We start from the raw sequence: 70,134 nt of genomic DNA, 5'->3' as shown, positions 1-70,134 counted from the left end.
CTCAGAAGGTTCCCAAGGCGGTCTCCCATCTAGGCCGGAGACCCAGATGCGCTTCGTTTCTGCATGGTTGCAACATCAGATGCCTCCAGACCATACCCTGGGACATATTGGATATGCGCAGACTGACCACATTTCCCAAAACCACAGTCCGGAGCATTTCCAGGTCAAAGGCCAGGATTCCTGCCAACTGTTTCGCTGAAGTAGCTTTCGACTGGGGAAAAATTAAGTGCTACGCAGCCATTCATCTTCCTTTCACATATCCCCCAGTGTTCTCCAAAGTTGCACATGCATCTCAAAAGATATGCAAATATGCGGCATTCTGACTCAAGCAGCAGCCCCAGACTTGGCACATCATTCTCTCCGAGAGGCACGCGAAGTTCTGACAGGCCGTATCTCTTCATCTTCAAACCAAGCATCTGAAACATTCCCATCCTTCAAAACGAGAAGAGCCACTCTTATTGTTTCCAAGCTTTTCGGCAGTCAGGACTACCCCTTAGCCGTTTCCAGGCCCCGTCACCTTGATAGGGCAAGGAAGCACTTCCCCAAATTGCCTAGCAACAGCAGGGGGCTACAGTCTCTGCCATCTCCCCAGAATAAGGTTGCCAACCTCCAGGTGATGGCTGGCGCTCTCCTGCTATGACAACTGATCTCCAGCCGATAGAGATCTGTTCCCCTGGAGAAAATGGCCACTTTGGCAATTGGACTCTATGGTGTCTAAGTCCCTCCTCTCTCCAAATCCCGCTCCGCCCCCAAAATCTCCAGGTATTTCCCAACCTGGAGCTGGCAACCCTACCCCAGAAACGGCAACACTTTCATTCTTTACCAATTGTACTCATGCCATCGTAGTCCCTATTGCTAAGTAGGGGCGTGAAAGCTGGACATTGAAGAAAGCTGATAGGAAGAAAGTAGACTCCTTTGAAATGTGGTGTTGGAGGAGAGTTTTACGGATACCCTGGACTGCCAAAAAAACAAATCAGTGGGGTTATAGATTAAATCAAGCCTGAACCGACCCTAGAAGCTAAAATGACTAAACTGAGGCTGTCGTACTTTGGACACATTATGAGAAGACAAAGAGTCCCTGGAAAAGACAGTCATGCTAGGAAAAGTTGGAGGCAGCAGGAAAAGAGGAAGACCCAACATGTGATGGATCGACTCTATAAAGGAAGCCATGACACTCAGTTTGCAAGACCTGAGCAAGGCTGCTAAAGACAGGATGGTTTGGAAGACATTGGCCATTTATGCAGGGTCGATTCTGCTCCTCACTCAATGTTGATTTTTCAAATCCGACCTTTAAAATGACTAATCACGGTCCCAATGCAAGAGGAGAAAGTCAAACCAATTCCACCACCCCCACTCGTCTGCTCCTTAGTTCCTTCATTTGCATAGCCATTAGCAACAGTCATTTGCATAGCTAAGCCACGGCTGGGATTCTGCATGCTTCCTTCAGTGAATGCTTCGATGTGGGGGCAGAGCAAATAAAAAGGTTGAGTGAAAGGGGCTCTTAAGAAATGCAAAGCAGGCGTGGGCAGGCTTCCAAAGTTCAGGATGAAAAAATAAAACAAAATTTGCGGGGCACTTCAACCTGGAACGTGCTGCTAATTACCAAGCATAAATGGCCATTGATTCATAGGGTCGTCATGAGTCAGAAGCAACTTGACGGCACTTAACACACACACACACACACACACACACACACAGAGACAACCTTAGCTGGGCGGGCAAGGCAAGCGGCTCTGCTGCCGGTGACCCACAGCCTCTGAGAAATGTTCTGGAAAGGCTGGGATACAGGAGCAAGTGGCTGGTTGATCGTCAGAGCTTTTTGGCTCCTGTCACTATCAGCTAAGGAGCGGCTGCATTTTTAAAGGCCTGCCAGCAGCTGCTGAATCAATGGGCTCCTCGCCATCCCTGTTGTGATGATGAGCGCTGACAGAAAAGGAGGCGCTGGATCATTCATAACCGCCTGAAGCCACTCTTAATTTTTCCTCGGCCCTCTTAATTTTTCCTCGGAGCTCTTAGTGCTTTATTACCTCCGAAGCAAAGGCGAGGAGAGGGAAAGGGAATTTCAAGGTGTGAGGAGGGGAGAAGCAAGGGTCGTGACTGAAAGTGATGCCGGAGCTTCAGGGCCATCTAGTCCAACCACACATACTATAAACACACATACAAAGAGCACATCGGGAGGGTGATCTGAGTACCCAGCACAGCCCCAGGAGGTTGAGCCCCAGGAGGTTGAGAAAGGGACATGACACATGCTATGTCTAGGAGGAGGAGGAAGAAGAGTTGAGTTTTATATGCCATAGAATCATAGGGTTGGAAGGTACCACCAAGGGTCATCTAGTCCAACCCCCTGCACAATGCAGGAAATTCACAACTACCTCCCCCCCACACCCCCAGTGACCCCTACTCCATGCCCAGAAGATGGCCAAGATGCCCTCCCTCTCATGCCAATTTTCTCCACCTTTTGAGGAGTCTCAAAGCGGCTTACAGTCTCAAAAGGGGCTTCCTCTCCCCACAACAGACACCTTGTGACGTAGGCGGGGCCAAGAGAGTTCAGAGAGAACTGTGACTAGCCCAAGGCATGAAGAAATGGGGAATCGAACCCGGTTCACCAGATCAGACTCCGCCGTGTGGTGTAATGGTTAAGAGCGCTAATAACAGTGGTACAGAACACATCTTTTCTGGGCAGCAGAAGTGACAGTCTCTCCTGACTCGATCTCTTTACAGGAATGTTTTCACGGTTGGTGGGGGAACTAATGCAGCAACCAACAGTTAATTTTTACGGGGATTGTTCCGGGCAACGCTCAGCCTTTCACGATCACCTACCACGCTCGTTTTCTCTCTTGAAGATATATTTAATACTAATGTCAAATGTTGAAAAGTTAAAAGAAAAGAAAAACTGAACAAAATCACGCCGCTTGCGGGATTCTCCCTCCCCTTTCAGAATCAGTTGGGACGATATCTCAAATACATTGGCATTATCACAGCCTAAAGAAGCAAAGAAAGAATCAGCAGCCTGAACGCTGGGAGGGGGGCATGGAGCATGCAATTAGAGGCCGCCCCCACAGGCCCCAGGACCAGGCCACCCCGCTACGAGGCATTTTCCAATCTTCCCGTTCGACACTTCAATGCGCCGGTCCCCTGCCTGCCTTTCACATCTCCGCTCCCACCTGAAAGCTGTCTCTCAAGCCTCGCTCGGCAGCTTTCTTAAGGGAACAATCGTCTGGAGGTGGCAGTTAATACCCAGCCTCTGATCGGAACCCGATTAGATCCCGGCACAATGCGAGCCCCAGAGTCGTGACTTCCGCTTCAGGAATCTCTCTGCCTTTCTCTCCCCTCCCCAGCCTCTCTGCGCCCGCTGCGCAAGTCGGAGAGAAATGGGTTGTTTGGAAAATGTCTGGCAGCGACGGATTCTGATTTCCACACTTCGGCCCCCACATTGGCTAAGCAGATCTGCAGAATTCGAAGGGCCTCGCCCAAACTGCGCACCATTTCTGTTCCCCCACCTCGACAGCATATTGCATGTATCCCCCCCCAAACACACACATACTTCTCCAAATAGTATTTTGTACAAGGGTAAAAAAATTGTCTGAATTTACACTTGCCGCTGCATTAAAAGCTCTTTTCAGTCAGGGATGAGTGTGAGGGGGTAGCCGGCACGGCCCCCTTAATCTTTCCAGTTCCCTCTGATCTGGAGAACCAATTTGGTTCCCCACTCCTCCATATGAGTGGCGGAGGCTAATCTGGTGAACTGGATTTGGTTCCCCACTCCTACACATGAAGCCAGCTGGGTGACCTCAGGCTAGTCACACTCTCTCAGCCCCACCTACCCCAGGGCCTCTCCCTGATCCCCCCTTCAGGTTCGAAGCCAGGAAATGGAAAATTTGAGGCAGGGAGGTACAGCCATGCTGATTGAGGAGATCTTTATCCACTCCCCACTGTTGGTGCTGGACCGAAGGTTGTGCAGCAGAAATGGTCCCGAAGACTAGGCAGGGGTCTCTGGAAACAGGGCTGGGGATTGCTACCCAAGAGTGTGACAAAATCCAGCACTGGCAACCAATTTGAAGAAGAGTTGGTTTTTACATGCCAACTTTCTCTACCACTTAAGGGAGAATCAAACCGGCTTACAATCACCTTCCCTTCCCCTCCCCACAACAGACACCCTGTGAGGTGGGTGGGGCTGAGAGAGCTGTGACTAGCCCAAGGTCACCCTTCACGTGTAGGAGGAGGGAAGCAAATCCAGTTCACCAGATTAGCGTCCGCCACTCATGTGGAGGAGTGGGGAATCCAACCCGGTTCTCTAGATCAGAGTCCACCGCTCCAAACTACTGCTCTTAACCACTTCACCACGCTGGCTCGCTGGAGAACCGGGTTTGATTTGGAGAGTTAATCATAGGCTGATCAATTCCGTTTGCACACTAGTGTCCCCCCATCGCAACAACTTTGGACCAAGGGCTACTGTGCGAATAAGCAACCTGCCGACAGGACAGAGTTGGAAACGGAGCATGCCTTCGTGTTTCCTGTACCGTCACGGTTTGCACGCCAAAGGGAGCTGCCTGTCTGCTCCCTCCCCTCCTCCTCCACTCAGCATTCACTGCCCTGGTTTCTGAAATACACGTGCAAGGAAGCCGACAGTGCCCGCTTTCGCACAGGGAGGATTCTTCATTTTGCATTCACTGCTGCTGCAAATGCAGAGGCAATGGAGCATCGTTGTGCACTTTTCTCCATCAGGTGCCATTTCTCTACGGCCTTTTATGCATGGCTGTTTCCCTCACAGTCACCTGTCTAGCCAACTTCCGGGTCTTTGCTTTGATTATGCATGCCGTTTCTGACTGTCAGAGGTCCCCTCGCTTGCCCCTCTGAGTTTCATACCCTGAAAATGAAAACTCATACCCTGAAAATCTTGCCGGTCTTTAAGATGCTATTGGACTCAAATCTAGCTGTTGCAGTACTTCAAATTGTAACGGTGGGGACAGGGCCCTCCCTGATCTTCCTCGGACCTTCCCCCCAAAACTCTGCAACAACCCCGATTCAGCTGAGCTGCCTATCTTCCATCCAGCAAGCGCATTTGGTTTGCGCAAAGTTCCTTTTAATTGCCAACTACAGATTAATTTTTTTAGGCCAAAGCCCTCCAGAGATCAGATTTTAAAGGGGAAAAGCAGCCTTTGAAACAGGTGTCTCCAGTTCAAAGCAAAAATATTGGCAGATGCTGGGGGGGGGAGAAGAGGCTCATGGGGTCCTTTGGCAGCGGGAGGTACCTGAAACCCACATGCATGAATTGCCATGGGAAATACAGAAGAAGCTTCAGCCGGGGGGGCGGGGGGAGACCCAGCTGAGCCTCGGAATAAGGAACTAATATATCAAGGCTTTTCTGCAAACATACTTGTTATTTAGACAGTCCCCACTGAGAAGATGGGAGGGACCCAGGGATGCCCCCAAATCACATGGCAGAGAAGCCTCAAGCTGAGGAGGGCAGCCTGGAGATCAGGTGTGATTCCAGGAGATCGCCAGGCAGTGTGCCAGGATGGTCCAGGCGCACTCCCAGAATGTAAGAGCTAGTGACTAGCAAACAGATGGAGAAGGAGCCCTGGGAATTTGGGGGGGGGGGCGGCACAGGTAGGGTTGCCAACCTTCAGGGGGTAGCTGGAGATCAGCTATTACAACTGATCTCCAGGCAAAGGAGATCAGTTCACCAAGAGAAAATAGCCGCTTTGGCAATTGGACTCTATGGAGGAGGAGGAGGAGGAGGAGGAGGAAGAAGAAGAGTTGGCTTTTATATGACTACTTTCTCTACCACTTAAAGGAGAATCAAAGTGGCTTACAATCACCTTCCCTTCCTCTCCCCACAACAGACACACTGTGAGGTTGGTGGGGCTGAGAGAATGCGACTAGCCCAAGGTTACCCAGACGGCTTCATGTGGAGGAGTGGGGAAACCAACCCAGTTCACCAGATTAGCCTCTGCCGCTCATGTGGAGGAGTGGGGAAGGAAACCCGGTTCTCCAGATCAGAGTCCACTGCTCCAAACCACCGCTCTTAACCCCTACACCACGCTGGCTCTCCAGGAACAGGAATCAGGAATCGAGACTTCCAGCTGACATCCAAGGGGGGGTGGGGGGGACAGAACAACTGCTCATGGTTTTGTGGTTCCCTCTCGACAACAGTGCTCCTGTGCTCGGAGTAGAAATTGCTGGGTTGAAGGCTTCCCTTTAATCCCTGGGTCCCAATCCCTAGCTGAATCTCCTTCCCCACCCCTCTTCCCCTCCGGTCTCCCTCCCTCCCTGGTCTGAATACGGATAGTAAGCTCTTTGAGTCCAGGGCTGGTATTTTGCCGTGGCGATTCCAGAAAGTGTCAGAGACGCAGAAGATTAAAAAGAAAAGAAAAAGAAACAATCACGTTTAGGGGCTGCCAGATTTCATCAATTAATTTGACCGAATTACTTGACTTGCAGTGTGATCCTAAGGAGATTTACTCCAGGCTAAGGAAAGTTACTCCAGAGGAACCTAAGGAGAGTTACTTCAGAGCCAGATTGGTGTAGTGGTTAAGAGTGGTGGTTTGGAGCGGTGGACTCTGATCTGGAGAACCGGGTTTGATTCCCCACTCCTCCACATGAGCGGCGGAGGCTAATCTGGAGAACTGGATTTGTTTCCCCACATGAAGCCAGCTGGGTGACCTTGGGCTAGTCACACTCTCTCAGCCTCACCTACCTCACAGGGTGTCTGTTGTGAGGAGAGGAAGGGAAGATGATTGTAAGCCAGTTTGATTCTTCCTTAAGTGGTAGAGAAAGTTGGCACATAAAAACCAACTCTCCTTCTTCTAAGCCCATTCATTTCAATGGGCTTAGACTGGTGTAACTCTGCATAGGATTGAACTATATGTCTTGATTTTTCCACAACGGCATTCCACACCCCCACCCCAGCTTCCACAGAGGAGAGAAATGCCCCTTCTCCAATGGGGCCTGCTGTGGCAAATCATGAACATGGTTAAAAAAAGAATGCTTCCCCCCCCCTTCAGGACTACTGCGGTATTCATGTGCAAATGCATGCAAATTTCACCCACTACTTTGAAAACGCATATGATTAATCCACTAAGATTTCTTAAATTAAGCGACAGCATTAATAATTTTACATCTGAGATGCCACGCGGCGCACGTACACACGGCTCAGATTTTGTTGCGCCTTCTTCGTTGTTAGGCTTGGCTACCGCAAGAGGCTCTAAATCCAGGGCAGCCCTTGAAAACAGCCCCAGAGCAGCAGCTGGTTCAGAATGCTGCTGCCACCTACTGGCTGGATGAGGGTGGTAAAAACGTGCTCTACAAAGTCGGCCTTGGCCATCAATTCATGACCAGGGTCTCTTCCCAGGCCCGGGGCCAAGCTAGAGTACCTTATGCAGCCGGTCAGTGTTTCTCGGCATGTTCCCCTTCCTACGAACTGGTAGGAGGGCCCTGGTCAGAAGGCCTGTTGCCCAAGGCAGGGTTTTCAAGGCAAGAGACATTCAGAGATGGTTTGCCATTGCCTGCCTCATAGAATCATAGAGTTGGAAAAGACCACCAGGGTCATCTAGTCCAACCCCCTGCACAATGCAGGAAACTCACAGATACCTCCCTCACACACCCCTAGTGACCAAAGATGGCCAAGATGCCCTCCCTCTCACCATCTGCCTAAGATCACAGAAACAGCATTGCTGACAGATGGCCATCTAGCCTTTGCTTAAAAAAAAGGAGAGCTTACCACCTCCCGAGGAAGCCTATTCCACTGAGGAACAGCTCTGTTAGATGGAAATTATTCTGATTTAATTTTAACCCATTGGTTCTGGTCCGGCCTTCTGGGGTAACAAAAAACAACTTGGCACCATCCTCTATATGACTCCACATCACGACCTTAGTATTTCTTGAAGGTCTCCCATCCAAATACTAGCCAGGGCTGACCCTGCTTAGCTTCCAAGCTCTGACGAGATCGGGCTAGCCTGAGCTATCCAGGCCCCATATTTGGGTACAAGGATGGGGCTAAATGAGACCAGTGGGCAGGTTTGTGGCAGAGGTGAGATCTGAACCACCAGCTTACCGGCTAGCAACTCCTGCTTGTTGCACAGGGGAGGATGAAAAAAACAGACCAAAAGACCAATAACCTGCATAAAAACACGAGAAAGGCCCTGCTGGATCAGACCAAGGCCCATCAAGTCCAGCAGTCTGTTCACACAGGGGCCAACCAGGTGTCTCTAGGAAGCCCACAAACAAGACGACTGCAGCAGCACCATCCTGCCTGTGTTCCACAGCACCTAAAATAATAGGCCTGCTCCTCTGATCCTGGAGAGAATAGCTATGAATCATGACTAGTGTTCATTTTGACTGGTAGCCATGAATACCACTCTCCTCCATGAACATATCCACTCCCCTCTTAAAGCTTTCCAAGTTGGCAGCCATCACCACATCCTGGGGCAGGGAGTTCCACAATTTACCTATGAGTTGTGTGAAGAAATACTTCCCTTTATCTCTTTTGAATCTCTCGCCCTCCAGCTTCAGAAGATGACCCCGTGTTCTAGTATTATGAGAGAGGGAGAAAAGCTTCTCCCTGTCCACTCTCTCCATACCATGCATCATTTTATAGACCTCTATCATGCCTCCCCTTAACCGCCTTCTTTCCAAGCTAAACAGCCCTACGTTTAAGCCGTATCTTCCACAAAACTGCCAAACTTGGAACTGGTTGCTGTCAACAAGGAAAATTCAACATAGAATTAGATTTAATTAAAAAGCTGGGAGAGGCCTGAAGACCATCCAGTCTGACCTCCTGCACCATAACCTAAAGCATCCCTGACAAAATACTAAAGACTGAATATATTACCTGTGAATGTGTTTGGCACAGTTGTAGCCCCTCATTTACTTTTGAGAGGTAGCATGTGTAGCAGTTAGAGCAGGGGTGTCAAACATAAGGCCGGGGGACCAGATCAGGCCCCCTGAGAGCTCTTCTCCGGCCGCGAGCCAGCCGAGGCAGCCATCCCCCCCACTCTTGATCTGGGCTGGCGAGGCATGGGCCCGGCCCAACCAAGTGACATTTATGTCACATCCGGCCCTCGTAACAAATGAGTTCGACACCCCTGGGTTAGAGTTTCGAACTAGTACCTGGGAAACCCAGGTTTAAATCCCTGCTCTTCCATGGAAGCTTGCTGAGTGACCTTGGGCCAGTCATATACTTTCAGCCTAACCTACCTCACAGGGCTGTTGTGAGGATAAACTGGAGGCAAGGAGAACAGTGTAAGCCCATTGGGGAGAAAGGCGGGGTATAAATGAAACAATAAACATTCGGCAGCATTTCAAGTTGCAAGGATGGATTGCTGGCCCAGCCTGGCCGAAGGCAGCTCTTCTGTTTTTGGCAAAGGCCAACTAGCCAATTTCTAGCACTGGCCGGTTGCCACGGTCTGGCCGCCCGGTTTCTGCTGGTGGCGTTCTTGGACGGTAGGCGGTTTCGCTGCTCAGGGCTGACCTGAATTCTGGGTTCCACTGACCTGCGAGCAAAATCTGGATGGCGAAGGAGAAATCTGCACCATGCTATCCCCCTTACCCCTCACTGAACTGGTCGGCAATCTCGAGGCGAGCGTCCCCGTTTGTGTGCAAAGATCCAAGCGGCTGTCAGTTTGACGAGGAGCAGCACGGAAGACGGAGGGCGAGTGGGCTTAATGCGGCCGGCTCCTCGGCCTCTTTTCTCTGCCTACCTCTGCAAATTTGATTTTAAGGGATTACAGTTCTTTGAGGGAAAAAAGTGCTTCGGCCTCCGGAGAGGAGCTGTTTCGTAACAGGCAGCCTACGCGGAACGGATGCCTGAGCAGCGGAGCGCTGGGGGGCTTTTGGAGAACAGCAGGCTCTCCTTGCCCACTCTGCCTCTTAGGATCTGGAAGAAATACGACGTGACAAGCCATCCGGGCTGGGATCCTTGCTCTCCTCGGCCATGGCCTGGCACGGCACAGCCGGGGGGCTTTCCCTGGGCCCTGGCAGAAGCAGATTTTAAAAGACACTGACGTTATCAGAAAGGAACGGGCCAAGAGAAGTGGGGCGGCGGTGCCGCAGGTCAGAAGCCTGGCTGATGGGCAAAAGAAGGGACGGAAGGCCTCGAGGCCCTCTAATGCCCGAGCAGCATAGAATCATAGAAGGGACCACCAGGGTCATCTAGTCCAACCCCCTGCACAATGCAGGAAATTCACAACTACCTCCCCCCCACTCCCCCAGTGACTCCCTACGCCACGCCCAGAAGATGGCCAAGATGCTCTCCCTCTCATGATCTGCCTAAGGTCAGAGTCAGCATTGCTGACAGATGGCCATATAACCTCTTCTTAAAAGTTGGCAGCCCAAAAGTGCACAAAAGATCCCAGTTGGGGTTAGTCCCTGGTGCTCAAGGGAGGGGCCATGGCTCAGTGGAAGAGCATCTGCTTGGCATGCAGAAGGTCCCAGGTTCACTCCCCGGCATCTCCAGTTAAAGGGACTAGGCAAGTAGGTGATGTAAAGGACCTCTGCCTGAGACCCTGGAGAACCCCTGCCGGTCTGAGTAGACAATACTGACTTTGATGGACCAGGGGTCTGATTCAGTATAAGGCAGCTTCATATGTTCTAGGTCTAGCCATGCCACGTTCTTCCAAAACATAAGAAGAATCTTGCTGTATTAGTCCATCTGCTCCAGCATCCCGCTTCCCACAGTGGTCAACCATTTGCCCCCACAAAAAAGACACAGAAGCCAAGGCCTTCCCTGATGCTATATCTTAGCACTGGTAATTAGAGGTTAACTGCCTCTGTACATGGAGGTTCCCTTTACTCACCATGGCTAGTAGCAATTAACAAGCCTCTCCTCCACGAATCTATCTAAGCCCCTTTTAAAGCCATCCATGCTTGTGAACATCACTACAGTCACTGGCTGTGAATTCCACAATATAATTACTCATTAAGAGGGGAAGGTAGAAGAAGAAAAGTTGTTTTTTATATGCCGACTTTCTCTACCACTTAAGGGAGACTCAAACCGGCTTACAATCACCTTCCCTTCCCCTCCCCACAACAGACACACTGCGAGGTAGGTGAGGCTCAGAGAGTTCTAAGACAACTGTGACTAGCCCAAGGTCACCCAGCTGGCTTCATGTGTAGGAGTAGGGAAACCGACCCAGTTCGCCAGAGTAGCCTCCGCCGCTCATGTGGAGGAATGGGGAATCAAACCCTGTTCTCCAGATCAGACACCACTGCTCCAAACCACTGCTCTTAACCACTACACCACACTGGTTCCTAGGTCGTTGTGAATTTCCTGCATTCTGCAGACTAGATGACCCTGGTGGTCCCTTCCAACTCTATGATTCTAAGAGGTGTTTTCTCTGTCCTGACTCTATTGCCCGTCAACTTCACTGGGTGCCCCCAAGTCGTAGTGTTTTGGGAGGGGCGAAATGTCCCCTTTATCCACGTTCTCCACTCCATAACACCAATTTTACAAACCTCTATCATGCCTCCCCGAGTCATCTTTTCCCCCTGAACCTACAGACTTTAACCTTGCCAGGCCGCCTAGCCAACACAGAAGGCCATTCTGGAGGTCAAATCCGGCACAGCTCGAGAGCTGGAAACCGCCTTGGTGTTCCAGAAGTCCTGCCTCGGGTGATCTACGCCTGGGACTTTCAGAAACTTAATCAGGCTTGCATCTTGGCACGAAACACAGAGTATTCAGCAAAAAAATATATATCCAATTTTACTCCCCCCCCCACATCAGAACACTTCACTGGTTTATTTTTAAAAGGCATTGCACCTTGCATTGTGAGAAGGGCAGCTTTTAACAACGATTTTCCTGCCCCCTGGCATTTTTGTTTTAAATAAATATTTTGCAAAGTCGCTGAAAGGTTATGATCGCCAGAGAAGAAGAAGAGTTGGTTTTTATATGCCGACTTTCTCTACCACTTAAGGGAGAATCAAACCGGCTTACAAGCACCTTCCCTTCCCATCCCCACCACAGACGCCCTGTAAGGTAGGTGAAGCTGAGAGAGCTCTAACAGAGCTGTGACTTGCTCAAGGTCACCCAGCTGGCTTCGTGTGGAGGAGTGGGGAAACCAATCCAGTTCACCAGATTAGCCTCCGCTGCTCATGTGGAAGAGTGGGGAATCTCCAGATCAGATTCCACCGCTCCAAACCACCGCTCTTAACCACTTCACCATGCTGGCTCAGAGACAATGGGGAAAGTCGTAGGAGGCTTGTGAGGTTTCTTCCAGGTCCTCACAACATCCCAGCAAGGTGGCCACAAAGATTCTCATGCTATGAATGGAGGCAGACAGGAAGTGTCCCGGGCTTAGGCTTTATGGTACCTATCCGTTCCCATCAACACATCAGCGAGGTTCTCCAGCAAAACAGCCTTTCCCTTGTGTGGGAGAGGGGAAGGCATTTTTACTGATTCCTCCCCCCCCCCCACTGAAAACTCCCAGTTCTCTTCCCACATACACACGTGCCCCCTGTTTCTTCAGGTCCACCAACCCAAAAAAACAATATCTGCAGGTTACTAGCTGGAGATCTCCCACTATTACAACTGATCTGCAGCCGACAGAGATCAGTTCCCCCGGAGAAAATGGCAATTGGACTCTATGGTATTGAAGCCCCTCCCCTCACCCCTCCCTCCTCAGGTTCCGCCCCAAAAACCTCCCACCAGTGGCAAAGAGGGACCTGGCAATCCTAAAGATTTGGAGGGGGGAGAAAGCGGCAACGTTTCTTTCCTCTCACGACTCCATTTGCGCTGCTTAGAATTCGAACCCTCCTTTCCAACCACACCAGCTGTCCAACATATGGGGGGGGGAACCAGGGACCCAGTCCTGTACCCCCTTTTTTTCCCCCATGAGGCCGGCCCACGAATAAAGCTGAATTTATCCTCAAGGCGTCAGCACGGCTACCCTGCTGGAATTTACCTCCCGGAAACATTTGTTTTGCCAAAAAGAGATAAACTGCAGATAACAAAAAAACACCCTTTCTCCCAAAGCTCAGACAATCATTCCCAGAAGTCAAATGGATGTTCTTAGCAAAGCCATCCATCCCTGGACAGTTTTGGCGTTGCACTGGGGCTTTCTTGGCGGCTTCCTTGCCTGAACAGAGGTCTCGGCTGCAGTCTAAATTGAGATGTGCAAAGATCTGCCCAGTTGCCTCGAATCAATATGAATTGCAGCTGATTTGGCCGCGTGGGTGCTCCCCTGCTTCCAAAACCTCTCCTTCCCACAAATGATGTCGGCCTCCTCTTGCGTCTCTTCCCCGGGGCTCTTCCCTCAACAGCTAATGAAGTTAATTAAAATGCATTACAAGACACATTTACGGCATTAGGCTTAAAGCTAAGACGGCATTAGAAAATGTTAGACAAATTCACGGAGGACAGGTTTAGCCAATTGCCTATTACTTGGGCTCACCGCGGTGGAACCTCTGCATGCCGTTCGGGGAACCTCCACATTCAGAGGCAGTTCGCATCCAGCTGCAAGTTGTGAATAAGCTACCGCAGACCGTCATCTCCATCTCCACCAGCATCAGGAGCTTTTCAGGGGTCAACTGGCCACTGCCAAGTAGGGTTGCCAACCTCCAGGTGGTGGCTGGAGATCTCCCGCTATGACAACTGATCTCCAGGTGACAGAGATCAGTTCCCCTGGAGAAAATGGCCACTTTGGCAATTGGACTCTATGACATTGAAGTGTCTCCCCTCCCCAAACCCCGCCCTCCTCAAGCTCCGCCCCAAAAACCTTCTGCCGGTGGTGAAGAGGGACCTGGTAATCCTAACCATCTAAGAACGTTCCTCCAAAAAGCTTTGTAGATTTTCTCAGGCCAGCAAAATCACGGAAACTCCCACAATGCAGCTGCGCAAATGAGCTGGAGTCTTTTGTGGTCAAGTAGGCCCCATGTTTTGCATCTTTTTTTGCTGACACAACAGGGCCCCCCACATCATTTTATAAAAATATGCAGAGTATAGAGAAAGTGGAGACCACCCCCAAATATACAGGAATTTTCCAACCCAGAATTGGCAACCCTACGGAGAGGAGAAACAAGTCCAATCCAGAGGACAAGACGCACAAGCAGAAATGGGCTCTGGATAGAGTTGCCAACCTCCAGGCGATGGCTGGAGACCTCCCGCTATTACAACTGATCTCCAGGCAACAGAGATCAGTTTCCCTGGAGAAAATGGCCGCTTTGAAAGATGGACTCTTATGCTTGGTAATTAGCAGCGTGTTCCAGGCTGAAGTGCCCCGCATTTTTTTCTTCTTCACGCTGAACCGTCATTCCAGACTTCACTGTGAAGCCGGCGCATACCTGCTTCGCATTTTTTAGGAGACCCTTTAAAGTGACCTGTTGTATTTGCTACGCCCCCGCATGGAAGCATTCACTGAAGGAAGCATGCAGAATCCTAGCCACAAACAACTATTGCTAATGGCTACGCAAACGAAGGAACGAAGGAGCAGGTGAGTGGGGGTGGTGGAATTTGTTTGACTTTCTCCTCTTGCATCAGGACCGTTAATAGTCATTTTAAAGGTCAGATTTAAAAAATTAGCATTGAGCGAAAAGCAGAATTGACCCTGCATAAACGGTTTATGGCATTATATCTCATTGAAGTCCCTCTCCTCACCAAACCCCACACTCCTCAGGCTCCATCCCCAAAAATCTTCAGGTATTTCCCAACCTGGAGCTGGCAACCCTAGCCCTGTAGGCAGAAAATGAGCCCCAGACAAGGAATTGTGAAGCTATGCCTTCTGCCCTCCGTAATGGCATCTGTAGTTGCTTATCTTGCTGTGGAATAGGCACAGTACCCCAAACCAGAGACTTTTCTCCCAGCTAGGGTTGTCAGGTCCCCCCTCGTCACTGGCAGGGTAGGGTTGCCAGATCCAGGTTGGAAAACTCTTGGAGACTAGGGGGTGTATCCTGGGGAAGACAGGGGCCTCAGTAGAGTACAAGGGCACAGAGTCCAGAAGAAAAAGAAGAGTTGTTTTTTATATGCCAACTTTCTCTACCACTTAAGGGAGAATCAAACCGGCTTACAATCACCTTCCCTTCCCCTCCCGACAACAGACACCCTGTGAGGTAGGTCGGGCTGAGAGAGTGTGACTTGCCCAAGGTTACCTAGCTGGCTTCATGTGTTGGAGTGGGGAAACCAACCCGGTTTAGCAGATTAGTGTCCACCGCTCATGTGGAGGAGTGGAGGAATCAAACCTGGTTCTCCGGATCAGACTCCACTGCTCCAAACCACAGCTCTTAACCACCACACTATGCTGGCTCCACCCTCCACAGCATCCATTTTCTCCTGGGGAACTGATCTCTGTAGTCTGGAGATTAGCTGTAATTCCAGGGGATCCCAAGGTCCTGCCTTGAGGCAGACTTCCTTTCTCCAGATCTGAGGATCTTCCTGTGGGGCAGAAGCCAGCCAGCCGGGCTCCGAGGGATGCAAATGAGATCTGAAAAGGCCACAAGTCACGTTGATCGCAACAGACCCAGTTTTCAAGGCTGTTAAACACCGGACACAAGTCCGTGCAGGCAATCTTGTCTCTCTGCGTAAGCAGCTTACAAATTAAGCCAGTGACTCAGGAGGCTCCCAGAGAGCAAGCTGCCAGTGCAACCGAGCAACGGAGCGGGGCCGAGGAGCGCATGATGCGTTAGCTAAGTGCAGAGATTTGAGCAAGCATCAAAATTGACCCTGCATAAATGGCCCAAGAGTTTCCCAACCTGGATCTGGCAACCCTACCCTGCCATCCCCCGCCAGTGGTCAGGGGGGACTTGGCAACCCTAGCTAGGAGGGAAGTCTCTGGCATGGCGTATTGTGCCTACTTCACAGCAAGCTAAGCAGCTGATGCGGCCCTTTTATTTCTCCTAGGGACCGAAACAGCGCAGGACCCCAGAGCATCCAAATGGGGCCCAGGGATTTCTTTCCCTGGACCTTTTTCTATTCCACAGAACTTTGCAGAGCACACAAGAGATTCCCAGGCAGTTGCTGCGTCACAGTGACATTCTGTGAAGTCGCCAAACAAGCTTCCAGGTTTCCACGGTGGACTTCCCCGAAAACAGCAGAGATTACTGGGTTCAACCGGCCTCGCCGGGAGCCACGGGAAAAGGTAGGCAAACAAGTTGAAGGGCTGCCAAAATAACCCTGAGAGAGGGATCAGCGACCCAAATGAGATGAACCCAAATAAAATTTGGAGAGGATATCAGGTCTGGGCGAACGTGTTCGGGAATAAATCAAAATGCCGTTGTCTCAGCAGGCACCAAAAACAGAACGCAGAAAGCTGGCTGAGTACAGTGGTACTCCTGGACACGAGCCACAAAGTACTCAAAAGCGCAGACTGGTGCAGGTTTACAAGCGGAACATTTGTTCCAGTCTGCCGGGAGAACTAGTAAATATGTATATTTTTTTGAATAAATAACTACATACATACTCAACCACAATCGATTGTACAAGGCTCCCAACATCACGGTTTCTAAAAATGGAAACTTCGGGGGGTACGAGGAGAGAGAGACCCGTCTCTGCTCCCATTTACTGAACTCCATCAGTGTTCAGAAAGCGATTTCTGCCGACAGATCTCCCGCAGTTCTCTAATACCAGTTTTCATTCATGGGCCACTGGGGGCTTGTTTGTAGCAGAATGTTTTGCCATTTACACCTTCACCACCCCCCTGGGGAGAGGAGAGCAATCTCCCCCAAAAAGTCCACCCGCTAAGAATCACAGCTAAGCAGGGATTTGAACCTACCCCATCCAACGGCAGCACTCTGCCCCCAAAGAAGACACGTCTGTAGCCCTTTCAATCTGCGATCCAGACTGCAGAAGCTGCACTCTCTTTGGGGAGGATTTGAAGACCAGAGGGGGGCAGGCGCTGTGGGGTGAGCTGCCAATGGGCTTCTGCAAATGTGCAGCAGGGGAAATCTGACTGATGAGGAACCTGCCAGCCATGGCGTCAGAAGGAGGAGGAGGAGGAGGAAGAAGAGGAAGAGTTGGTTTTTATATGTCAACTTTCTCTACCACTTAAGAAAGAATCAGACTGGCTTACAATCACCTTCCCTTTTCCTCCCCACAACAGACACCCTGTGAGGTAGGTGGGGCTGAGAGAGTATGACTAGCCCAAGGTCACCCAGCTGGCTTCATGTGGAGGAGAGGGAAAACAAATCTAGTTCACCAGATTAGCATCCACTGCTCATAGGGAGGAGTAGGGAATCAAACCCGGTTCTCCAGATCAGAGTCCATCATTCCAAACCACCGCTCTTAACCACTATACCACGCTGGCTCTCCAGGAACAGGAAACAGGAATTGAGACTGTGGCTTTCCCTTCCAGCTGACATAGAATCCGCCGTTCATGTGGAGGAGTGGGGAATCAAACCCAGTTCTCCAGATCAGAGTCCACCACTCCAAACTGCCGTCCTAACCACTACACCATGCTGTAGAAGAAGGAGGAGGAGTTGGTTTTTATATGCCAACTTTCTCTACCTTTTAAGGAGAATCAAACCGGTTTACAATCTCCTTCCCTTCCTCTCCCCACAACAGACACCTTGTGAGGCCGGTGGGGCTGAGAGAGCTTGGAGAGAACTGTGACTAGCCCAAGGTCACCTAGAAGGCTGCATGTAGAGGAGTGGGGAAACCCACCCGGTTCACCAGATCAGAGTACTCTGCTCATGTGGAGGAGCGGGGGAATCAAACCCGGTTCTTCAGATTAGAGTCCACCGCTCTTAGCCATTACACCACGCTGGCTCTCATGTCACCTGCAGGACTGGACCAAGACATCAAAATGGCCCTGGAGCTAGCAGAGCCATGAGCCACCTGTGGGGCTGGTAGTGCCACGGGGCCACTCAGTTTGGATCTGGCCTGTTGTGATGCCAACACCAGGTACAGCCTACATCTGTTGCCATCCGGTGCCCAGGTCTGAGGGACGAGCAGAGGTATTGGGGCAGCCACTGTGAAGAACTAGAGCCCGATTCATCAAATGAACAGCGGCAGACACCATTTATTACTATATACACAGCCGCAGAAAAAATCATTGTAAATAGCGGGGTCATAAGGACACATAATGCAAAAGGTAGAGCGTTCTGTGTTTTTTCCATCTAAAGTCAGTGCCTCTGGCTTTTCAAGGCCATGTTGACTCGACTGTTTGTACTCATTCTCTCTTGGAGTGTGCGTTTGTGTACTCGGGTATGTTGTCGACGGAGGACGCACTATATTCATCTGGCAAAGCCGGCTCCGCTCCAGTTTCTGCCACAATAAATCTGCTCAACTTTTAACATCTCAGAAGATTTTATTCTGCTGTTTTCACAGCAAACAGACTCTCCTGGAATCGAGCGCCATCGAAACAGGGATCCTCCTCCCGATTTCTGCAGAAAAGACCGGTGGAGGATGATTCACAAAGAGAACCCAGGAGATCTGCCTCTTCTCTACCCCCCCCCCCCCGCATAGCATGTTCACTGGAGCACAGCATAATGTATTCAACAACCATCTGTGAAAACAGAGAGACCTGGCATTTGGGCCTGTCGAAATGTCACTACAGGTTAAAAATGGAACTTTGTGGTGGCCCACAAAGGCGGGCTTTGGATACAAGGGCCCGATCTCTCGGAGGAGATAAGACCCTTGCCAATTTCGAGAAGAAGAGTTGGTTTTTATATGCCCATTTTCTCTACCACTTAAGGGAGACTCAAACCAGCTTACAATCACCTTCCCTTCCCCTCCCGCAACAAGACACCCTGTGAGAAAGGTGAGGCTGAGAGAGAGTGACTTGCCCAAGGTCACCCAGCTGGCTTCGTGTGTAGGAGTGGGGAAACAAACCCAGTTCCCCAGATGAGCCTCCGCCGCTCATGTGGAGGGGTGGGGAATCAAACCCGGTTCTCCGGATCAGAGTCCACCACTCCAAACCACCGCTCTTAACCACCACACCTTGCTGGCTCTCAAGGCAGAGCTAGGAACATCGAACCGAGGAGATATCCTTTCAGATGCATATACTGGGGCCTGGCAGGGTGGAAGAGCGTCAAACACCTTTCTCCCTTCTTCTCTAGGTGGCTTTGCACCCAACTCAGGGCGAAAGGTGGGTGCGGTGCAAGAATGCCCTCGCACCCTTCTGCTTTCTGATCGATTTTCCCAGCGAAACTGGAAGGCTGTGCTCCCAAGATGCGGTTGCCATGCTGTTTCCCTTCACGGCATCCCCACCAGGTTTGCGCTTGGCATTCATCATCCTAACACCCTCATGAGAGCTGAGTGAAAATCCACGTCTCTTCTTGCGCGCGCGTGCACACACACAAAGACACCAGATTTCTGCTCCCCGTCACCTAATTCTGCCTGGGTGGAAGATTTAAGGCTGCACGTGGAAAGGTAGACCACCACACACATCCTAGCTGGGCTACTCAGACCCCAAAATGTTCCATGGAGGTCTGGCTAACCTCCAAGAACGTCTCCAAGGAAATCAGCTTCTAAGAACATAAGAAAAGCCCTGCTGGATCAGACCAAGGCCCATCAAGTCCAGCAGTCTGTTCACACAGTGGCCAACCAGGTGCCTCTAGGAAGCCCACAAACAAGAAGACTGCAGCAGCACCATCCTGTCTGTGTTCCAAAGCACCTAATATATTCAGCATGCTCCTCTGAATCCTGGAGAGAATAGGTATGCATCATGACTAGTATCCATTTTAACTAGTAGCCATGAATACCCCATGTCCTCCATGAACACGTCCACACCCCTCTTAAAGCCTTCCAAGTTGGCAGCCATCACCACACCCTGGGGCAGGGAGTTCCACAATTTAACTATGCGTTAAACTCCCCAATTACAAGATCAGTAAAGGCCAACCTAAACAGGTTGCGATGGAACAGAATGCAGTTCCTCCATGAGTAGGTTACATGTTTTTAACTGAAATGCAATTACTTGGGGAGGAACTGACTGGAGTTTGGTCTAATTTGACCCCAAGGGGAAGAGCAAAGTAATCATGCAGCCAAGTTTTGCACGATCCAACCCCTTTTGTCTGCATGGTCGGACGAGTACAAGGAGTTCCAGACACAGTGCAGTGAGGAACGTAGCACAGAATAATAATAATAAGAGTTGGTTTTTATATGCCGACTTTCTCTACCACTTAAGGGAGACTCAAACCGGCTTACAATCCCCTTCCCTTCCCCTCCCCACAACAGACACCCTGTGAGGTAGGTGGGGCTGAGAGAGCTGTAACTAGCCCAAGGTCACCCAGCTGGCTTCGTGTGTAGGAGTGGGGAAGGAGCATCACCCCAGCATCCAGTTTCCATTAGAACGTTGCAATGTTTCCAGTCGCTGGAGACCGACATCCCCATACTTTGCATTCCCACAAACAGGACTTCGCGTCAACTGGAAAAAAACTAACCCTCTCCTAAGGAACAGGAGCTTCTGAACCCAGAAACCTCTCCCCCCTCCCATAGCCATTCTGAAGAGCTGGGATGTCCCTTTTGGACGCTTGCCATAGGTAACCAGAAGGGACATCGGGGAATCTCCTAGAGTGTCTTTCAAGCATCTGGTTGCCAGGAGAGTATGCTCAGCCAATTTGGGGTGCAGAGTCTGTGGTCAGGCGCCTGTTCTGCACGCAGATGGTTCCAGGCCCAATTCAGCAGGGGCTGTGGCTCAGCGGTAGAGCATCGGCTTGGCATGCAGAAGGCCCCAGGTTCAATTCCCGGCGTCTGCCGGTCTGAGTAGACAATACTGACTTTGATGGACCAAGGGTCTGATTCCGTATAAGGCAGCTTCATGTGTGTTCACGTGATGGGTGTTTTAGGGGAGAGGCCGTGGCTCAGTGGTAGAGCATCTGCTTGCCATGCAGAAGGTCCCAGGTTCAATCCCCGGCATCTCCAGTTAAAGGGACCAGGTGATGTGAAGGGAGAGCCGCTGCCGGTCTGAGTAGACAATACTGACTTTGATGGACCAAGGGCCTGATTCAGTGCAAGGCAGCTTCATGTGTTCATGTGAACTTGGGTGCTGGAAAAGTCAGAGGTGGCAGCCCTATATGGACTCCAGAAAGCGGCTTCCTCATCGGGATCATGTCCTCCAGAGACCGGGCTGAAGCACCGGGCGCGCACCCAACCCTTCAGACCCCCCAAAGCTAGGAGCCACTTTCCAGTCGCCTCTCAGTGCAATCTCATGCAAAGCCCCTTCAGTCAAAAGCCATCATTTTAATGGGATTACTCTGGAGTAACACCGCATGGGATGGCACTGAAAGAGGGGCTCCATCCCAAACCAGCCGTCTCACTGCAGCTAGGGGCGAGTCCCTGTCGCCTGCTTCGTGAGAACGCGTGCTCTCCGGGTCGGTGTCTTCCTCCTCTGGGTTTCCCCAGGTTTCAAGACCCAAAAGGCGAGGGGGGATCGGCAAAGAGACCTGCAAGTCTCTTTCCGGAGCCCAGAGAAGAGGCGCTCTGGCCTGCCAGGCGTCCATTCATTCACACGCACATGCGAGACACGCTTCCTTGGATCCCCCTCCGGAGCCCAGCCAAGAGAAGAGGCGCTCTAGCCCGCAAGGCGTCCCGTTCACACGCACATGCGAGACTCGCGTCCTCGGGTCCCTCTCCGGAGCCCAGCCCAGAGAAAAGGCGCTCCGGCCCGCAAGGCGTCCATTCACACGCACACGCGAGACACGCTTCTTTGAATCCCCCTCCGAAGCCCAGCCGAGAGAAGAGGCGCTCTAGCCCTCAAGGCGTCCCGTTCACACGCACACGCGAGACACGTTTCCTCGGGTCCCCCTCCGGAGCCCGGCGGGTTCACACGCAAGACACGCTTCCTCGGGTCCCAGCCCAGAGAAGAGGCGCTCTGGCCCGCCAGGCGTCCCGTCCACACGCACCCCTGAGACACGCGTCCTCGGGCGCTCGCGGTTGGGCTCCGCTCCGGCGCCAGCCCCGCGCCTCCCCCCGCCCGCCCCGCCGCGATCCGGCAAAGCCCCTCACCGCAGGCAGCTCGCCACGTCTCCCTCGCTCGGCTCGGCTCCTCTCCGGCGTCCCCCTGCCCGCCTCTCCCCGCCAGCCCGTGGCGCATCGGCGGCGGCGGCCGGCTCGTCTGAAGCGCCGCGCACGTTGCAGCGGAGGGGCGGCTCCCCGGGCGGCCTCCCCCCCCTCCCCTCCCCCCCCTCCCCTCCCCCGGTGACGCGGGCCCGGGCGCAGGTGCGCCTCCCTGGGCGGCGGCCGAGCGCGCTGCGCCTCGCCCCCGAGAGCCGCCCCGCCGCCGCCGCCGCGCTCTTGCGCGCCTGCCCGGAGCAAGCCCCGCGCCGGGCAATAGGGCGCGCGCCCCCCGAGGCGCCCCCGGCGTGGGCAGAGCTGCAGCGCCCGGCCTCGAGAAGAGGCAGGGGAAGAGTGGGCGCGAAAAGGCGCGGCAGGCTTCGCCTTGGGGTTGCCCCTCTCGAAATGCACATTTTCCCCACCTGAATTCTCAGAGCTCGAAAAGGGCCCCCAGGCAGAGTTCTGAGAATTCAGGTGGGGAAAACGTGCGTTTAGAGAGGGGCAAACCCAAGGCGAAACCTCCCGTGCCTTTTCGCCCTGGGTTTTCTTTTCTTTCTTTTTTTTAAGGAGACTCGAACGGGCTTACAATCGCCTTCCCTCCCCCTCCCCGCAACAGACACCTTGTGAGGTAGGTGGGGCTGAGAGAGGTCGGAGAAAACCGTGACTGGCCCAAGGTCACCCAGCAGGCTGCACGTGGAGAAGTGGGGGAATCCAACCCGGTTCTCCAGATTAGGCCATTTATGCAGGGTCGATTTTGATGCTGGCTCAAAGCTGCTTTTTTTAACGCCGCCCTTTAAAATGACCATTCACCTCATAGGGTTGCCACCGGCGGGAGATTTTAAGGGCGGAGCCTGAGGGAGGGTTGGGGTTTGGGGAGGGACTTCCATGCCATAGACTCCAAATGCCAAAGTGGCCATTTTCTCCAGGTGAATTGACATCTGTCGGCTGGAGATCAGTTGTACTAGCAGGAGATCTCCAGCTACTACCTGGAGGTTGGCAACCTACCCATGCAAGAGGAGACAGTCAAATTCCACCCCCCACTCGCCGCCTCCTTCGTTTGCATAGTTATTAGCAATGGTCATTTGCATAGCTGTGATTTTCCATGGTTCCTTCAGTAAATGCTTTGATGTGGGGGCGGAGCAAATAAAAAAGGTCGTGTTAAAAGAGCCTCTTAAGAAATGCGAAGCAGGTATGCGCCGGCTTCACAGTGATGGCTGGAATGACGGTTCAGCGTGAAGAAATAAAAAAAAAAATATGCAGGGCACTTCAGTCTGGAATGCACTGCTAATTACCAAGCATAAATGGCCTTAGAGTCCATTACTCATGTGGAGGAGTGGAGAATCAAACCCAGTTCTCCAGATTAGAGTCTACCACTCTTAACCATGACACCATGCTGGTGTGCTTACTGCCGTACTGTGTTCAGTCTGTGCTCTGTAAAGGATGCGCAGGATCGCAGCTCCGGGGACAGATGCAGCCTTGTGTGTGTTTTCTTGGAAGAAAATGCCACTGGGACGTCCACCGCCGTGTAGGACTTGGGGGGATTGTTTAAAGGGGAGGAATCCCATTATTAAAAGAGTTCAAGCGCCGGGGGAAGGGGTTACAAGCTAAAGGATCTGTTTGCACTGAGAATCAAGCTATGAATGAGACAAGATGTCCTCGGAGTGATTATTTGTTTGTTTGGAAAATCATCCCCCCTCCCACTGAGCATTACCCAAGAGGACAAATGACTGCCTTATTATTTGTCTATCAAGGTCAATTTTTTTGTCCTCTGCCTGGGAATGACAGCAACTCCCCAGGGTCTCAGAGATTTTCCACATCACCAACTACCTTGCCCTTTTTAAACTGTAGATGCCGGGAACTGAACCTTCTGCATGCCAAGCAGGTGCTCTTCCACTGAGCCATAGATCCTTATTTAAACTGATTTATGTAGAGTTTGATTATTGGAATGGTCTCTTCTGATGGCATACTCTCCGGAGACTCAGGCAGAGGTCTTCCACATCGCCTACTACCAGTTCCTTTTAATTGGAGATACCGGGGATTGAACCTGGGACCTTCTGCATGCCAAGCTAATGCTTTACCACTGAGCTGTGTCCCCACTCCAGCACTCTGCAGAATTAAATCAGTAAGAAACCACTCACCAAATCCCACGTACAAGTTTTGTTGCAGCCAAGCCTTTCCGTTGTAAAATCCAGTACAGTTGACCCTTCCATCTGTTAGCTTTATCAATACTCACTGCAAAAAAAATAATCTCTGCCAACAAAAATCTGGAACTCAGGGGCTGCGCGCTTTGGTTTGAAAGTTACAAAGGAAATGCAAGCAGCCATCCAGGCACCTGTGCCAGAACCCAATAAAATATTTATTTCTCTGCAAACTTAAATCCTGACACCTAGCTTCCATGAATAACAAATTAAGGATGACCTTAAAATGTTCTTTATTAAAATCTTGGATGGAGGAAAAAATAACTGCAGCAAAAAAACAATTAGCATTTTGTCAAAACTGTTTTTGGGTATGGCTGATATAGACACTTCCAAGACTCTTGGGGGTGGAGAAAATGGAGGGAAACATTGGGAAAATTCATGGGGGAAGGAGAAACCCAGGGACGGAAGCATGACCCTACAGAAATAGTAGGTGAAAGGAGGCTTAGCCGTTGCAAATGTAATTTTGAACTATTAGCCAGTCAGCTGTCCTGAGGCTAATAAGAACATAAGAAAAGCCCTGCTGGATCAGACCAAGGCCCATCAAGTCCAGCAGTCTGTTCACACAGTGGCCAACTAGGGGCCTCTAGGAAGCCCACCAGCAAGACGATTGCAGCAGCACCATCCTGCCTGTGTTCCACGGCACCTAATATAATAGGCCTGCTCCTCTGATCCTGGAGAGAATAGGTTTGCATCACGACTAGTATCCATTTTAACTAGTAGCCACGAATACCCCCTCTCCTCCATGAACACGTCCACTCCCCTCTTAAAGCCTTCCATGTTGGCCGCCATCACCACATCCTGGGGCAGGGAGTTCCACAATTTAACTATGCGTTGTGTGAATACTTCCTTTTCTCAGTTTTTAATCTCTCACCCTCCAGTTTCAGCAGACGACCCCACGTTTTAGTATTATGAGAGAGGGAGAAAAGCTTATCCCTGTCCACTCTCTCCAAACCATGCATAATTTTATAGACCTCTATCATGTCTCCTTTGAAATGTGGTGTTGGAGGAGTGTTACAGATACCGTGGATTGCCACAAAAACAAATCAGTGGGTTATAGATCAAATCAAGCCTGAACTGACCCTAGAAGCTAAAATGACTAAACTGAGGCTATCGTATTTTGGTCACATTATGAGAAGACAAGAGTACCTGGAAAAGACAGTCATGTTAGGAAAAGTTGAAGGCAGCAGGAAAAGAGATGGATGGACCCAATAAAGGAAGCCACAGCCCTCAGTTTGCAAGACCTGAGCAAGGCTGTCAAAGATAGGACATTTTGGAGGACATTGATTCATAGGGTCGCCATGAGTTGGAAGCGACTTGACAGCACTTCACACACACATCAGGTCTCCCCTTAGCCACCTTCTTTCCAAGCTAAACAGCCCTAAGCATTTTAACCGTTCCTCATAGGGCCGTTGCTCTAGTCCCCTGATCATTCTGGTTGCTCTTTTCTGTTTTTTAAAATTATAAAAACCAAGGTATATTGCAAAATGTCCTGACCTGGATAGTGCCGGCTAGCCTGAACTGATCAGATCCTGAAAGCTAAGCAGGGTCAGCCACCAAGGAAGTCCAGGGTGGCCACACAGAGGCAGGGAGTCTGTTCGTCTTTTGCCTTGAAAAATCCATGAGGAGTTGCCATAAAACGGTTGGGATTAGATGCTACTCTCCACCATATGTTGCAGAACACTGACTTGAAAAGCCCTTCGGTATCCCACAAACACAGAACTGAATAAAAATATACAGAACACAGATACTGCTACAGCGTTCGTTACTCTCAGAGATTTATTAAAAAGCAATTAAAGGTCTGTTTCATTATAAACCCGCTCTGAGCCCGGCTTGCTGGGAATGAGGGCGGGCTATAAATATAAGGAAATAAATAAAAATAGACAAACTTCTTTATAAATGAAGCTCTTTCTCTTGGTAGTGGAGCATGAAATTGGATTAAAATGTGATGGGATGTTGTGATGTGGCAGAGGGTGGAAGGATGCATGTCACAGAATCAAAACAAGGAATGAAAACACAGCACGGAGTCATATAATGATCATTTAGGTAAAGCATTCATCAACTTTTTTTGCCACCAAGTTGCAACCGACTTTATGGCGACGTCGTAGGGTTTTCAAGAAAAGAGATGTTCAAAGGTGATTTGCTACTGACTGCCTCTGCGTAGCAACCCTGGACTTCCTTGGAGGTTTCCCATCCAAGTGCTAACCATGGTTGAGCCTGCATTGTAATGCCTATAATCTTCATTATTATTGGAAATGTATGCTTTTATGCTCAGTCCGCATACTCGCACTTCTAAGGATGCTAAGCCCAGGGTATAAGGGTTAGCATCTAGCACAATACCATGTGAGAGCACATATATGTAATCGACATGCAGCCCCAGGTATAAGGGGTGAAGTATTAATCCTTGGAACCGATGCCCTGATGTGTAATCACTTGGTTAGCATGAGTCTGGCAGACGCCATTATGAGCTGCCAGAACAGAAGATTCTAGTCATGCCTGGTACAGATAGCCCCCATAAAGGGGGCCACTAGTGATTGAGGCTACCAGGGGCGTCACTCAAGAATGTAGTTTCAATTCTGCCTGAGGCTCAAGTTGTTATCTAGATGTAACACCTACGGTTCTCTAATAGGATATGCTAATCCAAATGTATCCATTATTGGATCTTTGTGTATCTACGCACTATATTACGTATCTGTAACACCCCTCACCAAAAGTTATAAACGTTGTTGCAATCCTTTGTTCTCGGGGTGGATGGTCCCGCGCTTTGGGGCAATTGCACCCGGCTGCTTTATTTTGGCCACAATAAACAGATGGTTTAATCTTTCAACCTCCTGCTGTGTTATTATCATCGGCTACTAAAGAATAATACAGGCATATCAGCATAGCTTCCAAGATCTGTGTTTCCAGGGCATTTATCTACCAGGAGGGTTTATTTCCGCAACCAAGTTAAAGAACAATGTACGTTAACCGCTTTTCACTCACTGTGAACAAGGATAACACAGAAAGACTCCAAAATGTATTTTTTCATGCTGAAAAGAAATGACTCTTCTCAAAATTGTTTTATATTTACATAGAGTAAAATTGTTGGGAATCTCTAGCTGGCACTCATAAAGAGGAGTCTAATCACACCCTAAAGACTTAAGAAGAGGAAGAGTTGGTTTTTATATGCAGACTTTCTCTACCTTTTAAAGAGAATCAAACTGGTTTAGCAATCGCCTTCCCTCTCCCCACAACAGACACCTTGTGAGGTAGGTGGGGCTGAGAGATTTCGGAGAGAGCTGTGACTAGCCCAAGGTCACCCAGCTGGCTTCATATGGAGGAGTGGGGAAACCAAACTGGTCCACCAGATTAGAGTCTGCCGCTCTTAACCACTACACCACATTGGCTCGCCAATATTTTCTTCCCACATGGGCTTTCCTGGACAATAGCCCACTTCGTCAGATGCATGTAGTGGGTCTTCATTAAGCGGACACTTATATACGGGGGGGGGGGGGAGCAGGGTCCCAAGGCCATGCAATGCAAGTATTCAGGATAAGAGCTCATGATGTAAAACGGAAATATAAGAAAAACACAGAGATCTTTCCAGACAGCAGTCGGTTTTGCTATACCAGCGTGGTGTAGTGGTTAAGAGCGGTGGTTTGGAGCAGTGGAGTCTGATCTGGAGAACCGGGTTTGATTCCCCACTCTTCCACCCAAGCGGAGGAGGCTAATCTGGTGAAATTGATTTATTTCCCCACTCCTACACATGAAGCCAGCTGGGTGACCTTGGGCTAGTCACACTCTCTCAGTCTCACCTACCTCACGGGGTGTCTGTTGTGGGGAGGGGAAGGGACGGTGATTGTAAGCCGGTTTGATTTTTCCTAAGTGTTACAGAAAGTCGGCATATTCTTCTTCTTCGCTGGCAACACCAGGAATACCTTCGAAGACCAACTTTGACTCAGATCATTAGCACTTGTAATGACTAAAAAATCTCAAGTCCCTGTTCAGCCCCGGGGTAGTCATATGTGGGATACCGTGAGGGGTCGTGGTTCAGTCCAATAGGCAGGTAATCTTCCTTCCAGTGAGTTCTTGCTCCCTTCCTCTCCGCTCTAGTCAGAGAGCATGACACGGTATTATATTGTTGGCATCTGAGGTTACAGGAGATCAGCGGCACTTGCAAAACAAATCAGGCCACGTGTTGGGAAGGCAAGGCCCTTAAAGCGGATTGTTATATACGTGTATTTGGTGGGGACTGCTGGAAAATAAAGCCCCTTGAGAGGAAAAGCCTCCCTGAAATCCTGCAGCTGCTTTGAACAGGCACCGCTTTTTAACCTCCCCACCGTACATTAAAAGGGCCACCTAAGTGATGTCTTGGAGAAGGCCCAATTTGGGATTGGCTCAGGATTTAACAGCTACCGAAACAGCAAGTAAATGAGGCAGGACTTCAACACCCACAGCATCGAGACCGCTTAACGGCTGCCAGGAAATTGCAGCGACGGCAAATCATTCTGAATATGTGAAAAAGAAGGCAGCCAAACTCCTGAACACGGGTGGGGGGAGGAATGCTCTCCTCTTATCCTAGAGTGGATTGCTCTGATTAACCGCGCGATCCACTTGTTAAATCCACTAAGATCATGCACCTGTGGCATAGCTGTGTACGGTTATTAAATTAATCTTATTTTCAAGCAGCAGCCGTTGGGAGGTGGCCTGTTTTCGTATGCTTGAATTTCCAGCCTGTTATTGGACAGGGGAAAGGCATTTTATTTGTTTACTTCCTTACTTAATTCATTTATGGTCCACTTTTCTCCCTAAGGCTCAAAGCAATTACTAGTAAAAACAGTAAGGACGGTATTAGTTAATTAGTTAGTTCGTTCATCTACAGTGCAATCCTATGCACAGTTACTCCGGTCTAAGCCCATTGGAATCAATGGGCTTAGAATGGAGTGACTCTTCTTAGGATTGTACTGTTGGTCTTTCTCCCTGTTGGGGATCCAAAGGAGTTTACATTGTTCTCCTCTCCTCCATTTTATCCTCACAACAACCCTGTGAGGTAGGTTAGGCTGACTGGCCCAAGGTCACCCATGGCAGAGTGGGGTCGCCCAGATCCTTGTCCAGGGGTATCAAACTCAATTGTTCACAAGGGCCGGATATGACATAAATGTCACGGTCGGGCCGGGCCATGCCTCGCCAGCCTGGATTGAGAGTGGGGGAGGGTGGCTGCCCCGGCTGGCTTGCGGGCTGGATAAGAACTCTCAAGGGGCCGGATCTGGCCCACGAGCCTTATGTTTGACACCCCTGCTCTAACCACTATACCACAATGGCTCTAATTATCTATACAACCCACAGATTTTGAGACAGTAGCACTAAAAACACAGAACAATGCAGACAGTAAGGCGAAAATTACAAGAGCTGTGGAAGGCAGCTTTGAAAACGCAAGAGCAAAACACCACCGCTCTGCTTTTAGCCACAGCGGGCCCCAGGTCAATGGTTGAGCACCTGCTTCACACATAGGGTTGCTAGCTCCAGGTTGGGAAATACCTGGAGGCTGAGGAGGGTGGGGAGGGACTTCGATGGTGTATAATGCCATAGAGTCCACCTTTTAAAGCGGCCATTTTCTCCAGGTGAACTGATCTCTGTCGCCTGAAGATCAGTTGTAATAGCAGGAGATCTCCAGCCACCGCCTGGAGGTTGGCAGCCCTATTCACATGCAGAATATCCTGGGGTCAGTCTCCACATAAGGGTAGTGTTACTGGGTAAGGCAAAGATGTCCCACCTTCATCCCTCCAGGTTAGACACTACCATAAGTACGTAAGAGTCCTGCTGGATCAGACCAGAGGTCCATCGAGACCAGCATCCCATTTCATATAGCAGCCAACCAGTTGCCCTGGAGAGCCCACAAGCAGGGCACAGAGGCCAACGCCTTCCCCTGATGTTGCCTTCTGGCACTGTTATCTCTGAATTTCATGCATGTTTAATATCCTGCCCTTCCTTCAAGGAGCTCAGGGTGGCAAACATGGTCCTTGGAAGGCTTTAAGAGGGGAGTGGACATGTTCACGGAGGACAGGGCTATCCATGGCTACTAGTCAAAATGGATACTAGTCATGACACAAACCTATTCTCTCCAGGATCAGAGGAGCATGCCTATTATATTAAGTGCTGTGGAACACAGGCAGGATAATGCTGCTGCCATCAGTCATCTTGTTTGTGGGCTTCCCAGAGGCACTTGGTTGGCCACTGTGTGAACAGACTGCTGGACTTGATGGGCCTTGGTCTGATCCAGCATGGCCTTTCTTATGTTCTTATGTTCTGTTCTCCTCCTCCATGCTGTCTTCACAACAACCCTGTCAGTTAGGTTAGGTTGAGAGAAACAGGCTGGCCCAAGGTCACCTAGTAAAAGTCACAGCAAGTTAGGATTTGAACCTGAGTCTCCCCAGTGCTAATCTGACATTCTAATCTCTACACTAGGGGTGTCAAACATAAGGCCCACAGGCTGGATCTGGCCCCTTGAGAGCTCTTATCCGGCCAGTGAGCCAGCTGCTCCCTCCCCACACACACACACACACTCGATCTGGGATGGAATGGCACGGCCCAACCAAGTGACATTTATGTCATATGCAGGCTTTGTAACAATTGAATTTGACACCCCTGCTGTACATCATACTGGCTCTTGGAGGTTGACTGCCGCTTTATATGGAGGTTCCCTTTACTCACCATGGCTAGTAGCCATTGATGGACATATCCTCCATGAATCTGTCTAACCCCCTTTTAAAGCCATCTCTGCTTGTAACCATCACAACATCCACTGACAGGGACTTCCACAATTAATTCACTTGTTGGATGACTATTCCAGAAAAATAGCCACATTAGTCTGTTGTAGCAAAATAAAACAGGAGTCCTAGTGGCACCTAGGAGAGCCAGCGTGGTGTAGTGGTTAAGAGTGGTGGAATCTAATCTGGAGAACTGGGTTTGATTCCCCACTCCTCCACACGAAGCCTGCTGGGTGTCCTTGGGCTAGTCACAGTTCTCTCTGAACTCTCTCAGCCCCACCTACCACACAAGGTGTCTGTTGTGGGGAGAGGAAAGGAAGGAGATTGTAAGCCGGTTTGATTCTCCTTAAAAGGTAGAGAAAATCGGCATATAAAAACCAACTCTTCTTCTTCTACCTTAAAGACAAACAACATGTATTCCAGCAGAAGCTTTCAGAGCTCACTTCTTCCAATGCAATTAAGTGTTCATCCTTTTGGCAGAGGTATGTACAGATTTCAGTGAAGAACTAGCCCCTTTTGTCTGTCCCTCAGTTCTCTCTACTTACCTAGGCAGGATCACACCTGCCTCATTCCCAGGACCACTGACTGCAATAGGATAAGGTGTGCCTAAGGGCTACACTGAACATGGGTGATGTGGGGCATTTTTTTGCAGCTGTGCAAAACCCTTCTACCAGCTGCATGTTTGCATGCAGTTAGAGGAAAAGAGGTTGCTGGCAGGAGTGTTCATGCAAAAAGTAAAGTGCCCCCCCTTAAGAAAAAGGAGCATCAGAGGCAAGGTTGGGGGAGGAGAGATATAAGTAAATGAGTGTCACCAAAACTTCCGATATGCCACTGAAAGCCATCCTAGGGAGCTGAGTGGCTCTGCCTTGGGAAACAGATAGGGCGACAAGGCAGGCAGGCGGGAGGAGGAACAGTTCTTTTGTCTACAGGCTGAGTACCCTGGCTGTGTTTGAAGCCTCAGTAAGCATGCCATCTCCTTAAAAGGTAGAGAAAATCGGCATATAAAAACCAACTCTTCTTCTTCTACTTTAAAATAGAAGAAGTGGCAATAGTGGCAGCTGCCCACAGGAGGCCAGCAAGAAACACTGGACTTCGCATGGCACGAGTGACAGCTGCAAGGTATTATTACCCTTTCCCCAAAAAGCCAAGACAGAAATTCAGGCTCTTCTGAATTCTGGTCTTCTTTGGTTAAAACTGTATGAATTACAAGCAGGGGACTTGTAAGGACATTTCATTTCCCCCTCTCCCCCATTATTTCCTCTTTCCCAAAAGCCCCCATGGCCCTTCACCTTTTCCTGCCTCCTTCTCTCATTCACCAGCCAACCTACCTTCATCTCTCTCTCCCCCTCTCCATGTCTTCAGTTTTCCCATCTTCCCTACCCGGCTGGCTCTCCTGTAGGGTCACCTATGCTTATACCCTAGACAATTTCATTGGTCTTTAAGATATCAGTTACTTCAGTCGCATCTCTATACATTTAAAATTGGATGGAACACATGAAGCTGCCTTATTCTGAATTAGACCATCAGTCCATCAAAGTCAGTATTGTCTATTCAGACTGGCAGTGGCTCTCCAGGGTCTCAGGCTGAGGTCTTTCACATCACTTGTCACCTGATCCTTTCTACTTGAGATGCTGGGTGTTGAACATGGGATCTTCTGCATGCCAAGCAGATGCTCTATCACTGAGACACAGTCCCTCCCCACCACTTTTAATGTTTCGCACTTCACTTTTCTCAGATCTGATTTTATGTTAATCCTACTTTGTGTATGAATCGGGAGAGGCATGATTCCTCTTTTGACAGGATCTTGTTTTGAGCTACCCTCTCTTTGTAACATCAATCCTCCTTGCTTTTCAGTTATTTGCAGCTTTTGGCATAAATGCATCTGTCTGGATGTACACTTCAGTGCATCTAATGAAGTTTGACTCTCGAATGCATACGTTGCAATAAGCATTGTTAGCGTTTAAAATGCCCTGTTTTATTTTGTCTGAAATTATATTGCAGATGCAGGGAAGGAAAGGGAGAGAGCTCTGAGAGAGGTTATTGAAATAGGGACAAAAAGGGTTTGTGACAACCCTGAAATAATAGCTCCCGTTGAACATCTCCACGTTGCAGATGGAGTGAATGCTGTGGGACAACCCTGCAACAGAACCTCCATATACCGAGATAGTCAAACTTTGCTAGGGTTGCCAACCTTCAGGTGGTGCCTAGAGATCTCCCGCTATTACAACTGATCTCCAGGTGACGGAGATCAGTTCACCTGGAGAAAATGGCTGCTTTGGCAATTGGACTCTATGGCATTGAAGTCCCTCCCCTCCCCAAACCCCACCCTCCTCAGGCTCCGCCCCTAAAATCTCCAGGTATTTCCCAACCCAAAGCTGGCAACCCTACTTATTGCAGCCTGGAAGAGTTTAAAGATAACAACCCTGAAATATACCATCCTGTTAACATCGCATTGCAGAGGGTATGTTGGGCGGGGGGGGGGGGCGCTGACTGACTAACAACAACCTTGCACTGCAGTCTACTATGTCTTAACAGGCCCATTTGGCGGGGAAAAGAGTCCGAGAGAAGCAGAAAATGACCCACAACAGCCCTGCAATTCAAGTCTCTGGTAATATCTCCACATTGGAAAGGAAAGGTCCTCTGGGGCCACCAAACAATACCAGAAATCAACGGGCGTTTGTCCTGCCGGGCGTTTTCTTCCCCGACCTCTTTGGGGGGGAACCTCACTTCCGTTTCCCTCCGGTAGTTTCCGGCGCTCTTCGCAAGGCGTGCTGGGAGTTGTAGTCCCGCTGCTGCGCATGCTCCGCACGCACGCTGGCTCGGCCGGGGGCAGAATGGCTGCCGGAGCGGGAGATTTTGGGTCGGGAGCCCGGCTGGATCCGGGAGTGCTCATGGAGCAGGTCAAGGTGCAGATTGCCGTGGCCAACGCGCAGGAGCTGCTGCAGGTGCGAGGAGGGGGGGGGGAAGGTCTCTCTTCGCTGCTCGCCGGTCGAGCCTCCTGGGTCAGGAGTAGTTTGTCAGAAAGGGAAACCCCCCCCCCGTGCTTCTTGCGAGCCCGCAGTCTTATGAACAAATCCACGGTTCGTTAGCAGGCTTTAAATCACTGGTTCCCAACCGGGGGTCCGCGAGAACTAAATTAAGGTCCGCCAAACAAAGTTATAAACCCATAATAAATTAATATTTTCAATTAAAAGTTCTCTATTATAAAAATATATATGTTCAAATATTATTCTAAGTTTAATGTTTAACTAACAGTTATGATTAAAGTTTATTTTCAAATTCTTGGAATTTTTATTTTGAACCTTGGGGTCCCTGCACCGAACAAAAAAGTCCTAGTGGTCCCTGGTCAAAAAAAGGTTGGGAACCACTGCTTTAAATATTGATGGCTAAAAGGAACTTCCATATTCAAGGGTTCTCTATCCCTGGAGACCCGATGGGAGGGGGAGAGAGAGAAAGAGAGAAATCCACAACTTTCCTGTCTTGATTGTGACCTTCCCGGGAGGGGAGGATGCCGGACTAGATGGGAGGGCTTGCTATGGCCTTTCAGGTCTCTGGAAAGGAGTAATTTTTCTGTCTTTTACCGGGAAAAGGAGTTGAGAAAGGTGACTTCCGAGAGCTGTTAGGCAAGTTAGAACCTCCATGTGCAGGAAGGCTTTCACACCCTGCTTTTGGGCTTTCCACTGGAGCCAGGGTAACATAGTCGTTAGCGAGTGCTAAGCTAGGATCTTGGAGACCCAGGTTCAAATCTCCACTTTGCTGCAGAAGCTCAGTCTCTCTCGGCCTAGCCTGCCTACCTCGCAGGGTCGTTGTGCGGGTAAAAAGGAGCAAGGGAGAATGATGCATGCTGCTCTGAGCTCCTTGGAGGAAGGACAAGACTTTTAAAAACTTACTGGAAGCTGAACGGACCTCCAATGCAGGCAAATGAAATGTCTTTTGTCTGCACTTTCAGCCTTCCTAAAGCAAAGTGAAGGTCTCTGTCTGGTTTAGAACAGCCAGCTGTGCCAGATCGTTCCCCTTCATACATTTACTCCTGCGCATGTCTTTTTCAGGTGCTCTTTCTCCGATGCAGGCTAATTTCCCCTCTCCTTGATCTAATAAAGCAGGGGTGGGGAACCTTTTTTCTGCCAAGGGCCATTTGGATATTTATAACATCATTCGCGGGCCACACAAAATTATCAACTTAAAAAATTAGCCTGCTATATTTGGTCAAACATTTAGCCAAGAGGCACAACTGGACACGGCTCCGAGTGTCTGCCACGTAGAGCGACTCGCTTTTGAGCTCTGCCGTTCCCAGCTGGGCCTGAGAGATTCAGGCAGGGCAGCAAACACAAGACACAGTTTGTTGGGCGGTCCTAGCAGTTCCATAGCTAATGACTCTTCTTCATGGGGGGAAAAAGGGTTCCTTTTCTCGGCAAAACAAACTCACATCCTCCTTGAATAGAGGCTATTCCTGTCCGCGGGAGGGGTCGGATCACCAGTCTTAGATCCGTCTGAGCTAGAGATCTGCCAGGACCCACGAAGGGCCAGACCAAATGATTTCGTGGGCCTTAAACGGCCTCCGGGCCTGACGTTCCCCACCCCTGTAATAAAGGATCGGTCCGAGAAAGGGAGATTGAGGAGTCTCCTATGGGATGGATCAGAACATAGGGTGAAACAAGCAGTGAAATTCTGTGCCACAATTTATAAGGTCCGGCAGTCAAAGCTGGGGCTTGGTAATTTAACTTAAAATGGAGAATGTTTTATTAATTCGAGCTCTTTTTAATTTTTTAAAACTGTCTATGAATTGTATATCCCATAGTTTTCGTTACTGTATACTCTCCAGTTTAATTCTGTAACCGATATGAATGTTTTTTAATGGCATTTGCCGTATTAATAAATGAATCTGACTTTAAAAACTTACTAAATAAATAAATCTCTCTGGCGTCCTTCAGGAAACAGAACGCTGGGTAAGGTGGACCTGCCCAGATCTGATCCAGCAGCCCAAATTCCAAGGTGCTTCAAAAGCAAGGTCTGGTGTGTTAATGGAGTGTTGCTGCCTGCCTTTCTTCCTGGGCCTCCCACAAACATCTGCCTGGCCGGGGTGGGGCCACAGCTGGACCTTTGGTCTGTTTCAGCGAGGCCCTTTTTTTTCTTGAAAGGAAGCTCAGGGAGAGGGAAGAGGCCTGCTCCAGCCAGCGTGGTGTAGTGGTTAAGAGCGGCAGTTTGGCACAGCGGACGCTAATCTGTTGAACTGGGTTGGTTTCCCCACTCCTACACACGAAGCCACCCTGACCTGGATGGCCCAGGCTAGCCTGATCTCGTCAGATCTCAGAAGCTAAGCAGGGTCAGCCCTGGTTAGTATTTGGATGGGAGACCACCAAGGAATGCCAGGGTTGCTGTGCAGAGGAAGGCACTGGCAAACCACCTCTGTTAGTCTCTTGCCATGAAAACCCCAAATAGGGGTCACCATAAGTCGGCTGCGACTTGAAGGCACTTCACACACACACGAAGCCAGCTGGGTGACCTTGGGCTAGTCACAGCTCTGTTAGAGCTCTCTCAGCCCCACCCACCTCACAGGGTGTCTGTTGTGGGGAAGGGAAGGTGATTGTAAGCCAGTTTGGTTCTTCCTTAAGTGGCAGAGAAAGTCAGCATATAAAAACCAACTCTTCTTCTTCATAAAGCAGCCACCAAAAGGTAGCTGGAGGCCCAGGTCACAGCCGTAGTCAAGGCGGCCTTTTCCCATCTGCAGCAGGCCCGGTAGTTGGTGCCTTATCTCTCCCGCACTGATCTATCCATGGCGATCCACGCAACAGTCACCTCTAGGCTAGATTACTGTAACTCTACTTTACCAAAATTAAAAAGCGCATTAAAGAGCTCGATTATAACAGCACTACTTTTCGTGCTCGTCGCTTCTGTTCATCCCAGTTCTTCGGAATACCCCCTCCACGTGGTCTGCCTGCCTATACATATTATCTGACAACTCCTCGTCTTTGTAGAGCTTTTTGCTTGGCTAGATTGAATGCTAACCCTTCTATGGTAATGCACGGCAGAATTCTGAATATACCATACTCAGACAGGATCTGCCCTTGCTCTTCTGGCTCTATTGACTCATTAGCCCATGCCCTTTTGGAATGCTGCTTTTACGAGGAGCTTCGATTGCACTATATTTCCCCCCTTTTAACATACAAATCCAATGCCTCTGTGACTGACATAATGCCTTTTTTACTAAGCGATAGGGACCCCAAGGCTACATTGTCAGTGGCAAGATTTGTTTCAGTCCTTATATCCCTCCAACACTAGATATATGCTGCTCAAGATCAATTGATCAAGGAGCTTCTAAGGGATAAAAGGAAAGGTAACTCACTCTACGTAGGGCTGCCCTCGAGGCTGATCTGAAGGCTGCAGCTGGTATAAAATGCCGCGGCAAGGCTCCTTCCAGGGACTTCGCTGCGGGAACATATTCAGCCAGTGCTACGTCAACTGCACTGGCTCCAGCTGGAATATCGAATCAGATTCAAGGTGCTGGTTTTGACCTTTAAAGCCTTACATGGTCTGGGACTCTTGTATGTTCAGGACCGTCTCTCTTGGTACACCCCCCAAAGAGCATTATGTTCACTGAATAATAACTTACTGGTGGTCCCCAGCCCCAAGAGTGTGTGGCTTTCCTTGATGAGTGTGTGTGTGTTAAGTGCCGTCAAGTCGCTTCTGACGCATGGCGACCCTATGAATCAATGTCCTCCAAAACATCCTATCCTTAACAGCCTTGCTCAGGTCTTGCAAACTGAGGGCTGTGACTTCCTTTATTGAGTCCATCCATCTCTTGTTGGGTCTTCCTCTTTTCCTGCTGCCTTCAACTTTTCCTAGCATGATTGTCTTTTCCAGTGACTCTTGTCTTCTCATAATGTGGTCATAGTATGACAGCCTCAGTTTAGTCATTTTAGCTTCTAGTGTCAGTTCGGGCCTGATTTGATCTAGAACCCACTGATTTGTTTTTCGGGTGGTCCACAGTATCCGTAACTCCTCCAACACCACATTTCAAAGGAATCCACTTTCTTCCTATCAGCTTTCTTCATTGTCCAGCTCTCACACCCATACATAGTAATAGGAAATACGATGGCAGGAATTAACTTGATCTCGGTCGCCAGTGACACATCCTTACACTTCAGAATCTTTTCTAGCTCCTTCATGGCTGCCCTTCCCAGTCTTTCTTCTGATTTCTCCTCGACAAGAGCCAGAGCTTTTTTGGCCCTGGCTCCGGCCTGGCGGAGCTCCCTTCCCAGCAACATCAGAGCCCCGCGGGACCTTAAAAGACGGAACTGTTCCACCAGGCCTACAACACCTCAGGACGGCCGCGGTGTCATCTGTGCGGGCCTCCTTATCCCTTCCCCATGATACTGATTAGGTTGTGAGAAGAAGAGTTTGTTTTTATATGCCGACTTTCTCTGCCACTTAAGGGAGACTCAAACCGGCTTACAATCACTTTTCCCTCCCCACAGCAGACACCCTGTGAGGTAGGTGGGGCTGAGAGAGCTCTAACAGAGCTGTGACTAGCCCAAGGTCACCCAGCTGGCTTCAAGTGTAGGAGCAGGGAAACAAATCCAGTTCCCCAGATGAGCCTCCGCCGCTCATGTGGAGGAGTGGGGAATCAAACCTGGTTCTCCAGATCGGACTCCACCGCTCCAAACCATCGCTCTTAACCACACCACCACGCTGGGGGGATTGTCTGGTGGCACTTAGTTTTAGTGGTGGCCATTGCCTCGCCAGCTGTTGTTTTAACTGATTGCTTGTGAATGTTTTATTTGATGGATTTTACCATTTTAATGAATTTGACGGGCCTGTTGGCTGATTCTAATGTTGTTACTTGCCCCGAACCTGACTTCAGCCTGGGAGGGCAGGATATAAATCGACCGTCATAAATAAAATAAATAGCGAGGCCTTGTTCTTGTTTCTCTCCGTTTTGTGCTTGGGCCTTCTGTCTCCTTTGCTCCAATCTTCCCCTTTTCTCCTTGCAGAGGATGACAGACAAGTGCTTCCGAAAATGTATCGGGAAACCTGGAAGTTCCCTTGATAACTCTGAGCAGGTGAGCCCTAGTAAAACAGCCCTGTGGTGTTGGCCCTAGTTGTTTTGTCTGCTGCTTTCTGCTCAGTCAGCCCATTACATGCCCCCCTGTCTGGCACGAGGGCCTTTTGCCTCCAGAAATGGGCCCAAGCTCACTGCTGAAGGATTTTGCTTTCCATACAGAAAGTCCCAGCTTCGATTCCTGACACCTTTAGTAAGGAATCTCAGGGCAAAGGGAAACAACTGTTTTCTGCCGGAGAGCTCCAGCCAATCAGAGGAGAGCTAGCTGGATGGACCAATGGCCTGATGTAGTAGAAGGCAGCTATGAATTTCATAGTTACTCCAATAGCAGAGGATAAGGCTGGAAGGAACTGCCTTTTCCTCTCCTCCCCCACCACACATGGGCCTTCTCCTTGCTCCCCGCCCCAGGACGTTCCTATATGTTGTGACTTGACCATCTTTCTCTTCGCAGAAATGTATTGCTATGTGCATGGACCGGTACATGGATGCCTGGAACACTGTCTCACGGGCGTACAACTCTCGATTGCAGAGGGAGCGAGCCAATATGTGAGGGGTCATTGTGGGCTCACAGGGCCCCCAGCACGGACTGATCATGGGGCTCCTATGCTCGGGAAAAGGGTATCGGTCGGAAACCCGAACGGTGCGGTTAATCAGGTCGGCAGTGGACAGGATTCTGTGGATTTGAAGACGGGGCTCACCGTGTATATGACAAGAATTAAATGAAAGTTTGGTGTCACCGTTCTCCTCTTGTCTTAGTTTTCCCTGCTGGGGCGTAAGAAGCGCTGCCTTCCACCAGTGTCCAAGTTGCCGTGGGCCTCCGATAAAGAGGGAGGATGGCTACTTCTGGCTCCCAGACATTCCCACGTGGCACCCCTTGTAAGCTCAAGACACAAACTAGGGCAGCTAAGGAGGAAGGGCTGGGAAGGGAAGCAAGAGATAATTCCTAGCTATTAAAATTCTCTTTGCCAGGCCTTCTTTTTCAGCTGCTCTGGAGTTCCTTACAAGAGGGTGGACCTTCTGCAGTCCCAAATAATCTTTTTAGGGCAATAGGCATGGTGAAAATCACCTGTATCTCGGACATAATTTGGACTCTATAAGGATGATTTAAAGCCTGTCCCCTCTTGGTGGGATGGTGGTAACCATCCTTTTCCACCCTATGCTGGAGGGACAGAACTTTGTCTGTGAGGCCGTGGAAGGATTTAGCCACATTTGTAATCCTCTACGAATACGTACCAAGGCATGGCCCAGAGGTGTTGAACTCAATTATTACGAGGGCCGGATATGACATAAATGTCACTTAGTCGGGCCAGGCCATGCCATGCCTCGCTAGCCCAGATTGAAGGGGGGGTGGCTGCCTCGCGGGCCAGATCCAGCCCGCAGGCCTTATGTTTGACGCTCCTGGTGTAGGCCATAGGAGAAACAGCTGAACTGGCTGATGTGCATTTGTACCAGAAGTCCAAAGTGGCTGCAATCAGATAAAATGAAAATTCAGTGTAATGTAGACTCGTTTCTCACCGAGATGGTCAGCTGGGGGCTGCAGACAGCTGGGGGGCTGCAGACTGAATGCTCTTCCATGCAGAAAACTTCCTGCACACAGAAACAAGCAGGAGACAAAGTTCCGCTAAACCAGGCCCCTCTCCCTTTCATGCTTCTTTTCTATGCAAGGGCTTTCTTTTCTTTTCTGGTACAGAAAAGCATTCAGGGTTAAGATGCCTTCACAAGCAGACTAAAATGGTATAGGTCAGGTGTGGGTTTATCACCCCAGGGAGAACTGTCTGATTTGTCCGAGTCAGGGTTTCCAAACAACTTGTTCTGGCAAGAAAAGTGGTAAAAGAGGCACGTTATAAGAACATAAAATAAGCCATGCTGGATCAGACCAAGGTCCTGCAGTCTGTTCACACAGTGGCCAACCAGGTGCCTCTAGGAAGCCCACAAACAAGACAACTGTGGCAGCATTGTCCTGCCTGTGTTCCACAGCACCTAATAAAATAGGCATGCTCCTCTGATCCTGGAGAGAATAGGGATATACTTCATGATGAGTGTTCATTTTGACTAGTAGCCATGGATAGCCCTCTCTTCCATGAACATGTCCCCTCCCCTCTTAAAGCCTTCCACATTGGCAGCCATCATCACATCCTGGGGCAGGGAGTTCCATACTTTATGCGTTGTGTGAAGAAATACTTCCTTTTTTCTGTTTTGAATCTCTCACCCATCTTCAGCAGATGACCCCTTGTTCTAGTATTATGAGAGAGGGAGAAAAGCTTCTCCCTGTCCACTCTCTGCATACCATGCATAATAAATGTTTGTGTGTGTTTGGAAATCCAGACTTTCCTTAAAACCATGAGTTCTGGAAACTTGGGTTTTTCTTTTAATGAAACATGAGTTTTGCAAGATGGCAAATTCCGCAGTGGATGATTCTCTTGCACAGCAAGACTGGCACATAATCACCCCCGCCCCGCACACAACTCCACAGCCTCCACAGGCAGCAATTTATTGTGCCTTCCTCTGACAGGAAGAGATTTTGCCGCCCAAAAACGTCCTCCCTCCTGCTGGCTCCCCAGGATAGAGTAGAGGGGCCCAAATGCTAGGAGAGTTGCCCCGGCGAGCTGTAATTGACCAGGGCCCAAGTTACAGCAGGAAGCAAAAAAAGCTGACTTGGGGAACAACTTTTCCCAGACCCTCCCCAAGGCAGGAAAACCCCTCGCCCACTGGATTGGGGTGCAGGCCCTTCTAACCCAAGATGGCAGGCACCCCGGGAGACCTCACCTGACCCCGCCACCTCGCACGATGTCGAATTGAGACAGGAGGCCCTCTTTTATTGAAAGCATTTTCTAAATCTGCTCCTTGATTAAATGCAGAGGGGAGCTCTCTCCGCGGCTTCCGATCGGCCGCAAACGGCCCGTGCGACGGGACGCCCCCTGGCTCCTGCGCAGGTTTGTTCTGTCCTGGGACGTCGCCGTCTTTTCTCCCTGAGTGGCGCGGAGGCTCACACCTTGAGATTCTGCCTGATCCAACCCCGCACCGCTGTCACTCTTGTGTAAACGCCGGGGAAGAAAGGCCGGGCGCAGCCGTAGCCCCAGCTGGTGATGCCCGCCAGGAACCACCTCCCCGAGGGCTCTTTGCAGGCTAAGGGTCCGCCTGCATCGCCCTGCGAAACAGAGAAGCAAATTTAGAGCGCTGGATGGACTCCTCAGTTGATTGCAGGGTGCAGCTCTGGTCCAGCTGAGCTGTTCCCTTCGCTGACTGACGTTTCCTTGCCCTCACCGAATCACGATCCCGATCAGCCCGATTTAACACAGACCAGAACAAGCCAGCTGTAAGGGCCGTGCCTGCAGCATTGGCTTACTGCTTGACTGCATTTTTAGGCGAGGGGAGATTGCCGGCGGCCAGCAGCAGCTGGTGTTCGGAGTACTGCCTGGCTAGGAAGGGAAGGAGAGGGTGCTTGCCAGACTCATAAGAACATAAGAAAAGCCATGGTGGATCAGACCAAGGCCCATCAAGTCCAGCAGTCTGTTCACACAGTGGCCAACCTGGTGCCTCTAGGAAGCCCCCAAACAAGACGACTGCAGCAGCACCATCCTGCCTGTGTTCCACAGCACCTAATATAATATGCATGCTCCTCTGATCATGGAGAGAACAGGGATGCATCTTTAGTCTTTGAGGTGCTACTAGACTCCTGCTCTTCTCTACTGCTACAGACAGACTAACATGGCTACCCATCGTGATCTATCCCCAGCCCACCTGCCTGTGTTCCACAGCACCTAATATAATAGGCATGCTCCTCTGTTACCGGAGAGGATAGTTATGTATCATGACTAGTATCCATTTTGACTTGTAGCCATGGACAGCCCTATCCTCCATGAACATGTCCCCTCCCCTCTTAAAGCCTTCCAAGTTGGCAGCCATCACCACATCCTGGGGCAGGGAGTTCCACAATTTAACTGCATTATGTGAAGAAATCATAGAATCATAGAGTTGGAAGGTACCACCAGGATCATCTAGTCCAACCCCCTGCACAATGCAGGAAATTAACAACTACCTCCCCCCACATCCCCAGTGACTACCTCCCCCCACATCCCCAGTGACCCCAACCCTCCCCCCGCCATGCAGGATCCCACAATCAAAGCACTCCTGACAGATGGCCATCTAGCCTCTGCTTAAAGACCTCCAAAGACAGGGACTCCACCACCCTGCAAGGCAGCGCATTCCACCGTCGAACAGCCCTCACAGTCAGAAAGTTCTTCCTAATGTTTAGGTGGAATCGCTTTTCTATTAGTTTAAATCCATTACTCCGTGTCCTAATCTCTGGAGCAACAGAGAACAAGCTAGTTCCCTCATCAACATGACATCCCTTCATGTCTCCCCTCAACCTTCTCTTCTCCAAACTAAACAAACTAGTTATCATGGCTATCATGTCTCCCCTCAATCTTCTCTTCTCCAAACTAAACAAACCCAACTCCCCAAGTCTCTCCTCATAGGGCATGGATTCCAGACCTTTGACCATTCTGGTCGCCCTCCTCTGGACACACTCCAACTTGTCAACATCCTTCTTAAATTGTGGAGCCCAGCACTGGACACAGTATACTTCCTTTTGTCTGTTTTGAATCTCTCACCCACTAGCTTCAGCAGATTCTAGTACTATGAGAGAGATTCTAGCATGAGAGAGGGAATATACTGTATTCCTTCAGTATAGTTGTCGCTAATCTGAATTAATCTCTTATGGGATTGAGGAAAGGGAGGTTTTTTCCCATAGTGCTTGATCAGTCTCAGGGGCTTAGAACATAGGAAAAGTCATGCTGGATCAGACCAAGGCCCATCAAGTCCAGCAGTCTGTTCACACAGTGGTCAAGCAGGTGCCTCTAGGAAGCCCACAAACAAGACTACTGCAGCAGCATTATCTTGCCTGTGTTCAACAGCACCTAATATCATAGGCATGCTCCTCTGATCCTGGAAAGAATCCTCACCGAGCAGCTGTCGACTGTGCCCTGCAGAAAGCCAGCGCACACCATCCTGCCGCTGATCTGGATGGGGTAGTACTTCTTGCAGTCTCGCTCTCCGATCAGGTTCACAGCAGCCTTTTGCAAGTGCTTGGACATCAGGCCTAGGCAGGAGGGGCAAGATGGTGCTTGTGAGCAGAAGCCTGTGTGGCAGAGCAGCTGAGATGGGCATGCGATCGAGGAGGTCCTCAGCTGAAAGACTTCCTCCAAGCTAGCGTGGTGTAGTGGTTAAGAGTGGTGGTTTGGAGCGGTGGAGTCTGATCTGGAGAAGTGGGTTTGATTCCCCACTCCTCCACATGAGAGACGGAGGCTGATCTGGTGAACTGGATTTGTTTCCCCACTCCTACACACGAAGCCAGCTGGGTGACCTTGGGCTTGTCACAGCTCTGTTAGAGCTCTCTCAGCCCCACCTACCTCACAGGGTGTCTGTTGTGGGGAGGGGAAGGGAAGGTGGTTGTAAGCCGGTTTGAGTCTCCCTTAAGTGGTAGAGAAAGTCGGCATATAAAAACCAACTCCTTCTTCAAGACAAACTCAACCTCAGTTTATCTGCCGTATTAGACAAAGGGAGTGCCTGCCTACCTTAAAGGGCTGTTTGTAAGGACTTTTTTTGCCATCCAAAAAAATTGGATTTACGACGACTCTGTAGGGTTTTCTAGGCAAGAGACGTTCAGAGGTGGTTTGTCATTGCCTGCCTCCGCGTCAGGACCCGGGTATTCGTTGGAGGTCTCCCTTCCAAATCCTTGCCAGGGTCAAGGCTGAGAGTGTGTGACTGGCCCCAGGTCACCCAGCAAGTTTCCACGGCACAGTGGGGATTCGAACCTGGGTTTCCCAGATCCTGGTCCGGCACCTTAACCACTACACCACGCTGGCTCTCTTGTAAGGATTACAAGAAGACAGTGAATGTGAAGTGCTTTGAGAAGTGAAAGCGTTGTAGTGGGGTGGATACAATCATCTTCCGAGGAGCCTAACTCAAGTGGTTCTTCCTTCAATAGAAGAGCCAACTCAAGTTGGGGGGAAGGCTTGGAAAACTTCACTGAGCAGAGTGGCAGGATAAGGGTAGCATTCACCCTATATAACGTACTGTTACTAGACTGTGAATGTTTGCAAAAGCGGTTCAAGCCTTGTGAATGTTTTATCAAGAATCCCCAGCCCTAGAAAAGAGCAAGGGTCCAGGAGCACCTTAAAGACTAACAAAATTTCTAGCAGGGTGTGAGCTTTTGAAAGTCACAGCTCACTTCTTAAATCTGACTCACAAAAGCTCATACCCTGCCAGAAATTGTATTAGTCTTTAAGGTGCTACTAGTCTCTTGCTCTTTTCTTCAGATATCTTCATCAGATATCTGAAGACATGAGCTGAAGAAGAAGAAGAGTTGGTTTTTATATGCTGACTTCTTCTTCCACTTAAGGAAGAATCAAACCAGCTTACTTTCCCTTCCCCCTCCCCACACAGATACCCTGTGAGGTAGGTGGGGCTGTGAGAGCTGTGACTAGCCCAAGGTCACCCAGCTGGCTTCATGTGGAGGAGTGGGGAAACCAACCCGGTTCCCAAGATCAGAGTCCACTGCTCTTAACCACTCCTCCAAGCTGGCTCCCTGCTATACCAACTGGCTACGAAAGTTCATACCCTGCCAGAAATATTGTTGGTCTTTAAGGTGCTACTAGACTCTTGCTCTTCTCTACTGCTACAGACAGACTGACACGGCTACCCATCATGAGCGATCCCCAGCCCTAGAACACCTGACTGCCAGTTCTTCCCAAGTTGCTTTTTTTGCACGTAAATTCCTTAATTTGGGATGCCTAAAACTGGAGTTTTTTGTGGGTTTGTTTGTTTTTATTATCGCCTGCATGCAGGGCCGGTGCTAGTCTTTTTTGTGCCCTAGGCAAGGCTAACTACACGTGCCCCCTATTGCTAACCAATTTTCAAAAACATGTCTTGTGGAAAAAATAAAAGCCGGTGCGTTCCTACAAAATTTTTAATAAGACATTATAATTAATTATATTCCATAGCACTATTGTGGTAGGTAAAGGTAAAGGCAGTCCCTTGTACACGCACTGGGTCGTTACTGACCAATGGAGTGACGTTTACTAGGCAGACTGTGTTTACAGGGTGGTTTGCCAGTGCCTTCCCAAGTCATCTTCCCTTTACCCCCAGCAAGCCGGGTACTCATTTTATTGATCTTGGAAGGATGGAAGGCTGAGTCAACCTCGAACCAGCTACCTGAAACCAACTTCCGTTGGGATCAAACTCAGGTTGTGAGCAGAGCTTTTAACTGCAGTACTGCAGCATATCTTAAAATAAAAAATGTAAATTGTCAGTTGCATTCCCCCCCCCCAAAAAAAACTAACCTGTTTAAAACTGTGCCCCTCAGGCCAGTTCTGCCCCCCCTCCGAAGTCTGCGACCGCCTAGTTCGCCTAATGGTAGCACCGGCCCTGCCTGCATGTGAAATGTAGCTATTGGGTGTTTGTGGATCCGCTTCTGTATTTGCAGCCTGGGCACAGACGTTGCTCTCAAGCACACACACACCCCATCCTTACCGCCCTCCTTTGTGGAGCCCCAGCCGGTGATGAAGCACCGCGCCCCTTCGCTGAAGATGTGGGAGCTGTCCGGCATGCAGATGGGCTTGATGGTGCTGGTGTAACGCAGCGGGAAGGCCAGCTCCAGGAGGGCCACGTCGTAGTCCAGCGTGTAGACGTTGTAAAACGGGTGCCGGTGGATATGGTGGATTTTCTCCACTCGTCCGTCGAGGCCACTCAGGAACGGCGTCCCCAGGATGGCAAGCCACATCTTGGGGTCGCTGTAACTGGAAGAGAGGGCCTAAGTTAGCACAGAAGCTGCTTTGAGGGAAATCTAGCAGAAGTTTAATTCTTGGACTGGCTGAAGAAGATCTGGTTTTTATATGCCGACTTTCTCTACCTTTTATACAGTTCGGCACAACCCCTGAATGTTTTGGGAAGAAAGGAAGAGTACCCCAGGTTGCTACGACCAACAGGGATGGCGCATTCCCAACTAGGTGGGGTGGAAGGTTTTGGGTGCGCATGCATGGAAAGTGGAGGAGCTCCACCTGGCTAAGCCGCAGCGATCCGCTCCCCCAGCCCAGCCAAGGCCCCACTCACATGTCGAAGCAATGAGCTGCCGAAAGCAGCCACCGCTCGCCGATCACGACTGCCCCGCATTTGTGCTCCTTCCTCCGCAGCCACAGGCTCACCTGCCATGGCCACTCCCCACGGGCCGCTCCGCTGCCCCCCACTATCTTTCCGAAGGCTGTCGTGGGGATCAAGCCGCAAGCTGCGAGGGAGAGAACTCGGTGGGGAGGGGTTGCCATGGGCAGGATCGTAGAGTTGGAAGGGACCACCAGGGTCATCGAGTCCAACCCCCCCTGCACAATGCAGGAAATTCACAACTACCTCCCCACCCCTTATGCACACACACCCTCTGACCCCCTACTCCATGCCCAGAAGATGCCCCCCCAAAAATCCTCAAAGATCCCTGGCCAATCTGGCCTGGAGGAAAATTGCTTCCTGACCCCAAAGTGGCAATGGGCATTTCCCTGGGCCACGAGAGCCAAACACTGATGCAACCCTGGAACAGGCTTCCTTGGGAGGTGGTAAGTTCTCCTTCCCAGGAGGTTTTTAAGAAAAGGTTAGATGACCATCTGTCAGCAATGCTGATTTTATGACCATAGGCAGATCATGAGAGGGAGGGCATCTTGGCCACCTTCTGGGCACAAAGTATGGGTCACTGGGGATATGGGGGGCAGGTAGTTTGGAATTTCCTGCATTGTGCAGGGGGTTGGACTAGATGACCCTGGTGGTCCCTTCCAACTCTATGATTCTATGCAACCTTCCCTGCCCTCCCTCTCTTGATCTAAGTTCACAGAATCAGCATTGCTGAGAGATTACCATCTAGCCTCTGCTTAAAAACCTCCAAAGAAGGAGAGCCCCATGCCCTCCCGAAGAAGCCAGTTCCACTGAGGAACCGCTCTGTCAGGAAATTCTTCCTAATGTTTCAATACAGAGGAGTGGGGCAAGAAGACGGGATGGGTCAGAATCGAGCTTTTCGCTTAAATTCCGGCATTTTATGCTATGACCAGACTTCATCGCTGCTACAATGGATTGCTACAGTGTGAAAACAGAAGGGCCTGGCTGGATCAGAACAAGGCAGGGCCCACCTCCCCACCTCCAGCATCCTGGTAAATTGCCTCTGAACATGGAGGTTCCATTGGGCAAGTGTGGTGAAAGGCCATCAGAAACTGATTGCCCAAGGATTCATCCAATCTTCTTTCACAACCAGGTGGTGGATTCTGCAGGTACAGATCTGTTCTATTAGCGGTGGAGCTCGTTTCTAGCACAAAGAGCCTTCCCTGATTCAGAAGGGTCTTGTTGGCCTCAGGGGCTTCTTGAAATGCAGAAAAGCACCACCGCTAGCAGAAGCAGACCTGCAGGATCCAACCCCTGTGGCTGGGAGGGGTGTTTGACAACAACAACTACAAATTGGGGTTGCACAAGGGACTGCTGGTCAGATTAGATGCTCTAGAAATACATCTGGGGCTGGAGAAAAAGAAGACAACGACGAAGAAGAGTTGGTTTTTATATGCCGACTTTCACTACCACTTAAGGAAGACTCAAACTGGCTTACAATCACCTTCCCTCCCCCTCCCCCACAACAGACACCCTGTGAGGTAGGTGGGGCTGAGAGAGCTCTAAGAGAGCTGTGACTAGCCCAAGGTCACCCAGCTGGATTCATGTGTAGGAGCGGGGAAACCAACCCGGTTCACCAGAACAGAGTCGGCCACTCAGGTGGAGGAGTGGGGAATCAAACCCGGTTCTCCAGATCAGAGTCCACCTCTCCAAACCACCCCTCTTAACCACTACAACACAGCTAGTGGTGTAGTGGAAAGGAGAGGGGAAGGACGGTGCAGCGGGGTCAGGGGGGGGGCGCTTACTGCAGTTCCACTCGTCCCGGCCGTTGCTGCAGTCCACGACGTCGTCGCACTCGGGGTTCGCTTTCCCGATGCAGACTTTGCTGGAGCACTTGAAAGTAGTGGTGGTGCACGGCACAGCTGGGGGAGCAGTTTGCACAGCAGGTTAAGGCGAACGGAGAACCGTCACCCACTGTGAAGCCCTGCTGTTGCCCCCCTTGACTGTGGGAGTGCCTGCCATGGGGCCAACACTGGACTATCCCTGAAGGCCTCAGTCTGGGAGGCAAAGGGAGTCGCACCACCTTCTTCCTTGGCTTCCTGTGCTTCCCTAGACTTTGCAGCTTCGTGTCCGGTAGCAGTAGGGTTGCCAGGTCCCTCTTTGCCACTGGTGGGAAATTTTTGGGGCGCAGCCTGAAGAGGGCAGGGACTTCAATGCCATAGAGTCCAATTGCCAAAGCGTCCATTTTTCTCCAGATGGACTGATCTCTATCAGCTGGAGATCAGTTGTAATAGCAGGAGATCTCCAGCTTCTACCAGGAGGTTGGCAACCCTACTGACTCCTGAGTAGACTCTGCCAAGGCCAGGCCCTGCTGCAACCTGACAGGCACCTTTCCCAGTTGTGGGGCTTGCTGGCACAACATCCCTTTGGTGGGGTGTCTCCTGAGGTCAGTAAGATTCATAAGCTGCTGGTCACCGCTGATTATTGTGGCCTGTTGAGTTATGAAGCAGGTCTGAGCTTCCTGCACACAACTGAGAGCAGGGGTGGGAGGGGGGGAAATGTCCTTCTTCCCGAGCCTGAGATTTGGACTAGATTTTTTTTTTAGAACTGCAGCTTGGCTCTCGTCTCTGCAGAGCAGCTGCTCTATGCATGTGGCACTTTGCAAGGCAGCTTCCCTCTGCATGTGGCATTCTGGATTGTCTCGTGTGGAGGAGAGAAGGGTGTGAGATCCTGCCTGATAGCAGCTGGTGGCTTTCCATTCTGCACTGCAAATGGGCAAATCCCTGTATTTGGGAGGGTAAGATCTGGACCAGAGACACGCACCCCATGCACACATGCCCTCACCCATGTGGGACTGACATGCCTCTAAGAGTCTGCTTGCATCCCCACAGGTACCTGGGAACTGGGTCATCTTTGGCGTGCTTGTTACTGGTGTAGATAGGGTGCGAGCGCTGGTGCTTGGATCTGTGGCTATCTGGCTAGTCGTTTGGGTAGTGCCGGGTAAGCTGGAGGTGGTGCCAGCCACGGTCTTGGCGGTGGATGTGAGGGTGGGGCTGGGGTGGGGTGAGATGGTGTCCAGGATCCAGCCTTTGAGCCTGGTGATCCGGGTGTACACCCCCGGCTTCCGAGGCTGGGCACAGCCGGCCCCCCAGCTCACCAGCCCTGCCAGGTAGAACACACCAGGCGTCTCCTCGCATGTCAGGGGTCCGCCAGAGTCACCCTAGAGAAGAAGAAGAAGAGTTGGCTTTTATATGCCAACTTTCTCTACCACTTAAGGTACAATCGCCTTCCCCTCCCCACAACAGACACCCTGTGAGGTAGGTGGGGCTGAGAGAGCTCTAAAGAGAACTGTGACTAGCCCAAGGTCACCCAGCTGGCTCATGTGTAGGAGTGGGGAATCAAACCCGGTTCTCCAGATTAGAGTCCACTGCTCCAAACCGCCACTCTTAACCACTGCACCACGAATTGGTTTTTATATGCCGATTTTCTCTACCTTTTAAGGAGAATCAAATCGCTTTACAGTCTCCTTCCCTTCCTCTCCCCACAAAAGACACGTCGTGAGGTAGGTGGGATTAAGAGAGTTCAGAGAGAACTGTGACTAGCCCAAGGTCACCCAGCAGGCTTCATGTGGAGGAGTGGGGAAACCAACCCGGTTCTCCAGATCAGAGTCCGTCACTCCTAACCACTATACCACACTGGCTCTTTATTGCCTCGGACAGTTTTTTTGTTTGACTCGTTCTCCAGTTCTGTGATCCTCGTCCTGCCGCGTTGGCTTTTGAAGGCCTTTGCTGTTTGTCTGAACTGATTTTTATATTTTGTCATCTACCTTGAGCCTTGACGAGAAAGGTGGAGTATAAAGGAAGTTGATGGAACAAAATCAAGCCATGTCCTATTGCCCAGCGGTTGTGGCTTTAACACACCCCGACCCTGAAGAGGGCTTCTAATGATTCTGGAAAGGATGGAACTGATCCTTACCTGGCAGGAATCCACCCTCCCCTCCAGGTACCCGGCACAGATCATTTGCTCTGTGAGGGAGAAGTTGTACAGGACGTTGCAGGTCTTCTGGTCGATGATGCTTACGGAGGCTCTCTGCAGGTTCTCGGGCTTGGTGGCTGCAGGCCACAGAGGGAGGGCAAAATGCATACACCCGTGGGGGAAAGGGGGGCACCCCCGCCACCCCGCCCCGGACCTTTCATTTTACAAAGACACAAATCCTGTAGACCAGGGGTATCAAAACTCAATTGCTACAAGGGCCGGATTTGACCAAAATGTCACTTGGATAGGCCATGCCTCACCAGCCTAAGAGCTCACAAGGGGCCGGATCAGGATTGCCAGGTGCCCGGTGGTGGCGGGCAAACCCCTGGCAATTCACCCCTCTGCCCGCAGACCACCTGAGGGTCGGCAGGCAAACATGCATGCGCATGTGCCGCTTTACCGCTTCTGTGCCGCTTTACCGCTCAAACTAAGAGGAAAAAGCCCCTCGCAAGACGGCACTTCCGGTTGTAAACCACCTTGGTGCACACGCGCGTGTGCAATCCCAGCCGCAGCCCCGTAGCCTCCCGCCGGAGGAGAGAGGGGACTTGGCAACCCTAGGCCGGATCCGGCCCTCAGGCCTTAGGTTTGACACCCCTGCTGCAGACATTTTAATGGATTTTCAAGGTCTGAATTCAAATGGCTTTAGAGAAATAAACTTCCTGAAAACCGTGGCTTGATCCAGGCGAGACTTAAATTTGGTCTGCAACACAACCTTCATTTACCATAAATGTTCCAATTCATATTCTCCTTCTTTCTGAAATCCAGTTCCTTGCTTTGGGATTAAAGCAGATATTTAAGCAAGGAGGAAAAGCAGTGCAGGCATCTTAATATGAAGCAGGCTCTTTAAATAATGTTAATAAAATACATTTCATTTTGTAAGAAATGTTAACTGAAGGGGTTGGATCCTGCTTAGCAGTTCTGGGGTGCATGGACTTCTGTCCACAGATCGAGACCATCTTGGCTACTGCTTCCTGTGACAACCCCAAATGCCCCTGAAAATTGTATTCCTGGGGTACTTTCACTCAGGGTTGCCCCCAGTCTGTCTCGGTTGTTCTTTGGAGTTATGCATGAGTTTCCAGTCTGCTAGAGATGACCTCGCTGCCAGCCCTCACAAGTCCCAGACCTTCCCGTTCCTCTGTTAACCCGATTCTTCCCTCTCCCCTGAACTCAGCCAGGGTGAAATCCCCATGCATAAGGCAAAGCGCAGGACACGCAAACTTGGTTTCTCTCACAACCAATTTCAAAGCAGTGTGTAAAAAGGCGGGGATTCAAATGCTTCCTGCTTCCTTGGAGCTCTTTCTGAGCAGAAGAAGGGCTTTTTAAAACCGAGCCTTGGATTTCTTTCCCCCCCTCTTCAGATTACTCCGCTTTTTGTCTTTTGTTCTTAAAATGCTTTTTTATGCAGCAATTGGGTTTGGGCGGGGCATTTTCTCTCACAGTAAGCATTACTAAGTAAGCCAATTACAAAGCAGCATTTAAAGGGGCAGGGACTTGATTTGAGCTTGGAGACTGCTGGTACACAGACTCCCAACAGGGAAGTGTGGGGCTAGCTAGCAACGAACCTGAGGTAAAACGCCCATGCATAAACGACCTTAAAAACAAACATACCCGACAGGGAACATCCTTCAGGGGTACAACCCAACACAGTCTCCCACCCACAGCAACAGATTTGGCCCACCCCCACGCCTCCCACTTGGATGGCTCTGCCATAGGGTTGCCAACCTCCTGGTCCTAGCTGGAGATCTCCTGCTATTACAACCGATCTCCAGCCAATAGAGATCAGTTCCCCTGGATAAAATGGCTGCTTTGGCAATAGGACTCTATGGCATTGAAGTCCCTCCTCAGGCTCCTCCCCAAAAAACCTCCCGCTGGTAGTGAAGAGGGACCTGGTAACCCTATTCTGCCAGGGGCCGGTCGGGTAAGTAGCCGTCACCTACTGTTGCCTTCCCGGACGCTGCCCCAGCCGGAGATGGAGCACCTCTTGCCCACGGGGAACTTATGGATGGCGAGCGGGAGACAGATGGGCTGGATGTATTTGCCGAAGAGGAGGGGCCTGGCCAGCTCCAGGACAGCCACGTCGAAGTCCAGCAGCAGAGGGTTGTAGGAGGGATGCAGCACCACCCGCTTGACGCTGACCTTCACGGAGCTGCTCTCCACCGCCGACAGCAAAGTGGCGCCTGTGTAGGCGGTGATGTACTCTGGCTTGGTGCTACCAGCAAGTGGACATGAAAACCACAAGCACACGTTTTTCCATTAGTGGGGATGAGGCCATGCAAAGGCAGAGCTTGCTTTAGGGGCGAGGCTGCGGCTTAGTGATAGAGCATCTGCTTGGCATGCAGAAGGTCCCAGGTTCAATCCCCGGCATCTCCAGGGCAAAGGCAGAGCTTGCACAGAGCTTGCTTTAGGGGAGGGGCTGTGGCTCAGTGGTGGAGCATCTGCTTGGCATGCAAAAGGTCCCAGGTTCAATCCCTGTCATCTCCAGTTAAAGGGACTAGGCAGGTAGGTGATGTGAATAGACCTCTGCCTGAGACCCTGGAGAGCTGCTATCAGTCTGAGCAGACAATACTGACTTTGATGGACCAGGGCTCTGATTCAGTATAAGGCAGCTGCATGTGTTCATGTGTACAAACCTCGACCAACGTCTCCAGCTTTGGATACAGTTCCCGAGGAGATGCACACATACGCCACCCTCTCCTCCACTTTGCACTCTGGCACTTCTGCCCACAAGCAAAAGCTTTAGATGCGGGATTCTACCGACAGGACGGGGGCCATTCTGGCTGCATGCAGGATTTCCCCAGGAGGTAATCCCTGCAAATTGGGGCTGTGCCTTGGCAGCTTGGTGGATTATGTCAGTGAATGTACGAAATGTCTCCAGAGTCAGACACTTAGCCTATCAAGGCCAGTATTGCCCGCTCTGACTGGCAGCAGCTCTCCTGGGTCTCAGGCAGATGTCTTTCACATCACCTGCCCCCTGATTCTTTTAACTGAAGACGTCAGAAATAGAACCTGGGACCTTCTGCATGCCAAGCAGATACCGCCAAGCCTCGGGGGGCCCCCACAGTGACCCCAACAGGTGGTACTTACTGATTGAAGCAGTGCGCGGCTGAGAGCAGCCAGCGGTCCCCAATGACGGTGGCCCCGCAGAAGTGCCGCAGCCCCTCCTTCAGGCTGACCTGCCAAGGCACTTCCCCTCGGGAGGCGTCTAGTCCACCCACAATTTTGACAGGCTTGGAGAAGGCCGGTCTCCGGCCGCACTCTGCACAGCGACAAAGCCCACGCATCAGTCCCGGCCCCGGAGGGACGTCACCCTAGACCCTTGGCGTGATACAGTGGCTCATACCTTGGAGGCGGGGCACCGTCACCGGCCTGCTCGTGGCAGTGGACGGCCTGCTCGGGGCAGTGCTGGAGCTGGGGCGTTGCTCGCCGATGGTGCTTGACCCCTCGGGAAGGGAAGTGTTGTGCGGCATCGTGGAAACAGTCGTCGGGATGGTCGTCGGAGGCGTGAACGTGGCCATAGTGTGAAGGATCCAGTCCCTGAGCTTGGTTACCCGAGTATAGACTCCAGGGCGCTTGGCCTCTGCACAGCCAATCCCCCAGCTCACGATGCCTGCCAAGAAGAAGCGTCCGGAGGGTTCTCTGCAGACCAACGGACCCCCGGAATCGCCCTACGAAAGAGCAGAGGAGGAGGACAGCCATTTTCATTCATTGGGGGTTCCCTGTAGGGTTGCCAGCTCCGGGTTGGGAAATACCAGGAGATTTTTGGGGCGGAGCCTGAGGAGGGTGGGGTTTGGGGAGGGGAGAGACTTCAATGCCATAGAGTCCAATTACCAAGGCGGTCATTTTCTCCAGGTGAACTGTTCTCTGTCGGCTGGAGATCAGTTGTAATAGCAGGAGATCTCCAGCTAGTACCTGAAGGTTGGCAACCCTACTTCCCTGTGAATGGTAGGAAGGGCCCACACAACCCCAAGAATACCTGGCAGGAGTCAACTTTCCCCTCCAAGTAGCCGGCACAAAGCATCCTGTCGGTGAGGGCGTTGGTGTACAAACTGGCACAGAGGGTCTGGTCCAGAAGCTCCACCGTGGCCTTCTGGAGGAGCTCTGGCTTCACCACTGGGAGGGGGAGAGAAAATGACCGACAGGTCTCAGTCCACACTCACAACCCCAACAACAAGGGGCCAGGATCTCACTCTCCACTAGGCCACACTTTTATCCACTCCTGCGGTAATTAAAGCCATGTTCTCCAGAGAGCCGGTGTGGTGGTTAAGAGCGGTGGACTCTAACCTGGAGAGCTGGGTTTGATTCCCCACTCCTCCACATGAGTGGCAGACTCTAATCTGGTGAACCAGGTTGGTTTCCCCACTCCTACACATGAAGCCAGCTGGGTGACCTTGGGCTAGTCATAGCTCTCTCAGCCCCACCTACCTCACAGGGTGTCTGTTGGGGGAGGGGAAGGTGATAGTTTGATTCTTCCTTAAGTGGTAGAAGAAGAAGAGTTGGTTTTTATATGCAGACTTTCTCTACCACTTAAGGGAGACTCAAACTGGCTTACAATCCCCTTCCCACAGCAGACCCCCTGTGAGGTAGGTGGGGCTGAGAGAGCTCTTAATAGAACTGTAACTTGCCCAAGGTCACCCAGCTGGCTTTGTGTGCAGGAGCGAGGAAACAAATCCAGTTCACCAGATTAGCCTCCGCCACTCAAGTGGAGGAATGGGGAAATCAAACCCGGTTCTCCAGATCAGAGTCCACCGCTCCAAACTACCACTCTTAACAACTACACCACGCTGGTGTAGTCGGCATATAAAAAAACCAACTCTTCTTCTCTCTTCTTAATGAAGGCAGAGGAGACAGAAATGGGTGATTTGTTACGGAGTTCCCAGGTCATCCCCAGGTCCAAGATATCAAAATCCGACATTTTTTTGTTTGGAGCACCCATCCATTCTTTAAATTAATTCTTGGGTACATGGGGGGCCAGATCTGAATTGGGGCCACCGTATGTGGGTAGAAGGGGATTCAGACTCCCCACGCTGTTTTTGCAACCTGAAATGTCCCTGGGGAGACGACAGGGAAAATTGCATATATTGGTGGGCTACATGTTAAGTCTTCCCAGTGGGGCAAAGAAGGCCCATTCAGGTTGGAGAAAAAGTATGGGGGGCTTAACCCCCCTTTGCCATGTAATATAGTAGTAAGATAGAGTCCTTTCACACATCCTGTGGCAATGATTTCCGCAGGATTAAATTCTTCATGGAATAAGTATGGGAGTGAAAGACTGATGTTTCCTCCTTCACACCATAGATGAGGCTTCAACTCCTTAGGAACGTTGGGAGAATTGACCACCAAAACTGCACTTATAAGCATTTCTAACCCCCTTTTTGTTGTTCTACCAATATGGACTAGAACCCTGAGAGACAGATTGAGATGTGGATTCACGTTCCACTGTTTTTACAGACTCATCATATGATTTTGGCCCAGTCTCACTGTACTTCCCCGCATTTACAACAGGCGACTTACATTCCAAGGTCATTTCTGAAATTAAGTTGACTTAATTTTTGAAAAACGGTGTCAAAGTCAACGTAGTTATAGTCTGTAATCACAATTCAACGAAGATAGTTTCAGGAGGGTCACTGTGTTGGTCTGCAGTTAGGGTTGCCAGGTGGGTGGTTTCGGTGGGCCATTGCCCGCTAATCCACCCAGCCCCTCCAGAGTGGCGATAGTGAGCTTGCGATGACCTCATTTCCGGTTTTACTTCTGGAAGTGCCGCATCGCTGCGGCCAATCTGACACTCAAATTTGGGGCTTTGAGTGTCAAATCAGCCAGGGCGATGCGGCGCTTCCAGAAGTAAAACCAGAAGTGACTCCATCGCGTGTGCGCAGCAGCCCCAGCCCTGCCCCCTAAAATCTCCCAACAATCAGGAGGGGGGACCTGGCAACCCTATCTGCAGTGGAAGATACCTTTTTACTATTTCTAACATTGTGCTCAAGACCTCTGGTCAGATGAGCCTGAAATAAAAAAAAAGGATATAAAAGGAAAAAGGAAGATACATTTGAGCCCAGTAGCACCTTAGAGACCAACAGGAATTTCAGGGTATGAGCTTTGGACAGCCAAAGCTCCCTTCGCCAGATAAGTTAAACCTGCTGCACTCTCTGCTGGACTGCGACCTCTGCTATCCAGGCAAGGTGCTTCTTGCTACAACCCCCCTGCGAGGTGGGCCAGGCTAAGAGCCTGAGCTTCCCAGCGAGGGTTTATCCCCTGAGACTTCCCCTTCCGAGCCCTCTGCCAACCCCCGTCCACTTGGCTCACCCAGCAGGCCATGGGTTTTGCTTACAAAAGTCCTCCTTGAGGTAACCCCACCCTGAGATGAGGCACTTTTTGCCCGGAGGGAAGATGTGGCTGGCGGCCGGCAGGCACACGGGCTGGATGAATTTTGTGAAGGCCAGGGGGTCAGCCAGATGCAGTAGGGCCACGTCGTAGTCGGCCGTTTCGGTGTTGTAGGAGGGGTGTCTCACGATGTGCTCCACGCTGGCCTTGGCAGGGTTGCTGCCGGTGTTGGTCAGCCAGATGCTGCCCACGTAGGCTGTCCAGGCGCCGGGGTCCTGAAGCCTACAAGAGGAGAAGGCTGCGGGTCACGCCGCCTGTTCAGGAACAAGGCCAGAGGCTGCTGGGGAAAAAACCCAAATGGGGAACAGCTTGCCCAAAGGAAAGAGTGGAAAGAACGACGTGTACGTTGCAAACTTGGAACCAAGTGTGGAGACCGATTGTTGATGGTCAAAACCCTTTTTTAGATATTATACCTACATGTACTAGCGAACCCCGTGGCGCAGAGCAGTAAGCTGCAGTACTGCAGTCAAAAGCTCTGCTCACGACCCGAGTTCGATCCCGATGGGAGTCAGTTTCAGGTAGCCGGCTCAAGGTTGACTCAGCCTTCCATCTTTTCGAGGTCGGTAAAATGAGTACCCAGCTTGCTGGGGGTAAAGGGAAGATGACTGGGGAAGGCACTGGCAAACCACCCCGTAAACAAAGTCTGCCTAGGAAACGTCAGGATGTGACGTCACCCCATGGGTCAGGAATGACCCGGTGCTTGCACAGGGGAGCTTTACCTTTTACTTACTGGGAGACTGGCAACCGCACGTATCAGGAGTGTGCTGATATTGGTCGGCACATCTACCCTATTGTCTGAACAGGGGGGCAGTATATATTTTGCATGCATGCACACATGAATCAACTATTAGATTTTTCAGGGTTCTGGTTCAGACTTACCAGAGCTACGTGCATGTGCAAAAGACATGTGGTGTCCCTGTTCAGGCAGCATGGGAGCTGTGTGTATTGGCGGCAGCATGCTCTCGCTATGAATATTCGCCAGCCTCCCAGTATGCATGGGGATAATATCTGAAAGGGGCTGTAATCGGATAATTGTGGTTGGATGGGAATTTTGGCAGTGGTTCCGTTTGCCAAAATTGCTCTGTCTCGCAAAAGCTTAATATGCTTTTATTAGCGTGCATTTGTCATAATTTTTCTCTTTGCTGAATAATTTGGCGTCAGCTGCAAACCTGACCACTTCGCTGCTCATCCCCAATCCCAGATAGCTTCTGAGCAAATTAAACAGTACCAGCCTATCAAGGTTGGCACAGCCTGCTCTGGCTGGCAGTGGCGGCCCAAGGGCTCAGACAGGGAAAGGACTTTCCTGATACCCAGGGTCCTTTAACGGTGCCATACTATGCAACGTTGGTCCAGTCTCTTCATTTGTCTCACTAGCCTTTGACTGGAATATGGCTGCATAGGATTGCACTGTAAATGTCAGAGACTGAACCTTAAGGTGCCTTCAAAGCAGTGGAGTCTGATCTAGAGAGCAGGGTTTGATTCCCCACTCCTCCACATGAGCGGCGGAGGCTAATCTGGTGAACCGAGTTGGTTTCCCCATTCCTACACTCGAAGCCAGCTGGGTGACCTTGGGCTAGTCACACTCTCTCAGCCCCACCTACCTCACAGGGTGTCTGTTGTGGGGAGGGGAAGGGAAGGTGATTGTAAGCCAGTTTGATTCTGCCTTAAGCGGTCGAGAAAGTCGGCATATAAAACCAACTCTTCTTCTTCTTCTTAATACGGAGCTCCAGGTCCTCAGCCTAAACTGCCTTCTATCTAGGGAGTAAGACCACTGGTAGGGTTGCCAGCTTTGTGTGGGGAAATACCCGGAGATTTGTCGGGGGGACATCAGGAGAGTACAATGCCATAGAGCAGGGGAGTCAAACTCAATTGTTACGAGGGCAGGATATGACACAAATGCCACTTGGGGGTGCCGGGCCCTGCCTTGCCAGGCTAGACTGAGAGTGGGTGGTGGTGGCGGCTGCCTCGGCTGGCTTGCGGGCCGAATAAGAGCTCTCAAGGGGCCGGATCGGGCCCACAGGCATTATGTTTGACACCCCTGCCATAGATAGGGTTGCCAACTGCCAGGTAGTTGCTAAGAAGAACCAGTACTAAGCCAATATATACTCAATAGAATCCAATGAACAACCATTTGTGTATTTCAACAATTATACAAACATTGTAACAGTAATGTGAATGTGCAAACAAAAGTTTTTTCAACAACATAAGCAAAAACCACACAAAACAACAGCAGTCCACAAGGGAGGACGGAGAAGTCTACTAGCAAGGGGCTTGTGAGCCTCAAATAATGAACAGTATCGATTGGACCACAAATTGCAAATCCACGTATCAAACGTTTGAAATATGCCCAGTGAAGCTCAGAGCGGAGCCCGGGAACACCTTCCGGATGTATAGTGTTTTCACCAATATACATTGGCTTCTTCAGCCAGCATAAAATCTCTTTGGCAGTCACAGTGGAGTCCGCAAAATTCATGTAGCTAAAAATAGCTCAGTCTTTAATGTTTGCCACGGTCTCCAGATAAGGGCAAGATGGGAAGTGTCCTGAGCTTAGGTTTTATGGTACCACTCAGTTCCCATCAACACATCAGCGAGGTTCTCCAGCAAAACAGCCTTTCCCTTGTGTGGGAGAGGGGAAGGCATTTTTACTGATTCCTCCCCCCCCCTGAAAACTCCCAGTTCTCTTTCCACATACCCACGTGCCCCCTGTTTCTTCAGGTCCACCGACCCAAAGAAGCAAGATTTGTAGGGTTGCCAACCTGCAGGTTACTAGCTGGTGATCTCCTGCTATTACAACTGATCTCCAGCTGACAGAGATCAGTTCCCCTGGAGAAAATGGCCGCTTTGGCAATTGGACTCTATGGCATTGAAGCCCCTCCCCAAACCCCGCCCTCCTCAGGCTCCACCCCCAAAATCTCCCGCCGGTTGAGAAGAGGGACCTGGCAACCCATAGAGTCTACCCTGCAAAAGAAGCCATTTTCTCCAGGGGAACTGATCTCTGTCATCAGGAGATCTCTAGGCCCCACCTGGAGGTTGGCAACCCCAGCCACTGGTCACTCTAGACTACTGTGATTGACAGCCAACCTCCAGGGCCTCCGGCAAATAAGGTCTTTCCCAGTCCAGTTATCTGAGATCCTTTAAGATGGGGGTTCTCAACAAGGGGGGGGAATTTTAGGGTTCGGGGGGGGGATTGGGACCACTATTCAGCAGAGTGTGTTGTCCTGTAGATTATATACAATCTGTAAAATTGCAGTATTTTTTTTTTTTTTTTTTAGTTAGACTATTTTGGGAAGGGGGGATTTATATTCTGAACAATGGTGAAAGGGGGGAATGGAGCAAAAAAGGTTGAGAGCCACTGCTTTAAGATGAGAGAAACCAGGCCCTTCTGCCTGCAAAGAAGATGCTCCACAACTCCAAACTGCACACCCAGCACCCATGGAGGACTGTTGTGAGACACCGCTTCCCAGCAAGGGAGGCTAGGAGCCAATGTTCCACCATGTTGTCCTGGCAACCCTATTCCTCAGGAGGTGGTGACCTCTCCTTCCCTGGAGGTTTTTAAGCAGAGGCTAGATGGCCATCTGTTAGCAATGCTGATTCTATGACCTTAGGCAGATCATGAGAGGGAGGGCATCTTGGCCATCTTCTGGGCATGGAGTAGGGGTCACTGGGGGTGCGTGGGGGGGAGGTGGTTGTAAATTTCCTGTATTGTGCAGGGGGGTGGACTAGATGACCCTGGTGGCGCTCTCCAATTATTCCTCCTCAGCCGTGGCCTGAACTCAGAAGGATACTGCCGCGTGTCTAGAGGCAGAGGACCGAGCGTTGAATGCAGGACATCCGGCCTAGCACACCAAGAAGGACATTGCCCCTGGCTTACTCGTTAAAGCAGTGAGCAGCAGACACCAGCCACCTCGCTGACAGAATGGTCGCCCCGCAGAAGTGTTCGCCATTCTCCCGCAGACTGACCTGCCAGGGGAATTCCCCCCGCAAGGCCTCCGAGCCCCCAACAATCCGGTTAGCCATCTGCAGGGCAGGCCTAATGCCACAGTCTGAAAGAGAGATGGGTGGGGGGATGAAAGGTAGGCTTACCAGGTCCCTTCTGTCCTTCGGCGGGAGGTTTTTAGAGTGGAGATGAGGGGGGATCGCGCAGCCGCGCCAACGCGATTACATCACTTCCGGTTTACAACCGGAATTGCTGCATTGCAAGAGGCCTTTTCCATTCAAACTCCCAAGTTTGAATGGAAAAGGCCTCTTACGATGCAGCACTTCCGGCTGTAAACTGGAACTGATTTACTGCTGTTGGCAGGCGCGCATGCACACATTGCCTGCCGACCCTCAGCTGGTCGGCGGGCAGCCAGGTGGATTGGCGGGGGCTTGCCCGCCACCTGGCACTTGGCAACCCTAATGAAAGGTGTAAGGAGCACTGCTCGACCTAGGAGGAAAAGGACCTTGCTGTGAAATTCGGGACCCTGAACACTCCGATCCAATCTTTTCTCTTTCTGAAGGTCTCAAAGTGGCCAGCTGCAAGCTTTTAAACCCCCAAGATTCCCAGCTTTGATGTATGAGTTTTGCCATCTTTTGGCTGGAAAAAAAACCCTCGTCTTCTTGCCAAACTATGAGAATATGCAGAGAGCAACACACCCCTACAGCATGGTGTAGTGGTTAAGAGCAGTGGACTGTAATCTGGTGAACCAGCTTTGTTTCCCCACTCCTCCACAGGAGCCACGGACTGTAATCTGGTGAACCGGGTTGGTTTCCCCACCCCTACACATGAAGCCACTTGGGTGACCTTGGGCTGGTCACAGTTCTCTCCGAACTCGCTCAGCCTCGCCTACCTCACAAGGTGTCTGTTGTGGGAAGGGGAGGGGAAGGTGATTGTAAGCCGCTTTGAGACTCCTTAAAGGTAGAGAAAAGCAGGGTATAAAAACCAACCTTCTTCATACAAAAGTATCTCCAAATTGAGATAAGGAGATCGGTTTTGAAATTTGTGATAGAACGAGGATTATGTTGCTGAGATGCCCCAACCTCCTCTCATCCCCCAATATATATCAAAGTTATGACGCTGCCCCTATGTAGACCCTGTGACCATCTAGCTCAGGACTTCTTAAACTTTTCCCACTTGCGACCCCTTTTCGCCCGAGATATTTTTATGCGACCCTGGGTATATAGGTATATAAAATAGGTATACAAGTCAAATATTTACTGATAATAAATCATAACAAAATTTATACTGTTGCCAAATTTTTTGTGACCCCCACATTCAGTTACGCGACCCCATAGTTTAAGAAGCTTGGATCTAGCTCATTTGTATTCTCTTCTTACCAGCATCTGCTCTCTGGGGTCTCAGGCCTTCTCCAGACTGGCTTCCTGAAATCATCTAACCGGAGATGCCAGGGATCAAACATGGGACCTTCTGCAAGCAAAGCGGGTGCTCTACTGTTGAGTTGCAGCCCCTCTCCTAACTTCCTGTTACCCCTGAACTTGTGATAACGATACAAAATGACACAAACACCCACAACCCAGGCTCCTCAATCAGCCCACGCTCTGAAACCTCAGCAGCCCAAACAACAACAACAAACAACGACAAACCACACTCAGCCTCATCGGAGCCGTCCAGACAGTGCCGGCGGTCGTCGCATTCCACGTTTTCCACGGCCACACACTGGCCGTCATGGCAGGCAAAGGCGTTCCCAGCACAGCTGCCTGCAAGCACAGCAACAATTTCAGGTTGGGAAAACAGCGTGGGGGAGCGAGAAGGCTGAAGTCCCCTCTCCTCATGATCCCAGTCAGATGCCTGCATACCTAGGAACTTACAAGGCACTTTGGATTGAAAGTCTTCCTGGTGGACCAGGGATGGATGTGAGGATAACAGAAAAGGCTTAGGTCTTTTATGTATGGCTGTTTCACTCGCCGTCACCCCTCCAACGACTTCGGATCTTTGTCTGGATTAGGCATGCTGTTTGCGACTGTCAGAGGTTGCCTCAATCTCCCCCTGCGTTTCCCCGCGTTTTCAAATTTGGGATAAAACAGGTCCCTCAAAACGGGGGGAAATATAGGGGAAGAGAGAGGCGACCTCTGATGGTCGCAAATGGCGTGCATAATCCAAACAAAGACACAAAGTCGTCAGAGGGGTGATGGCGAGTGAAATAGCCAGGCATAAAAGACCATAGTTAGGCCCGTAGGGTTTGGGGCTGGGGTTTCCATCTTAAGAGAAGGCTCAGTAGGTGGTTTCAATCATGTTGTGTGTGTGTGTGTGTGTGTGTGTGTGTGTGTGTGTGTGTGTGTGGAGTCTACACAAATCACTTAAAATTCCAAAGGATCAGCCCTCTTACTTTTGGTTGCAATAGAAACAATGGAATTTCTTGCTGTACTTTAAAGACCAACAGAGCCTAGTCCGTGAACGCTTGTACCATGATCCACTTGTTGCTCTTCAAGGTGTCACAAAATTCCAGATAGACAAAAATTTGAAAATTCGAATTGTCTGGCGGAAGAATTTGGCGGTGTTTTGAAAGCCACAGCCCTCAAGCAATTAGTGAAATGCTGCTTTACCTGATTTTAGGATGATCCCAGCAGGAGAGACATTGCGTGGCCCTGCAAGAGACAGAGAGAAGGGCTGGCATGAGATTGCCAACGCAGAGCCTGGGGCATTTTCTTGCTCTAGGTACAAGTCCAGAGTCAGAAAGCTCCAGAAGATCACTGGGTGTTGAGTGAAGACTCTCTAGGCTATCCCAAGACATTTGCACTCTTTAATAGAACGGACTTGCAAGCCCTGTTCCCTTGGGTCCCGGGAGGTCGAAATTTCTATCTGGGTAGTAACCGCTGCCACCAGCAAATCCGAGAGTATCTCCTAAATCAGGGGTGTCGAACTCATTTCTTACAAGGGCTGGATATGAAATAAATGTCACTTGGTTGGGCGGAGCCATGCGTTGCCAGCCCTGATTGGGACTGGGGGTTGGGGGGGCGGCTGCCTTAGCTGGTTCGTGGGCCAGATAAGAGCTCTCAAGGGGCCAGATCTGGCCTGCGGGCTGTATGTTTGACATTCCTGTTCTAAATGGTTTTGCTCCTCTAATACTCTGTATCCATGTTGCCATTTGGAGGCTCCGCATAGTTGCCACCACTCCTGCTTTGCTCACATTAGCTAATGCAGGGACGATCTATCACACCTTTGCAATCTTGAGCTATCATGCTCCAGAGATGGCAAGTTCACCAACTGCCTCTCCCCTTTACCACTCTTTAGATAGCACAATCAATCAGGTGTGGCGTGTTTACAGAGATCAAGCTTCAAGAATTCAAAATATCAGGAAGTTCAATAAACAAAAAATAAAAAGAGTACAAGGGTCTTCAAGCAGCAGGCTGAGCAAGGATACAAAGAAAAGGTGGATCACAATGGTATCTGAAGAAGTGAGCTGTGACTCATGAAAGCTTATACCCTGGCAGAAATGTTGTTAGTCTTTAAGGTGCTAGTGGACTCTTGCTGTTTTCCAAAGAAAAAGTGAAAATACACATTCCTCTCACCCTAAACTCTATACTTATTCTAGCATCGTTGTTGCTAGGATAAGGTTGGTAACTCTCGTAGTCACAGCATTTAAAAGCCCATCATTACTATAGGTCTCAGAATTGGGTCTTCTCCCCATAGTCCCTTACCATGTGGACAAAATGGAGATCCTAGGTAAAGGCTTGTCGAAGGCTTTCACGGTCAGAGTTCATTGGTTCTTGTAGGTTATCCGGGCTGTGTGACCGTGGTCTTGGTATTTTCTTTCCTGACGTTTCGCCAGCAGCTGTGGCAGGCACCTTCAGAGGAGTAACACTGAAGGACAGTGACACTGTCCTTCAGTGTTACTCCTCTGAAGATGCCAGCCACAGCTGCTGGCGAAACGTCAGGAAAGAAAATACCAAGACCACGGTCACACAGCCCAGATAACCTACAAGAATCCTAGGTAAAGGCTTGTTCCTCCCTGGTCAAAAGCCAAAACGTAAAAGATAGGGTGTTTTTTTCTCACATCCTGATAACTTATAAACTCCCCATGGTAGTCCATCCCCCTCTGGGGCTGTTCTGGTCTTCCTGCCTGAAGAGGAAGAAACTACTGTAGTCATTTGGCTGTCCAAGTCTCTGTCCCTTTTAAGTGTCAAATGTTAAAACTTTTTTGTTCTTACTGTGGGACAGACAAATTAGCATAACTACAAGCTGGGAGGCTTTATCCTTGAAAGAGAGATCTGAGTCATCTCATGTAGTTTTTCTTTTGCCAGTCTCATTAGCATTGTAGCTTCTGGGGCTTGTGTAGAGAGTAGTGCCAATTAATAAAATGTCGAGGTGGATTCTAGGGTGGAAGGCATTTCTCCACATATGCCTTTCTACATTTAATAGGAACTGCCATGGGGCAGAAAGTTAAGAGCCAGCTAGGGGAACACTCCAAAGTCTCCTCCACTGATGGAGACAGTGTGGTATGTGGATTAAAGAGCGAGCAATGCATTACAAAGTTTCCCTGCTCAAATTTCCACTCATTATTGGAGAGCCAGCATGGTGTAGTGGTTAGAAGGAGCGGTGGTCTCTAATCTGGAGAACTGCATTTAATTCTCCACCCTCCACATGAGCCCCGCTCCTCCCCATGAAGCCAGCTGGGTAACCTTGATCTAGTCACAGTTCTCTCTGAACTCTCTCAGCCCCACCTACCTCACAAGCTGTCTGTTGTGGGGAGGGGAAGGGAAGGAGATTGTAAGTCAGTTTGTTTCTCCTGAAAAGGTAGAGAAAGTTGGCATATAAAAACCAACTCTTCTTCTTCTTCTATGTGGCCTTAGACAAACTGTTCTCAGCCTCAGCTTCCAGCCTACTCTACAAGGTGATGTAAGGATCACAACAGAATAACGTCTGTGCAGCACTGTGAAACACTCAAAAGCGCTACGCAAATGATAAGTATTGACATTGTTCCATTATCACATGAGTTTACACAGACTTGCAATGTCTATGGAACAAGCCCCTCCTCCCCGCTCACCCCTCACACTTTATATATGGGATGTAGCAGACCACACCTGTCAGGACGGCTGAAGAAATGATACCGTAGGCAGCCAGAGGAACCCCCTGTTTGTCCAGGGTGGCTGCCAGCCCCCGCCTGAGCACCTCTTCTTCTAAGCCTGGGCTGAGCAGCTGCTTGGAGAACCAGAGGCGAAAGCGGACGATCACACTGGAATTGCTTTTCCTGCCAGTGGAAAAAGGGAGTTTTCTTCAGAGCTAGGAAAAGCTGGGGAGAAGGGACGACATCACTCTGGATGCTTTCATGCATGCTGAATAATGCACTTTGAATCCCTTTTCAATGCACTTTAGCAATTGTTTGCTAGTGGCAAAGTGCATTGAAAGTGGAAAGAAAGTGCATTATTCGGCATGTGTGAAAGCGCCCTCCAAGTTCTTGTGCATGTGTGGGAAGGAAATAATGACCTTCCATACTGATAAACAGATACAGAGGAAGACAGGTGTCGAGACGGAAAAGCCATCTTGTCTCTTTAACATCCATTTTGTTCTCTCAACCTGGACAGCCTGTAATTTTCCACTCTCAGGCCAGCGCTTCTCACAAACAGCAGGTGTGTTATCAGAAGAGGGCCTCTTGTGTCAGGGATGCTCTAGGCTGTTCCCGCATTGAGCAGGGGGTTGGACTAGATGGCCTGTATGGCCCCTTCCAACTCTATGTCTGTGATTCTGAGGTTCCTTCCCAGACCAGTGCTAATTAGCTCATGAGAAACATCTACTCACCCTAACTAAATACTACTCACCTAACTAAAGCAAAAGATGGTTTAAACTTGTGTTATAGAGCCCTGACCCGTTTCAAACAAAGGCCTCATCTCAGGTGCAGCATCAGCTTTGGCCCATAGCCATGCGCGGATGGGGGCCCAGTGTGACCCACCTGTACTGCAAGATGGAGCATCTCAAACAGCTTCCTTCCAGGGTTGAGTTCTGAAAGCTGCTTTTAAACTAAAAGATAAAAAAATAAGGTGCAGAGAGTGAGCTCCTAGCCAGGAAGCATCAGAGGAAACCAGAAAAGGTTTCTTACACATATTTTAGAGCAGGACTTCTTAAACTTTTTCCACTTGCGACCCCTTATCACCCGATAAATTTTTACGCAACCGCGGGTATATAAGTATATAAAATAGGCATACAAATCAAACATTTACTGATAATAAATCATAAAGAAATTTATTTTAAAACAATTCTTGGGTATACATATAATTTTACTATTTATTAAAGACGAATTTTCATACTGTTGCCAAATTTTTCACGACCCCCACTTTTAGTTACGCGACCCCATATGGGGTTGTGACCCACAGTTTAAGAAGCACTGTTTTAGAGTAATCCCAAAACATGACATTTTAGGAGGAAAGAGGCATGACGCTTCTCTCCCAGAGGGGTCAACGTACCAGCCTCTCCAGGATAGGGGTCAACGTGCGGTGATAGTCAGAGTCCTGAAACTGCAGGCTGCTGTCGTACCGGATCCCTCGTAGCTCCACCAGATGCTCCGAGAGGAACTCTTGTTTCAAATGGAAGGCTGTGAAGAAAGAAAAGTGGGCTTTCTGAGGCCACGCTCCTGACTGTGGGGCAACAAAAGGCCAGCCTGACCACATCAACACCATTTGGATGCGAATGAGACAGCACATGTGCAAATCGTCCATGGGTTGCAAGAAACTAAAACAGCCCTCCGATAAGAGCTCCCACAAAAGCACAATAAAGACACCGAAGGCCAGCTCGCTCACTAGCATTTTAATGCAGGAAGGAGAACCTGTCTTCTACTCACTCCCCGCCACTGACGTTAGCCTTTTATGCATGGGTAGCTAAGCTCCGTGATCAGGAAGATACTCTTTTATTTATTTATGGTCATTTGGCCAGCAGATAAACATCGTTAAAATTGATTAATACACAGCCAGAATTACAATTTTGATACGCTAACCAGAGTTCTCCGCACCCTGGTGGCAATGTAACAAAATGTTGCCACTGTGTAGGAAATGTGGGCATCTTTATCCTCGAGTAAATATTTAATAATAAAATAATGCTAATGACTAAAAATTCTGGTCAACAAGGGCAAAATCAGCCTATTTTTGACAACCCGATAAAATTCACAGTACAGTAAAATATGGGTAATTGTCTAGCTTCGCAATCACCGCTGAACTGCTTCAGGGCTTTGTTGGGATTATGCACGATTTTTCTGACCTTTAGAAGTCACTTCGCTCCCGCCTCGTGCTTTCCCCGGGTTTTCAGGACATTGGTTTGCATCTGCCCCGAGCTCAGCTCACTCCAAACAATTCCCCACGGGTAGCCAAGACAGAGATGCTGCTATTCCGAAGGGACTCACCCATTAGGATCCCAGCAGACACAGCAGTGACTGCGCTCACAAGGACGGTGGCTACGGTCACCTTGCAGCACTTCCCGCTACCCACCCCCCCTTGCCCTTTTTCTTCGCCCGGCACCGGCTTCACAGATACAGCTTGCGGGTCCATGCTTGCCCTGGAATTTCTAAAGGAAGAGGAAAAGATGAGGGTTAAAATGAATTTTTCAAGGGGGAAAATATCTCTTTAAAAGGTGCAAGTGCGAATTCACACATTGAGGCCAGATTTGCAAGGAAGTTTCTGTGATTCCGCGCTATCAATCAATCTTTATTAAAACAGTCATAGACCAGCACAGCTCTTCACAATTTACCACTGAAACCCCTAGTATTGCACAATTGTTATAAACTATTTATACTACCCATTAAAATTGTTGGCATACCAGCGTTCTCAGCAGTGTCTGACAGATTCTCCAGGTGGCTGCAAACAACTTTGCTGTTCCTGCTGTAACCTATGGGTTTTCATCTATAAGCAGCATTTTATTATACCCTGGACCTGAATGGCTTGGATGCCTACTAAGCCAGGGGGAGATAAACTTGGAACGAACCTCTTGGTATAGTGGGCAACTCAGTAGAGCATGCTTAGGTGTTTCAATTTCCCTTAAAACACAGGGACATACCCTATCCTCCAAGGGAACCTTTCTATATCTCCCATCCAGAACTAATGAGAGAAGAGTGATTCTGCGCTATTAGATCTCTAGAATGAGAATTACTGGAGCCACGCCTACGACAAGCTTCATTCAAAGTGGGTTCTGAGCACACCATAGTTTGGGTGCAATTTCTGAAAGGATCACAGCTGCTCTTCTGCCTCTGCATCAAACACAGTGGGTGAAAAATAAGACAGACAAGGGTCTTTTATGCATGGCTGTTTCACTCGCCATCACCCCTTTGACGACTTCGGGTCTTTGTGTTGATTAGGAATGCCGTTTCCGCCCATCAGAGGTCGCCTCACTCTCCCCCTGTGTTTCCCATATTTTTCCGCGTTTTCAGAAACTGCATTTTCAAATTCATGATAAAACATGTCCCTGAAAATGTGGGCAAAACACACGGGGAGAGTGAGGCAGCCATTTAGAAATGGCATGCATAATCAAAACAAAGACCCAAAGTCATTGGAGGGGTGAATGTGAGGAAAACAGCAATGTATAAAAGGCCTATGGTATCTCATCTCCACTGAGCTTCTTCTCTTCCCCAAACTCTGCCCTCTGCAAGACTCCACCTCCAAGTCTCCAGAAATTTTCCAACCTGGAGTTGGAACCCTATAAGACTGGGGCCTTTTGCAGTCAAATTCTCAAAACACTATGCACAGGGGCTT

General features: G+C 50.1%; 2 protein-coding genes and 2 non-coding genes across 4 annotated transcripts; 3 read left to right on the top strand and 1 right to left on the bottom strand.

Moving 5' to 3' along the window:
• Nucleotides 1-20,719: 20,719 nt before the first annotated feature.
• On the top strand, nucleotides 20,720-20,788 carry TRNAG-GCC (transfer RNA glycine (anticodon GCC)). The gene has a single exon. It is a non-coding gene; the product is annotated as a tRNA-Gly (tRNA).
• Nucleotides 20,789-33,657: 12,869 nt separating this feature from the next.
• Nucleotides 33,658-39,511, top strand: TIMM13 (translocase of inner mitochondrial membrane 13). Its single transcript, XM_056845281.1, has 3 exons — nucleotides 33,658-33,805; nucleotides 38,852-38,920; nucleotides 39,371-39,511. The coding sequence occupies exons 1-3, from the start codon at nucleotides 33,659-33,661 to the stop codon at nucleotides 39,467-39,469; spliced, it is 315 nt and encodes a 104-aa protein (XP_056701259.1). The 5' UTR covers nucleotide 33,658; the 3' UTR covers nucleotides 39,470-39,511.
• On the top strand, nucleotides 34,749-34,885 carry LOC130474065 (small Cajal body-specific RNA 3). Its single transcript, XR_008933213.1, has one exon. It is a non-coding gene; the product is annotated as a small Cajal body-specific RNA 3 (non-coding RNA).
• Nucleotides 39,512-41,885: 2,374 nt separating the features above from the next.
• On the bottom strand, nucleotides 41,886-68,937 carry TMPRSS9 (transmembrane serine protease 9). The gene is made up of 19 exons (XM_056844683.1): nucleotides 68,793-68,937; nucleotides 67,864-67,991; nucleotides 67,353-67,420; nucleotides 66,487-66,653; nucleotides 64,009-64,050; nucleotides 63,049-63,162; nucleotides 61,337-61,508; nucleotides 57,413-57,687; nucleotides 55,064-55,200; nucleotides 54,447-54,755; nucleotides 54,175-54,344; nucleotides 53,028-53,299; nucleotides 51,031-51,167; nucleotides 49,951-50,275; nucleotides 48,861-48,977; nucleotides 47,032-47,203; nucleotides 46,453-46,718; nucleotides 43,884-44,020; nucleotides 41,886-42,067 (listed from the first exon to the last, which is right to left on the bottom strand). The coding sequence occupies exons 1-19, from the start codon at nucleotides 68,935-68,937 to the stop codon at nucleotides 41,906-41,908; spliced, it is 3,315 nt and encodes a 1,104-aa protein (XP_056700661.1). The 3' UTR covers nucleotides 41,886-41,905.
• Nucleotides 68,938-70,134: the final 1,197 nt, after the last annotated feature.

Source organism: Euleptes europaea, chromosome 2 (genome assembly GCF_029931775.1).
Source record: "Euleptes europaea isolate rEulEur1 chromosome 2, rEulEur1.hap1, whole genome shotgun sequence".
NCBI classification, from domain to species: Eukaryota; Metazoa; Chordata; class Lepidosauria; order Squamata; family Sphaerodactylidae; genus Euleptes; species Euleptes europaea.
The sequence above is the reverse complement of the archived record's forward strand: the minus strand, read 5'-3'. Positions and strand labels throughout refer to the sequence as shown.

What these genes read in the sequence shown, in the direction of transcription:
- TMPRSS9 (XM_056844683.1), bottom strand. Translation starts at nt 68,937, where the DNA reads ATGGACCCGCAAGCTGTATCTGTGAAGCCGGTGCCGGGCGAAGAAAAA. An exon ending in TGCTCCATCTTGCAGTACAG is followed by an intron (nt 66,654 to 67,352) that starts GTGGGTCACACT and finishes TTCCACTGGCAG; the next exon opens with GAAAAGCAATTCCAGTGTGA. An exon ending in GCACAGTCGACAGCTGCTCG is followed by an intron (nt 42,068 to 43,883) that starts GTGAGGATTCTT and finishes TCTGTTTCGCAG; the next exon opens with GGCGATGCAGGCGGACCCTT.
- TIMM13 (XM_056845281.1), top strand. Translation starts at nt 33,659, where the DNA reads ATGCTCCGCACGCACGCTGGCTCGGCCGGGGGCAGAATGGCTGCCGGA. An exon ending in ACGCGCAGGAGCTGCTGCAG is followed by an intron (nt 33,806 to 38,851) that starts GTGCGAGGAGGG and finishes TTCTCCTTGCAG; the next exon opens with AGGATGACAGACAAGTGCTT. An exon ending in CCCTTGATAACTCTGAGCAG is followed by an intron (nt 38,921 to 39,370) that starts GTGAGCCCTAGT and finishes TTCTCTTCGCAG; the next exon opens with AAATGTATTGCTATGTGCAT.